General features: G+C 50.2%; 2 protein-coding genes across 5 annotated transcripts; both read right to left on the bottom strand.

Moving 5' to 3' along the window:
- Positions 1-2540: 2540 nt before the first annotated feature.
- LOC119090335 (plasminogen receptor (KT)-like) lies at positions 2541-10245 on the bottom strand. Of its 4 annotated transcripts, XM_037213129.1 has the most exons (6): positions 10158-10245; positions 8848-8948; positions 8432-8562; positions 7828-7937; positions 6333-6444; positions 2541-2637 (listed from the first exon to the last, which is right to left on the bottom strand). In XM_037213129.1, the coding sequence occupies exons 2-6, from the start codon at positions 8926-8928 to the stop codon at positions 2619-2621; spliced, it is 453 nt and encodes a 150-aa protein (XP_037069024.1). In that variant the 5' UTR covers positions 8929-8948; positions 10158-10245; the 3' UTR covers positions 2541-2618. The 4 variants fall into 4 exon arrangements, with proteins under 4 accessions (XP_037069024.1, XP_037069021.1, XP_037069022.1 ...); XM_037213126.1 differs by lacking the exon at positions 2541-2637 and having other exon boundaries at positions 6151-6444; XM_037213127.1 differs by lacking the exon at positions 2541-2637 and having other exon boundaries at positions 6151-6444; positions 10177-10200.
- Positions 10246-20916: 10671 nt separating this feature from the next.
- LOC119089897 (doublesex- and mab-3-related transcription factor A2-like) lies at positions 20917-38127 on the bottom strand. Its single transcript, XM_037212701.1, has 5 exons — positions 37876-38127; positions 35577-35688; positions 22970-23112; positions 22165-22297; positions 20917-21104 (listed from the first exon to the last, which is right to left on the bottom strand). Exons 1-5 carry the CDS (start codon positions 38125-38127, stop codon positions 20917-20919), a joined length of 828 nt encoding a protein of 275 aa, XP_037068596.1.
- Between the last annotated feature and the right edge of the window lie 25101 nt (positions 38128-63228).

Genomic DNA, 63228 nt, shown 5'->3' with positions numbered 1-63228 from the left:
CTCGCAGGCGTCGGCGGGTCGCGCCGGCCGGCACACGCACGACATCGTGGTCGAGCCACAGGTGGTGGTGGAGACGTGCTGCCGGCCGGCGGCCTCACCGCCACCGTCACCGCCACCACCCACGTCAAGGTGGAGGTGCACGCGCCGCCGGCCAGCACCGTCGCCGCCGCGGTGCCCAGGCCGGCCCGCTGTCGGCCGCCGGACGCCACTGCGCAGTGTTCAAAGTAGGGCGCCGCGTCCGCCGCCGCCCGCCAGCCGAACAGTATTGGCCGCGCCCGCCGGGCCGGCCCCAGCTCAGACACCGCTCCTCTGGAATCGTACCTCCCCGGCTTGTTATTTATTAGTGTTCCGGTTATTTATTCTGTGCCCCGGTGCGTGACCTCTGCTGCGCCCGGTCTGGGACGACCAGCAGTCGGGGCCTGTGTTGTGCTCGGCCTGGGACGACCAGCAGTCGCCCGCCCACTCAATCCTTTTGTTGTTGCGTGTATATACATATGCGAATTGTTGTATTAGTGCCGATGTGACTTTGTATAAAAATGCGATGCAAGAGCATAACTTCTTTCGATGGATGTACGCGCACGGTTGTTTTGCGCACAACGCTTCTGATCAGAAGCAGTGGAGCTGATCTTCCTGTCTGGTCTTGTGCAATCCCCTGCAAGAACACTTCATCTCGTGGCATTCAGTGAACTCCGGTCGTTGGCGGGCACGGCGTGCGCCGGGCGGCTGATGGTCGTCCGATGTGGCCGCTCGTGTCCCCTGGCCCGCTCGCACCTCCATTAAGGTGCCCACGGCGTCTGTACAGAACGCTAACGTCGATTGATCAAAGCAGCGTCATTGGAAACGCTCCCTGGTGCGCTCGTGCTATTGGGGTTCGACGGCGCATTCGAGGGCTTGGGTCATTGAGCGTCAAAATTTCCCGCAACGGGTTCAGCGAGGACATAAGCTCCTGGCCAGCAGCCACGCTCAGTTCCCACGCCAAACCGCGGTGGGGTCGACGCTTTCCCTGCTGAGCTGCGTTGTCCCTCAGGTAGTACACTGGGATCTTCATAAACACCATGTGCCAAGAGCTATCTCGAGTTTCTGACACTAGCCGTTACAAAACTGTTCGAAGCGAGGTCAACCTTCCCACCAGGGCCCGTTGAAAACAGACCCCACTCGAGCGGTGGTTCGCCACCGTCGTCTCGCACGATGAGGCGACCCAAGAAGCTGCGATGCATTTTCGTCGTCTGACGTTTGTTTGCCGTCGTCTGGCGTTTTATCTGTCGATTTCCGTTCTGAGCACGGCCACTGAGGGTTTAGGCCACTTCCGTCCAGAACCGAAGTGATACGGCGGATAGCGCAGTACTACTGTGGGGTTATTGCAAGAGGCAGGCAATAGCATGCATGCCATGATACGGTGCAAGCACGCCACTTCTGCACATGAATGGCATTTATGTTGAAAGCTGCAGCCGAAACATTCCTCCGTTTTTCGAATCTTGGGAGGCGCTGCTGCCCGTTAAGCAGAGCGTTGTGTCCAGTACAGTCCGGTACAGCGACACCAACGATGGTGTGCAAGCAATCAAGCGCGCCGCGTACACCTGGTGGCAGAATGATGTACTTGAACATAGGTGGCGCTACCATCCGCTGTCAAACGGTTTAGTTCCCCGGGCGTCCGGGAGAGCGGTCCGACTCTGTTGGAACGCCTCAGCTGATGGTGTCTCCGCACTGCGCACACGAAAGCTGATATGGTGCCCGGTACCAGCTAACCCGTGGGAATCGGCGAGCAGGTGCATGACGAGTATTTGTCAGCGGCTGGATGTAGCTCGGACCTGAGTGGTGGCTGGAAGAATGGGTCAAACAGATGCCATCAGTGGATGCCTGCGGGCCTGGCACAGTGTCAGCTGGAGGCGGGGTCGCCGCCGACACTGCCGACAGTTCGCCGCGGGACGGCCAGAGCGACCCCTCCCCCTCCGTGTTGGCACGCCCTCGCGTCGGCCGCTGGCCTGCACAGCGGCCCCGCAGTCCGCCGCCCACAGCGGACATCAGGCGTCGTGCTCACCGAACTGAAGTAGCCGTCGGTGTTCTGCCCGCGTAAACGGCGCAAGTTCAGAGAAACAGATACGGATGAAACAAAACTGTGCCTGTGGCCAGACCTCACCAGCGCCACAGGAGTGTCGGCAGCACCTTCCCAAGGATAGCTATGTGGCGTTTCAGAACCTTATACAACAATGTTGACGGCCGTAGATTTGATTACTACAGGAAGTTCGTCGGGTTGTGCGTTCTCAAGGACCAAGTGTTCAAGCTCATTGGCAGCAGTAGTTCACTGCTGTATTGTACACAGCTGCAAACATCTTTGTGCGAATTGCTTTCGGTCACTCCCCTACAGGTTTCATCTGCCTTACCGACCGCGGTACAGTGCACGCTCTATCCCCCGCTCACCTACATCACACACACGCACACAAGCATGCGCGGCTAGAACGCACGCCTCCAGTCCCGTCTGACACGGCAGCAGCGGCAGCGGCGGCGGCGGCGACGGCGGGGGCGGTGACGCGATGCCGGCCGCAGCGACCCGTGACGTCAGCCGACGCCGCGCTGGGGCGGCCGGTCGCCGGCTCTGGGCGGCGGTCCGCTCCAAATGCTCAGCTGCGGGACCGGACCCTGTAACAGCACGATCACCGGGCGGCAGATGACGGCCGACATACTGAGGCGGACGCAACGCAACGCGTCGCTGCTGCGCTAACCACCAGGTGGCAGCACGCGAGCGGCGCGCGCTGAAATGGCGCTGGCGAGCCATGCACGGAAATCTCACTCGAAATGAACCTTAAGCAAGGCAAATATATATATATATATATATATATATATATATAATATATATATATATTATATATATATATATTGCCTTGCTTAAGGTTCATTTCGAGTGAGATTTCCGTACATGGCTAGCCAGCGCCATTTATATATATATATATATATATATATATATATATATATATATATATATATATATATATATATATATATATATATATATTTTAGCGCCATTTATATATATATATATATCTATATATATATATATAATCCCTTGTCCACGAGAAGCAGGGTCGTTGGAGGGCTTTACCATCTCCTCAGCGTAATGTCAGAAACGTGCCGTACAGTGGTATCAGGGTTCACATTACCCCCGCCCTGCTATGCTGACCTGCCATGATGCCTCCAGCGTCCTCTGTCAGGATCTGACTACCCCAGCTCGATGGGAGGTGGACCGGCCGTCAGCCCAGGTACGCTCCATGCAAACCTGAGCCCGGCTGGCAGGGATAGTTCACACACGCCACCAGCGCAGGCCGGCAGGGTGAGCGGAGGGAGCGGGTCACAGAGGGACACCAAGCCAACCACGCAAGCGCGTCTAGCGCGAGCGTCGTCACGGCTCGGGCACAATGGGCATGCAGCCACATCCCACCAGGCCCGCATGCAGAGAAGACGGTCAACGTCTGGGACGCGGCGCGCCACGGAGGCACACAGACAACATGCAGGTAAGCATGGCATGCCACTGGAGCAAGAGTCCGCGCGTTCTCGGGAGGGGCGGCACGGGTTGCAGCGCACCCCCGGCGGCCATGACCAGAGCCTATGCATGGGAGCAAATAGAGCGAGTACGCCCGCCTCGGTTCAAGAGTTGATTCGCCTTAGTGTAAAACCAATGAATAAACACGTGCCAGGTCGCGAGGCCTCCTGATGAATGTTTCCTCTCGCCAGGCGCGGCAGAGCTATCGGCGGGTGGAGGGGCGCATTCGCCGAGCGGTTTCTGCTTCCGATATTCTTAGAAAAGCCTGCAATGAACGGGCCCCATCCTCAATTCTTAAGGCAAGAAACTTGCTACAAAAATGACTCCTTATAAAGTGTCCCGAAAGCGTGCACTGATGTTAGAATGCATGCACAACACGCATCTCGCGGATTCTACCTCCATTCAAAACCACAGAACTCCACCAAGCTGCCGGTGCAACCTCTCGTTGACAAAAAGTGCAAAACTGCTGCCATCGAGCAAAAAAGTCGAGCTAATAACTGGTGGAGAGAGTTCGCCTACCTGAGGGCCGCGTGGTGACAACTGGCTTCGGGACGGGCTTCTCAGTCAGTGTGGCGCAGCACAGGTCTTCACCGGCCAGCAACCACACGGCCGGCTTCGTGGGTGGAGACGAGACACAAACACGACACAGGAACAAGGAATACAGCGGTCTCCATCAGGTTCCAGCGCAGTGATTTTTGCAGCTTAACCCCTCGCCCTGATTTGCTGCTTTTTCTTATCGCGGGCTGATAGCGGGATAGTTTATGTACCCCCCCCTCCCAGCGTTTCCAAGTAATGGAGATGGAGCTTAGCGGAACAACATCACTCGAATGGTTTTTTTAACAAGATCGGCCATCTGTACCCGTTTTTTGTTGTCAAGTTGATAACTGACCTCATTGCACATTAAACGTAGTTTTCCAGAAAGCCGTGCTTTCCTCACTTCATGCTATACTTATGAGACTACACCTTGTGACGACACGCAACTTGAGCAGGCATGTTCATGGGCATGTTAAACAGGCCTGCATGTTTTGGATACACATTTATGATAATAGCTCCGTTAATGTAACAATGTTGGCCGCCGCGCGCTTTCCGCAGCATCTTCGGTTGCCACCAGCCCGCCCGCTAAGACCCTGGACCAACGTGCAGTCTAAAACCGCCGCTGCTCCGAAAACCAGTAAAGCTGGAAACACGTTTGTGGTCTTGAAGTACGCGCAACGAATGTCGGACAGGCTCCTGAAAATTTCGGCGCGACTGAAAAATTGCCGGAGAGGTATTCTTAAAAAAACCTTAGGGTGGGGTTGCATCTATCCACCGCCCCCCCCCCCCCCCCCCTACCTTATCAGGCCGAGGGTTACAGGGGGACAGGGTGGACAGGACAGGACAGGGGACGCCTTTAGCTGTCGAGAACACGAGGCGACATCCGGATTGAAACGAAACAACTTCCGCCTGGACAACGAACACGGGCAGCGACACGCGCGGCTAGACAACCCAGTATCCTCGACTGGCGATATATTTCAGTCTGGCAGAGCTACGCTCCTCTACACGTGGTCGGCACCACAACCGTTACCCGACGACGCGTCAACGCCAGCACGGTCTCATCGAGTTTGTGAGTGTTTGTATTGCTTTACCTCTACCGTTCAGAGCCAGAACTCAGTACCAGGTATGCTCTTATTGTAAGATACTACTAATATATCCACACGCATATAGGACCCACTCGTAACCCTTTGTCCCGCAACAACACGCGTTTGAGCTATCCAACCAGAGTAACAGGTTCTTAAATAAACTTCAGAATAATCCACGCCGCATGGGCTGAAGGGCATCATGTGCAGACGTGCGATGTAAGGCAGGCTACTTCGACAATCCCACCTCAATGCTCCAACATGAATTGGTTTAAAAATTCGAATCCAACGACAAAAGGCTTCTAAAAAGCGACCCAACATCCAGCTGCAGATGGAAGCAGCCAGCCTGCCTTGAACAACCCGGCCGTGACGACCGTACACGCCAACAATTTGCAGTCAAACGACCTCTGAGCATTAAAAATAAGTAGTCGTTAGACCGAGCCAATACAAGGCCACAACAGCGCGCCAACCGCACACATGCGGCTGGGCTGTACCTCATATTATGCCTCCGCGTCAGTCAGCTGGATGGGTTAGTCAGATCAGGCCTCCCGAACAGCCATCGGCGACGCACGCTCACACGGGATGTAAGCTCACAAGTTAAGACCCGGCTTAACCTACTCCACGGCTGAACGGTCGCAGCCACCACGAATGACGAACACATCCGTACAAAGCACGCGACACGAAAACATGCTCGCTCGCACGCACGCACGCACGCGTGGAGGCGCGGTGAGACCTGCCGCCTATCCAACCCGACCTTTCCATACGTCAACAGAGGCTACCGAAGCGCGCCGCGACCTCGCGCCCCGGCCGTCGCGGCAGCCCGAGCGGTGGCAACGGTGTTGACGGCGCGGGTCAGGACCGGCGTCGCCAGGGCAGGACTTGTGGGGACGGACAAGGGCGGGGCGGCAGATGCAGACGGAGACACAGACCCAGACGGACGCAGGCAGACACGCGACACCACAAGGCACGGTCCTGGACACACGAGGCCCGGCGGACCGCCCACCCCGCGCCAGCCTCGGCCGGCTGGTCACGCTCCGAGCGGCGGCCGAGGGAGGCAGTGGTTCGGCGGCCGGCCACCAGGCGGCGGCAGGACGCCCTAGCGCGCCCCGCGGACGCCACAGACTACAGGCCGGGAGCGAACGCCGGGTTACAGGTAGGTGTCGCGCGTCTTGCGCGAGTACCTTTTCTCGTCTTTGATCTTCTGGCGGGCGGCGTCGATGAGTGAAGCGGTGGGCACACCGGAAGGTGGCTCCACCAGCTCGGGCTCCGACTGCAGGATGCTCTCCGCCTCGGCTGCGGAGAGGGCGGGACGTCAGCGCTGCCGACGCGGCGGGCCGAGAGGCGACGGACCGGGCATCAGGGTCAGCAGTACGCCACGTGGAGGCGCTGTATCAGGGGCAGGCACGCCACGGGCAGCAACATGACGGGTGTACACGATGGAGGAGGAACGGAGACATAGCAGAGGAAATTAAATCAGCTACAGTTACTCAGTGATACATCAACCCAAGACAGAGGTGGTAGTGGAATCTCAGCTTATTGCGACATACTGCATACATCATACTCCAAAAAGCTACACACTTCGAAATAGAGTCGACAGCCCCAAGACAATGAGACCTCCTTCGAAGCTTGCATGCATACATGGCTGCTTCGGCATTTCCGGCTGCAATCCCCGATGACGATCGATGCGGGAGTGGTGAAACGCAGCAGAAAGCGTACGTCGCTGCGAGTCATCAACTACGGTCATCAGTAAACCATCAGAATAATCAGAAATCAGCTTCTACAGGTGGCACTTAGGGCTCCTTCAGCAGGCTGCAAGGGTGGTACAGCATACAGCTTACAAATCAAGCTTAACAGACACTGACCACTATTTTCTTCGCTCCGCATGTATACAAATATAAAGCAGAAAAGCAACACGCTCTGTGCTTGGGTCAAATCTAAGACTCATAGGGTGATATACAAGAGGGCGCACATCACCTTCTGGGCCTTGAATCTCATGCACACACAAACAAAGCACGTTAAATTTATTTTGATATCTACATCTTCCAAGTTAATGACGGTTTTGTCAATCTGTCCGGCCGGTAAGACCCTAAAGATGCCAAGGCCAAAATCGATCGCAATGGAGGAGAAAAGTGAATGCAAAAGAGGACAGATGAGATCACAGCCGCGGAATCGGCGAAGTCTATACCAGATGGCTCCAGTCTATTCCCGGGGTTCAGATATATGCGTTTCAACAGGACAACGACAAAGTGCTTGGAAAACGCCTTCAAAACCATCTTTCACTTTCGCAAGACTACCTCAAGCCATACCGGCGCCATGCGGCAACACAGAAGTGTGGTATGGCAGCGTGCCATGTGGCGAAGCGGCTCTTTTAGTCGTGTTGAGTCACGCGTTACATCCGCAGCTCTGCCGGATATCGAGCTACACCACCCTCCGCACGAGCTGCTGGCTGGAGCCGGAGCTGCTGGCGACAGTTTCCGAGCGGCAGGGCAGACGCCGGCAGCCAGGCGAGGACCCGCCCACGCGGGGAGGTTCGCTGAGAGGGCAGCACAGGCGACTGGAGCCACAGCACCAGCAGAAACTGGCCGGGGGTGGGGAGGACCCGCCCAAGCGGGGAGGTTCGCCGAGAGGGCCGCACCAGCGACCCGAGCTACCTCACCAGCAGACGCCGCGACTCACCTCTGATGCGGGTCAGCTTGGTACCGTACGCCAAGTCGGCCTGGTACCCCACGATGAACGCCAGCGGGAAGAACGGGAACAGCGCCGTCCGGTTCTTGGTGCGTCGGGCCCTGCACCACACGCGGACGTCACGTTCCCGCTGTGACATCACTGGGCACGGCATTCGCGTCAAGCGCGCATCACACAGGACAGCGGAGTCGAGCGCGCATCACACTGGACGGCAGCACTGAGCGCGTGCAGCACACAGGACAGCAGTACTGAGCGCGTACACTACACAGGACAGCAGCGTTGAGCGCATGCATCACGCAGGACAGCAGCGCTGAGCGCGTGCAGCACCCAGGACGGCAGCGCCGAGCGGTCATGCTGCACGCAAGCAGCATAACCGCCTGCTGACGGCGCAGAAGTGTACCAACACGGAAAACGCGCGACGCAACATTCAGGCTATGATGGGAATGACACGAAACATTCAAATGGCCGGGGGCGACCGTAAGTCAGTGATAGCAGGTGCAATCTTGTGAATATGATCACGACTGTACAGTGCTATGTACCACAAGCCTGTTCCACCACGTTACAAGGGCTAAGGATAGGTGACTGCAGTTCTTACGCTGCCACAGCTCCGACAAAGCCGACCACGTAGAATGTCGCCCACCAGTAGAACATCTCTCGTGCCCGGGCCAGTTCCATTGCCTGCATCCTCCGCCGCATCTGATCCTGCATGTGGATCTGCCGCTCCAGCTACCATGGTAAAAGGATCAAAGTTTGGATTAATGGTTTATAGTCTATCAGCATTTGTTATACTACATCAGCATTGTTGGCAACACAAATTGTCGCGAAGAGTGCACTGATAACAATTCCAGTATGGACATAATGAAAACTTGGAGCTCCCTTGGAGAACAATGGCACACCAAGGTAAATGGTATACAAAGGTTTGCAGTAATTTTCAACACATTCCCTTCTCTATATCACATTATGTCTGTCAAGCCATTGCTCTAACATCCATTTCAACCTACAAATGCTTACCTGAACACCTTGCATCTCTATCATGAACTTCTTGTGTTTATTGAAGTTCTCCTCCATTGCTTTGCCCATTATGTTACCCATGGCTGGCAGCTATACAAAAACTGAAAAAAAAAATGTAATGTCATGAAGATGTCAACAACCCTATCACCTCAGTAACTTGGACTCAATCATTGGTTTGCATGCTCTAGGCATTCAATGCTGATGGCATGGCCTGCTGTTCTGTTCATTTACCTCAATCAGTAAAATGTTCTGAGATATCCTACTGATAACATTTTGCCAAAACATCACTATGCAGCTATCTCCAATTTATTACCAATTCTGGCTTAGACTGTGGAAACTTGGAAATACTGATTCTCCTCTGCAAGAGCCAAAACAAATTATTTGGACTTACTCTACAGTTCTAGATGCATCGGTTCAGTTCATTTATGTGCATCAATGACAATCACAAACAGGCATGAGAATTTGGAGCCAAATGTACAATGTGTTTTTGTTCATTAAACATATCTTAAGCAATACCTGTGTTGAGAAATGCATGCAAGATCTAAGAACACTTTACTTTTGCAGCACTAAATTTCCTCTTCTTTTCAGTTTGCCCACATCCATCCTGAATACAACACTTTTGCATCCAAAGGTATTATCATTTGAATAGTAATGATGTACCTGCCACACACAAAATAATGCTTACCTATTATCTTCTAGATTTAAAAAACACAGGGCTCAGAATGTGATTTATTTCTTCAAATTCATTTGGTAAATCATTCAAAAGCTTAAGAAACTACAGCAGGGTATCTAGATCAGATCATCTTGAACAGGTACCTGCATGCCATGCCATCAAGAAGTAATAAAGTTCAAATATTTTGTTTCCATTAAAGGCATAAAGTCAACTCATTGGGCACACAGCTACATCTTGAAACACGTCATTAAATAGAACACAAAAACAACAAATGCATGGCTAAGCCTCAGCCTGCCAAAACCATGGCAAATTTAAATGACCCTACAAATGAAGGTCATCAAAATACATATTGGGGCGGATTTCCACATTTTGGGGTTAAAATTGCCACATAGGAGACTCTTACACTATCTTAGAGTACCTCATGCTACCCTAGGATTCAAATGGTCAGAATATGCTGAGAAAAGGCCAAGGTTCAGGCTCCCCAAACATTTTCACATCCAGTTATGGCTTGCAGATCGGGTTGAACCAAGACACCCAAGAGAAAAATTGCTCGTTTAACCACAAACTGCGGTTCACTGCAGATTCATCTCGACCACACTTAAAATTGTCCTTATTCCGTCTCTACCCTCCCAATCACCTGAACAAGAGGTACAAACCACACGCCCCCACAGCTGGCGGTTCCCGTCAGTATTGGGGGCCACAGGGAAGTGTAGTTTTTGCATTTGCTAGTAGTGGCCTCACCTTGACGTCATTGGAAAGCTGTCGCGGGGCATTGTAACTTCAATATAACTCAGCGCCCATTTGCAACCATTGTCAAGCGAGGGATTGACCCGGGGATGTAGTTTCACAAAATGAGCTGAGGGGGGGGACTGAGCAGTGAAGAATTACCCATTCTAGCCCCAAAATATGCCAACAAGCAGGTTTTCCACTAGATTTGGCCTACTTTCTTCCCCAACGTGGATGGGCTGGAAGGCTACGCCGCTGGGTTGACCGCTTTGGCCGGGTTGGCCGCGACTACCGTGTTCTTTAAATGTTAGAAGCCTACGAATCCTGACTGTATTACTGCCAATATTAAAACTATTTTGTAGACAGCGGATGAACTTCTGATCCAGCTGAGATGCAGTGTCCTGGTCTGCCCTTCCTGGTGAGGGGGGGGGGGGGGGCAGACCACACCCAAGTTCGCCGCTTCCGGAATGAAGCGTTCACGTCTACCGTTTGTTAGAGAGGAGAGTGCAGAGCCCGCGTCTGCCGCTGCGGGTAAGAAAATTGCGGTGCCTGGGTCTGCAGCTGCTGGAGGAAGTGGGTGAAGATCTCGGTTCTGCCGCTGCTGGATGAGAATGCGTCACTCGGATTTGCTTCTATGTGCTTCCTGAATCCGTCGCTGCTGGGAAAGGAGATTACAGCACCCAGGTCCCCTAAGACCTGACCACTCGATCACAGAACCTGTCATGCCGTTATGAAAAGTCCTGTGTTGCCATACCGCTACCGTTCGTGCTGCTGAGAGATCAGCGCCTGCGGCATGGCCGCGCCCGCGCTGGGTCCGGGCGCCGGCGGCCCGTGGCCTGCGCAGCCGACCCAGTGACCCTATCTAACCTGGTCGGGGGATGGACCAGCCTGTCTGACTCGGGCGCGTAGTCTCCCGGAGCTGCGCGTCATTTGCGTGTCCGCTCGGCCACCCCAGACCAGTCTGGGTCGGCCCAGCTGGTACGCCGCCTGGAGTTTACTGGCGTATGGCAGCTGACAGCGAATGCATGCGACGGCAGCAGCGTGCCGGTCCGGTCACATTCCAGCGCTACGACGCCAGCACTGGCTCGCTCAAGGCCCTCGTACCGGACAGCATGTCCTTGTGCAGGACCTCAACCAGTGGCGTGAGCAGAATGGGGGGGAGGGGGAGGCACAAGGAGTACATTCCTCCTTAGGTCCTGTGGGATCTTCAAGTCCCTCGAGACCGACGATCGAACGCCTGATTCGAGGGCCCAAATGGCTGCCCGGAGGTCGTATTAAGCGGCAAAAGCCACAAGGTCTTAACGCCGGTCACGCTGCGGTCCACGGGCCCCCGCCCGCAGGGCCGGATCCTAAAATGTTGCTCAGAGGGCCCTTTGCGCTGATCGGGCCTCCCTGGATCGACGAGGGCCTCTACGTCGGTCAGGCACCACCATTACCAAACAGTCGGCTCCGTATCGGCCTGGGTCTAAGGGCCCATTTCGCAAGCAGGGACAAGGACATGGCCAGCTATTTTCATTGGTCGAGGCTTCTGAGCCAATAAGGTACCACTGGGGTGATCAGGGCTTGACAGTGCCTAACGGGAGCCCTGTGCTGGCAAGGAGTCCCGAGCTGACCAGGGCAATGTTCGAGGGGACCTAAACAGGCGCCCGTAAGGCCTCTCGAGACGTACAACACAAAATAGGGATTCCACCTTCACTTCTACAATTCTTCAACCAGATTCCGACACCGTATTGCGTTTCTGTTATTGTTTATCCGTTCCTGTTATCAGTCTTGCAACCGCCTAGGTAAAACATACGCCCAGACCGTCAAATGCACGAATTAATGTCCTAAAGCGTAAAAGTCACTTCTTTCAGAAACGCCATTATTTTCGTCAATCCGTTGGGCGCTGCGTAATGCTAGCCGTGACGTAAACTCCGCCGGGCCTATGGAGACTGTGACGCCGGGGGCGGAGTTCCATGCGAACGCGCATAGTCAAACTACGTTATATCGCCCATTTTTTCACAACTGAATTTGCAGCGAGAGTCAAAAATTCAAGACGGACATGATTTGTCATATCAACAGAAATGTATGGCCCCCATTTTGCTCGACGATTTACGCTCATGGGCTCCGCAATATTTTTATGTGCAGCCCAGTGAAATTTCGGTAAAGCCCCTGAGTGACGTCAGATTATAAAAAAGTTCTACTTAATTATTACGAAATGTTTAAAGCCGGCGGTTTATTCCTGATAAAGTGGGACTTACCCAGCGGTTTTTCTTTGTTTTCGAAGGCGTTTCAACAGCAAGAGACCTTAGTCAATCGTAAGCTTTTCCCTACAGAGACTGGCTGTGCTCCTGACCCCAACACAGGCCTGTGCTGCCGATCAGGAGGGGGGGGGGAGGGGGCAGTCGGCAAGCAGTGAGACTACCTGATTGGCCTTCTCAGCGGTGCATTTGGTTATGCAACTGCTGGTATCTCCGGCCCCTGTGATCACTCGAGATGGTCTCGCAAAGTGGTGGCTGCTGTCGAGACAACGGCGACAGGGGCTGCCTCGCCTCCGGTGGCGACAGTGACATCAGTGGCGGTGGAAGGCGTGACGGCGGCTGTGATGGCGCTGGATTTACATTTTGTGTGCATGCAGCGTGATATTATCTCATGGCGTCCTGCGCCCAAAACCTCAGCCTCCTATTCGGTGCCCGTTGGTGTCTGACAGCGACTCCCAATGACGTAGAGCAATGGATTGTGCAGCGTAGGCAAATCGCCTGTTGACTTAACCCGCATCTCGGGCCATGGCCACAGGTTCTTGGCGCATCCTGGCACAGTCGGCGCGGAGCAGGTGTGTGAGCCAAAAATGATAGAACCGAACACTTTAACGACCGAGGTTGGCAATCGAAAGTCCATTAGTCACGTGGTGTGATCAAACATTAAGATCGAGCTCAGATTGCTTCAATCCAAACATCTGGCTCGTTCAGCGGCACAGGCAGAGGGGGGGGGGGGGAAGCAGAATTCGTGTTCCCTCCTCAAAGGTTTCAAAGGACCAAAGTAACCCTCGGGACTAACGATTAAATGCCCGAGAAGCCCGAAGGACCGACCGGTGATTGTATTGAGGGTCACCAGCCCGCAGTGCCGGACACTTTAAAACCAGCGAGGGAGACCTTTGCGCCGATCAGGGCCCCTGAGTCGACAAGGGTCTTTACGTCGGTCGGACACACCAGTGCCGCCAGTCGGCTCCGTGCTGACATGGGCCTGAGGGCCCAATTTCCAAGCAGGGACATAGCCGGTACCAGCAAGTTGCATTGGTTGGGACCCCAAGGGCTGTCAGGGGCCTAAAGTGCCCAACAGGTGACCTTGTGTTGGCATGGAACCTCAAGTCGGCCAGAGGCAGTGCTCTAGGAGGTCCGAAGAGAGCCTGAAGGCTCCAACGGTACCGACGATCAGGGGCCCGATTGAATGGCCTAAGGATACGAGGGATTGGCCGGAGTCTTGTTCAGGGTCCCCCGCCTGCAGGAACGGGCCCACGGATGCCAGTCAGAGGGCCTTTTGCGCCGATCGGAAACCCACTGAGTCGATAAGATCCAGGTCGGTCAGGTCTGGTCAGGTCAGGTCATTTTCAGTCAGGCACCACTAGTACCACACAGTCGGCTCCGTGTCAGTAAGGGCTGAGGGCCCACTTTCCAAGCAGCGACAAAGCCGGGACCAGCGATTTACACTGATTGGGGCCCCAGCGTTTGTCAAGGATCTACAGTGCCTACCAGTGGTCCTGTGTCGGCAAGGATCCCGAGCCACCAGGAGCCCTGTTTGAGGGGCTGCAAGAGGGTCCCGAAGAGTCCCTCGGGACCAAAGATCAAGGGCCCGATTGAAACGCTGTACGGCCGGAAGGTCTGGCTGTAGGTCACGTTATGGACATCCACTTTTAGGGCCGTGATCTCAAATGTTAACAAGAGAGCTTCTTGCACCGATTCCAGATTCTAAGACAGTGTGTTCCTCTATTTCAGCTAGAGATCACCGACACCGAACAGTCGCCTCCGTGTCGGTCAACGTGTGATTTTAATATAAAAACTTAGGCCGGCCAATAAGTGATCTTTATTTCTCAGCGACAGTCTTCCCACAATGACATCGTTTGCGCATGGTTGTCTCCACGCACCAGTAAATGTCTTAAGTAGGTATCTCTGGCCGTGCCTCCGTATTCTGACCACCACGTTACATGCAGGCCGGCTGCATTTAAGAATGCGCCGTCAAGCGGTGAATTGAACCACAAATGTCTTTTTACAAACGATCGATTAACATCGTCGGTGGAAAGTGTTCCCACAATGACATATTGTGCGCATGGTTGCACCCTCTGCGACCGTCCCACAAGCATTGTGTGCTTTGCTTTCGTGGGTTTGACGGCATGAAATTGATTGACGTTATGAAATTGATTCCTTAGCAGAGAAGTGTGTTATATACACAGTCGCACTCTTCACGCTAAATCACACACGTTTTTTTCCGGATCGCCGTCCCAAAAACTGTCACGGCATTTTACCGTACTTATGATGTGTTTCCGGTTGCTGAGCACACTGGATACGTTTTCATGCTTCTTTGCTGTGAGAGCAAAGCAATGATAGCAATCTTCGTGAGAAAGCCAAGCGGTTCCTTTACCTAATTTAAATGGCATTGCTATCATCGCCATTTCTGCGAGCTTCACACCTGTCTAGGCGGTATCTTACCTGAGGGAAGTGTCCATATTTGTATGAAGTTTTAAACTGAAAAGGCCACTTTGAAGATTATTCATTGCAGACCACAGACCTGCCCTTAAGACTTAAAGCCCTCTGGTTTCTGAGGTACATGCCTGTCAACCCGCCGTATTCTTGGGCCATTCAATCGGGCCCTTGATCGTCGGTACCGTTGGAGCCTCCAGGCTTTCTTCGGGCCTCCTAGAGCTCTGCCTCTGGCCGACTTGAGGTTCCTTGCCAACACAAGGTCACCTGTTAGGCACTGTAGGCCCCTGACAGCCCCTGGGGTCCCAACCAATGCAATTTGCTGGTACCGGCTGTGTCCCTGCTTGGAAATTGGGCTCTCAGGCCTATGTCAGCACGGAGCCGACTGGCGGCACTGATGTGTCCGACCGACGTATAGACCCCTGTCGACTCAGGGGCCCTGATCGGCGCAAGAGTCCCCCTCGCTGACATTAAGCAAGATGTATTAAGCAAGTATATATCATATTATATAGCATCAAGTATATATCATATATATAAGTATATATCGCTGACATATTAAGCAAGTATCAGTTGTGATGAAAAGAGCTCACTAATAACTAATGGTATACTTTTAAGTGGAAAACTGTTCTAGACAACAAAATTTCTCTATTTAGTAAATATCCTTCTCCATGCCTTGTTATTTGATTACATCATCGTACCTTGCACAACATTGATTGAAAGCCAATTCACGGCGTTACATCTGTAACTCGTGTTCACGAAGACCAGATATCAACAACTCGACAATGATTCATTTTTTGGCCTTGATCGCCGCCTGGCAATGGGTTGACGGGATTTGAATAAAGTTATCAAGGAGTCATGGATACCTGGGTAACTTTCAAATAGTCTGCTAACTGGCCATGCTTTAACAGCAACGGAACAATATGCACCCGTTCCATGCCCATAGGCAACGCCTGAAATATCGCAACATCCGGTAAGATTCGTAGTCCGTCCTGGGACTGCTCTGCCCTGTCCGACTACACAAGCCTGTGGCACCTGTTCACATGCTACAGGCTGCCACAGTGTCCCGTGTTACGACTCCGCACGGGGGGGGGGGGGGGGGGAGGACACCTGTCAGGATCTCTACGGCGGGTGTATACCAAGCCGAGCCCGCACGTTTGTGCTTAGTCTGGCTGTGCTGCGTGATGCTGCAGAGTCCTGCTCGGACCCGCAGGTCAGAATACGGCAGAGTTTGGAGAACATGTCCGAAGTCGGCGCGCGAGGGGTCGGACGTCTCCTCACTCTGAGTTCTCCACGGGCTGCTGCCGAGCGCTCACTCACGCGTGATCGGTACAGATTATCCCGTTTCCGGGGTTCGCCGATCCATGGTCCGGCTTTAGGGTGGCTCGCCGGACCGCATTGAGGCGGGCCGCTGGAGTGTGCGCGCCCCGGGAGCCGGCGACCGGCCCGGTATTCAGCGCCGCCCAGCCGGCCGCCGCCTCCGGCCGTCATCAAAACTGTCATACGCGGCTCCCACGACCCGCGCCCGGTGGGAGCCGGCCACCTGTGGCTGTGACGGGGCGGCTCTGTCGTAGCCGAGGTGGTCTGCTTTCTTCTGCGTCGGACATTCGTGAAGTCATGTATCGGGTCTGTGGCCTCATGCCCGATATGAGAAGTTTGTTGAGAGCCGATATTGTTTTCTATAAAATTTGATGTAAATTCTGTGGATTTGCCGAACAATGATTCGGCCGTGATATTTTTATACTATTAACAGCAATATGTCTGCTTGTGTTCTAGATTTGTCCACGACGAATTCTCGTAACCGTCAGGTGTCCGATGCACAGCTGCAAGCTTGTGACTTCGCAAAAAATTACCGCTGTGCTCGAGAACTGTCAGCTGCTGATTAGCTCACATTCCAATATAACCATAATGTCTTGAAGAAAAATTTAAATGCAGGTACCATTATGTATAAACGAAATTTAGTTGGTAAACGTAAAAGTCGCGAGATGTCGCGCACTGGTAGTCAACTGATCATCGTCGAAATGACGCCATTGGTGACACTCCGGCCCGCGCGCGTTAACTCCGTTGATTGTGTGTTGGTAACGCGTTGTTGGTCGTGCTCAAAGGCTCTCCATCACGGGGAGGATAAATTTTCGAAGAAGCGCCTCAACTTCAGAGGCACCATACGAAGTGATGTGTCCGGTGTCGCTGGCCTAAAGGGTGGGGCGCCAAGCCATACGCCAGGCCGCGGTTAGCTTTGTTCGTCAAAATCTGCTATACTTTTATGATCTTGACCTGGCGGACGAAAGGAATTCGCTCGTGCAACGGAAGGGATGACGTCACAAGTTGTAGTTTAGCGTCAGCTTTGCAAAAAATTGATTTAGCACCTCAAGTCACCACCGCTGACGTCATCTGATCTTTGGCTCGGCCGCTGCCGCCGACCGCAGGCCATCCCAATCAAGGGCAGACAGTGAGCGCTTAAAGCGACCCGAACTCCTCCGCCGCTACGGGTGGATGGATCGGAAGGCAGATGCCCTCGCCAACTGAGATGTCGGTACGGACTCAGGACATAGGGACTCTGACATCACTGAGAGTTCACTGTTCTAACGCTGACAGTTATCAACCTTCAACTCCGAGGGGACTGGTTAAAGGACGTTATCAAGCAACCAGTGGTGATATTGGCAATCATCAACTTCTACCTTATGCTCACAGATGAAATGCAAAATACACACTGTGCAGGACACGTGACAACCATGTGTATCCGGTGTCTTTGCGGGCATATCGGCACTTGCAGCGAAATTCGACGCTGCATGCATGTTGATCCTAGTTCATAAGTCGATAGCGCATGTACTGCATACTGCATAAGCGTACCGCATGGCGTATAAGCCATACGGCAACCAAGGCCCCGAAATACATAGTTGTCGAGCCGGTCATATCTGGCGTTGGTGAGTACGACTTCCAGATATAACGGCCGTCAAGCGGCTCCCAGTCAATGTGGTGCAAGGTGTGATGACCTAATCAAACAATAACACATCGAGGATCATATTTACTAAACAGAGATATTGTATTGTCTACAGCAGTATTTTGCACATAAAAGTATACCAAGAGTTATGACTGAGTTTGTTTCATCACATCATTGTCATTTCGGCTTTACGACGCATCCAGCTGTTTAGCCTATAAGGCGTCGCCTGCTTCCCACCCTGGCACGAAGGGCGATTTCTGCGGGGAATCGACCCCCGCGCCTCTGGCTTCCCAGATGCGCAGTGATCAACGCATACTTCAACATATCTGATGTTTGTTTCCATATCTTCAAGCGTGAAACATCCCCTTAAACCTACGCCCTGATTCACCGTTTTTCATAACGCTGGCTGATAGGGGAGTCAACACGAACCCCCTGCCGTTTGCAAGAACACAAAAACCAGTGAATCACTATTTACCAGATCTCGCGATTAATGATGCGTTTTATGTTACTGTGTTCATAGATACCCTCTTTATGCCAGGTCAAAGATTAAATATCCAAACAATCGCACTTCTTCATATTTACATCCTCATACATACGAGATCGTTGTAGCGACACAAAATCGATGCAGTCGTGTTCCTTGTTTGATTCTTATTACATTGGTGTAAAGGTGTACGCGTTCTGAGCATACATTTATGACATATGACTTCGTTAATGCAACAACATCCGCCCACCGCTTGCGCTCTGCGGAGACGTTGGTTGTAACCCACCGCCCGTGCCCGCCGTACATCGCCGTGCAGTGTTCCCGAAAAACCGGTGCTGCTCCGAAACTAGGACAGCTGGGAATACGGTGATGATCTTACCACACGCGTAATGGCGCTCCCAGGGGTACAGGGGTACACGCGCATAGGGTACTGAATATTTGAGCGCCATTGCACAATATTCCGGAGAGGTGTCCTGAAAAACCTGCGGGAAGGGGAAGCACCAACACCTTATCAGGGCGAGGGCGAACACGCGTCCGGGTGGCCGGCTGAATGTCCTTCGCTCCGGTGGGGATCGATTTAACCCCTCCCCCGAGATATCAGAAACTAAGAAAGGTAGAGACACCAAATTTGCAGGGTGTGTTGGCCTGTGCGGGAGCTAATTTGCGTCGTCTGGGAAACCAGAGGTACGGGGTTCGATTCCCCGCGGTGCCCGCCCTTCCTGCCAGGGTGAGAGGCAGGCGACGCCATATAGCCTCAGCAGCTGAGTTTGTCGTAAAGCCCCAATGACATGAGCGAATTTGCGGCAAAATTTGAGGTTCCTTTGCCATGAACTTCGAGTCAAAGGAGGTAAGAGCAAGGCCAGACTCCGGATTGGTGTCCAGAGTACCCGCAAACTTTCTCATGCGACCACCGTGAACTTAGATATCTGTTGTAAGCAAAAGACCTCTGGTGCTTTTACGTGCTGATTATTTCTGGAAATCGTGCTCACGAACGCCAGGTATGAACGACCCGACAGTTATGTTTCATCGGCCTTGATTGCCGTATGGCTCAAGGGATGGCAAGATTTGAGTGACGTTATTTTGGCGTCGTGAATGCGGAGGTGACTTTGAAGCAGTCTCCCGAATCGCGGATGTGTGGCTTAGAAACTATGGAGGTTAAGCAGGGTCGTGAAATTAGCCGAAAGGTCTTCAAGATGGCTTCTTCAATTAAAACTCCATATAAATGTGGAACCCTCCCTCCAAGGGACAAATGGGTCTGGGAGGCGAATGCGACAAGGAGAATGCAACTGCCAAGCCGCGCTCGTAGTATCATCATAAATGCGCCAGATTTCTAATGTTTTTAGCTATTACACGGCATAATCAGTAGCTGCCAACGTTCAAATTTACGATGTAAGGCGTAAGCGTCTGGTCAAACTCAAGGTCATTTGCATTCCTAACTAAAGAGGATGCGGACCCGCGTCTTTAATGACACCTAAGCAAAGCCACGAGTAAAGCTCTGCAAACGCATGAGTTTAGGCAATGAATCCCCGCCCGGCTCCAGCACATCGTGACGGCAATATCTTCATCACCTCGGTCTCGATGTCAGCCGTCATGAGATCAACAAAATGCATGACGAGTGACACAGGCGTATATTGAGGGCTGTAACATGACCAGGCTACGGTGTAACCTACCTTAAACGGATCATCGGGCACGACAGCGTTACCCACTGACTAGAGGGAGCCACGTGGAACGGAAATCATGCCCTGACCAACAACATCTCATGTCATATGACGAGCCGGTATGGCCGAAGCAAATGTTGCCTTCTCCCTGTATCATCTATCTGGGCCTATCAGAGGGACACGGGTCACACCACAGGGTACAATTGTTCGCGTAACAGCCGCGGCACGCAGCGGCCGTCAACACCCAGAACAAGTGCTGACCGTGCACAGCGCTGTAGTCGGCGGTGATCCACAACTCAAATCGAGGAGAAGAAGGTCGCAAAAGGCCTCAAAGCTCAAGGTTTCAGAACCCAGCCTCAGCGATGGGATTCTTTTGATATTGAGACCTCAGATTGGCAACCTTTGACACGTGATCTTTGACATCAGGACCCCTGTCCCATTTATTTCTGATCTGGCAACATCTGGCCTGATGATCTTTGGCCTGAGAGCCCCTGACTCAGTGACCTCTGACCCCTGAACGCCTGACCTGGCAACACTCTACATGATTGCCCTTTATGACCCAGAATCTCCGACCTGGTGGCTTATCACCCCCGGACCTTGATCTTTGGCCTTGTGCCCCATGGCCCTGGGATCTCTGACCTGGTAACATCTGACCTCGGGGCTGTTTCCATGCTCACAGATAACCTGTGACAACATTGCGTGCCGTCGTGCCATTCGGGAACACCGTGTTACTGACCGGATCAGGCCAGGCATATATTCAATTCACTCGGTGAAGTGAAGCAGATATCTCACCCCCTCGATCAAGGGTAGTCAGGAGATTAATGACCTGACCTGGGCCAGTCGGTGATCCACTGACTGGACCAGAAATTATTCACTGGCCTGATCAGGAGATGCCCATGTCCCGCTGACTAGTGCTGCCCTCACTTGGGCGGCGAAGGCGGAGACCTGGAGGGCTCGGCCCTACCTTCGCCGAGGCCACCGCTAGATGGCAGGCCGGGCGGCGAGGCCAGCCCGTAGCCGGGGTAGGGCGGGAACAGGTCACCGCTCCACGGCACTGGGAAGTAGGGTCGCGGGTACGGGTAGCGGAAGCTCGGGAAGCCCATCATGGCTGGCGGCACGTGCAGCGCGGAGAAGGCTGACGGCGCGCCGGCGCCGGCGCTGTCCGGCAGCTCGGCCGGCGGCCGCGGCCGCAGTAGGCTGTCGATGGCCTCCAGCGTATTACCTGTCCGCACAGCGGCACACGCCGTCACACACGCCTGTCGGCACACGCCGTCACCGCCCGGCCGACGCCAGCGCGTTACCTGTCCGCACAGCGGCACACGCCGTCACCGCCCGGCCGACGCCAGCGCGTTGCCTGTCCGCACAGCGGCACGCGCCGTCACCGCCCGGCCGACGCCAGCGCGTTGCCTGTTTACAAAGTGGCTCAATATTCGATACACGACCAACGCACGTGTTGTTCAGACACAATCTGCAGCATATATATATATATATATATATATATATATATATATATATATATATATATATATGCATATGCCGTGGAGGGGTGGACGTGTGATAATGTTAGTGCCACACATGCGAAGCACAATGAAATATCTGGAAAGAAAGGTTGTGGCGGATGGAAAGTAAGAAAACTATTATTCCTTTATTTCAGCAAAATTTTACTTTGGCTCAATTCTTCAGATAGCATGCGTGCTAAATTGAAGGGCGGATCCAGAATACTCCTCGCGGGGGGAGGGGAGCAGTTCCGGCTTGGGAGGTAACTCTTGGCAATCAAACTGTTAAGATTGTCTTCAAAGTCAACAAATGCATCATTTTTGTCCAAATTGTGTTATCTTGGGTGGGGAGAGGGGGAGGGGGCCTGGTCCGGTTGGCATCTTTGGATCTGCCGTTGGTCTAGTTATAAATGTGCAGTTTTTGGCCTGATTGCTGCTTCGTATTTTCGTTTGCATATTTTATTTATAAGTATTCCAATTAGGTCATGTTGAAATTGAATTATATTGCATTACAATGGCCACTGCATGTAGCTTTTGCAGTCACGAATGTTAAATGCGCAAGCTACCAACAGTCAGTCAATAGCCTATCTTACATTTCTTAAGTCGGAACCCGCGAAAGCAGACGTCTTACACGGATGGGCTCCCAAACGGGCATCGCTGCGCAGAACCCACCTCCATGTCCTTTGAGAGTGTGGAAGAGTTCTGAGCGGGATATCGACGGAAACAACCTGGCCATCAGGTCCAGCGACCTGTCCGAGTCGTACATCGGAGGCGGCGCGCGGGGCGATGACGATCTCTCAGACACCTGCGCGCAGCGGTGACATTAGACAATTGTCACGCGGAGAATACGCACAAAATGTCACGCCTAACTGATCCGATTGCCAGTTACAGAACTTTGATCTGGCAACTTCGATCTGGCGACTTTGATCTGGCAACTTTGATCTGACAATGCGAGCTTCCATTCCCACCCCTCTGGTCCGGGCCACAAAATCACCCATGATTTATCCAGGTCACCGTTGGGCAATGCAGAACTACATTGGAACCAGCGGCGTAGTTTCGCAAAATGTATTGAAAGGGGGGACTGAGCATGACAAAATGGTGAAGTCTTCCCTTAAGAAAACGCCACCAAACGGATCTCTCCACGGATTTCACTTGCGTTTTTCTCCAAACTGCGAACGAAAGGCTGAAGTTCCTCAACTGAGCAGAAAATTATATCCCTGGCTCAAATTATGTTTCGTCGTCTGGCCAAACTTACACTATTAACATATTGAACGATTGGTAGCCAGTTGTTTTATTTTGCCAAATAATCTTTCATTTGGATGCTATTCCTGCCGCTGGTCTCCAAAGCACAAACAATTACGGTCAGGGTTAATACACAAACTCAGTGTGGACTCACACATCATCGCTAGACGAGCGATCACTGTCATGCTAAGACACACGCTGACAAAAGGACCCAGACAGAAGCCGATCAGCTGACCTCATCGTCGGAGCTCAGGGGCCGGCCGGGCTGGACGGTCGCCGAGAGGGTGGCCGCTGACCTCAGGTCAAGGCTGACCGCGCTGCTCTGCTCCAGGTACGGCGCATCAGACTCCTCAGGTCGGCACCTCTTCTGGGGCGGACCTGAAACGCAGACAACCATGGACCTGGGGGGCGGACCTGAAACGCAGACAACCATGGTTGATGCCGTCCAAAGACACACCGTCTGCCGCTGGCAGCGTGTCGACCACGCCAAGAACGTCGAGCCAAGTGGGGTAAGTGATATCTAGAAGATATCGAAATGCGCTAACTTCTTACAGGTTGATGTTACTGTGAACGATGTCCGGCTCTGTTGGTTAGAGCGCCTGGCTTCCGACCCACTCACCCGCGGAGGGTGCTTTCAAGTCGCTTTAGGCTCTCGCTATTTGGCCTTGACAAACATGGCCTGCGGCTGGTGGCAGCGGTCACGTTAAAGGTCAGTTGACGTCAGAGGGCAGCACGGACCGTGCCGAATATTGAGGCACGCTAAGCTTTCACCACTAAGTCCTGCCGTGGCCTGGAATAGTGCGATCGGATGGTGGGGGTCAGGGCCCACACAACAAGCACTGCTCAGCGTGAGCTCTGATATCAGATATCCATCCATTCAAAGGCTTGGGATCAAATTTTTAAAAAGGTTGCATGCTTCATAGGTTCATAATCCAACGCAAACATCCATCGTGCTCCAATCATGGGTTAAAGGTCATCCTAAGCTGATGTAGAGAGACGCTCTCCAACGGGGCGTAGTTTCGCAAAATGAGTTAGGGGGAGCTGAACAGTTAACAACTTCCCCCAAAATATGCCGACAGATGGGTTGACAAACTGATTTGGTCCACTTTCTTCTCAGAGTTTGAGGGCTGCCCCCTCCCCTGCTCCCCCAACCGAGTAGGAAACTGCACCTGTGCTCTCGAATCTAGTTGAGTGGCGTCCAAAACCCTGCAAATGTGGCGACGGTTGGCGGGGGATTTTACGACATGCATTGATATAATCAACGATTTCCCTGACAAGTTGATGATGGCCGGTGAGATGCTCCAGACCAGGTCAAGCTGTGTCCCGAAACTGACGGGGAGGGTCAGAATAGAATACAGGGGTCAGAAGAGCAGAGGAGTAAAGCAGAATATGGTGGGCAAGTTCAGAGGGCAATGAGAATGAATAGAGCAGAGAAGAGAAGCAGCAGAAGCGTAAATTAATCATTCTTCTCTCGTAAACAAAATACCAAACCTATGTAAAGGGCCGAGCAAGGGTCAATAAGGGAGCACCTTTCTGCTTGCAAGCTGTAATGGATGCATGCCACGAACAGCGGGTTCGGGTGATCCCTTAACCGAAGGCGAAGTATTGATTTAAGGGTTTGGGTAGCTCGGGTCAAAGATTATATTCTGCATGTGGAGGATCGGGCATTTTAACGGTCAGCTGGTGACCCACGCCGAGTGCGCCAGGGGAGCGAACGCTGTGGCGCTGAAGAAAATCGTTTGGATTACTCGATGATTATCCTTCGAAAGGCGTGGTATCGTGACACATTATGATGTTGCTGCAAACAGCTTAAACTTTGCACGGTTACGTGGGTGCGGTGGTTAAACGCTAGATATCCCTCTACAGACGTATGGAATCCCTGATAATGGGTTCGGTTGTCGACAATTCAGAATACCATGGAAATACCGATTAAGAAGCATTAAGGCGTAGAACCTAATTAGATACGACCGAGGAATATAACTTAACAGAGAAACGCCCATGCGGACGTATTGCATTCCCCGGAATAAGCTGAAGTGGGCTGAACACGAAATAATTGTATGCAGCGTGATGAAAATAGGTCTGCGTTATTGGAAATGGTCGAATGGGATTTGAGGCTTGTGAAAAAGCTACAAGGCAGGTGGACTGAGCTTAAAGACTTGGCACTGGGTTGCAGGGCATTTTAAAAATTAATTGCATAAAAAGCTTCACTGATGCAATGACTATTAAGTACACAAATCCGTACCAAATAGGTATATATATACATACATATGTATATATATATATATATATATACATATATATATATATATATATATATATATATATATATATATATATATATATATTGACTAACAAGTGCATACCCTCTGCGTCATATCGAGTAACCTCCCACGCAACTAAAAGCTAGAGGCCGGAGGACAGCATGACACTGATAAAGGCCAAAAGACGATATGCAAGCGGTAAAGGCCAACGGACAGCATGCAACTGATAAGGGCTTAAGGACAACGTGCAGCTTTTAAAATTTATCTTATTTTTTATAAACTTATTCCGAATGGCTTGCATGGGTGACCTGAGTTCATAGTATCTGCTTAAGCATAGCTTGCTGCGCGCACTCTGAACCCACCACCCAAGTCGTACCGTCCAGTTCAACGCAAAATTTTGTCTCCGCCCTTGCGCCAGGCAGGAATGTGGAGGTCTTTTACGTGCCGCACGATGCTACGACGCGGCCACCTCGGGCCAGGGGGGACCCTCGTTGGCCAGTTGCCAGCTATCCCTTCCATTTCAGTCGGGCCAAACAATGCACCCGCTCCGGGACTCGTACCCAGTGCCGCTGGATTACGAGTCCAGCATCTTTCCCCCGACCAAGGAGGCGGCTAGCGGGGCAGTTGGTGAAGGCCGAGAGACAGCATGCTGCTGGTAAAGGCCATAGGGCAGCGTGCAGCTGGTAAAGACTATGCCTGCATCGAGCTTTTCCCAAGTTGGCGCCTTCGCGGTAACGATGCTATGGCGAGACCGAATACCTGGATCGTTCAGTCTAGTTTTCCGGTTATATACGTAATTACACACCCGGTGAAGAAGCCGCGTTAGAGTGCTATTTTGGAATGGTTAATTTCGTTAACTTCATAATGTGACTCCATTATTTCTGTATTTCCTTCCTCTCTTTCACCAGGCCGGTCAACAGGGCGTGCAAACGACGCTAATAAATGACACCAGATTGTGAGGGGCGACGCTTGCCGTCTGGCATAACATGCGACTTACCCTCCTCCCCAGCTAACGAGATCGGATACCCCGGATCTCTGAATGGAGCTCTTAAAAGTCCATGTCGTCTCGTTGGAGATTCACTCTTCCCGTGACAAAAGCATAGATACGTTCATAGGTATTTATATCTGAGAGCCATCAGTGCTACGGTGTTGCTGTTTTATTGATCCCTCAGACGGTATCACTGTAGGCCTCTGCCCCAGCGCGTCAGTTTCTCTGTTCCTGAGAGTCGCCAGTGCCAGCGCGGGCCTGTTTCCCAGCCGGGCCGCTGCGGCGGGCCGACCGGGCCACGGAGGCGCTCGGGCGCGAAATGCCGGCCCTCCGATGCATTCAGTGGATGCTTCCAATCAATTTGAAGCACATTTGATACAGGGCCCATTAATTGGCTGCCACCTCCAGCCGCCACGGAGGGCGATACCGAGTATCGGCGCTGGCGCCAGTCGCCGCCGGCGCCGCGGATCACTGCCGATATATGGTGGCGCGTGAGACCCGCACCCCCGGCCGCCGACGGGGAGGGGCGCCGTCGCGCCACGGCCAGTGGACCGCTCAGTGATGAACGGCAGCTTCTAATGAAGAGAGATAAGTGTTGCGGTCGGGGGAGAGGAGGGAGGGGGGGGGGGGGGCAGGATGGTCTCTTCTGTGACGGATCGGAAAAGGGATAACGATCGGGTAATGGGAGAGAGGGGAAACAATGACATGTTTCGCTGGTTCTATTGATGCAGCCAAAAGAAGTGTGAGAGGCTCGGTTGCAAAGGCGCAAAAGTCAGATCATACCTTCATCTGGAATATAAAAACACATAAGCAAATACACATCTCGGGACGAAGAGACACCAGGAGACACAAAACGATCAAGGAACCCCAGGGCAGCACCTGGAAAAGAAAGCCAGTAGTCTCAGCACAGAAATCTTAACGCCCTAAACACTAGGCTCAAGACCATCCGGGCCACGCAAACACCAGGAGTTATCAAAACTATCCTGGATCCCAAAAGTATCAAACCGCCAAAAACGCGCATGCTTTCCAAAACACCAGGGTACAAAACATGCCGCAGAAGCATCACTGTGAAATTACAAATGTTGTATCCGATTCACAGTTAAATTGAGGTTGTTTTATTTAGTACCTGGCCCCTGGAGTAAGAAGGGCACATGAAGTGGGGCACAAAGCTCACCGAAAATGCATTTCTAGTTGGTATAACGTTTTTTAACGTCATCAAAGTAAATGTAAGACATAACAAGTAGCCAATGCTCCCGTGTAATAAATAGATTGAGATGAAAAATGGCCCATGTGCTTTACTTTGCAGCTGCTTGAGGGCGTCCAAATTTCTGTTCTGAAGTAGATGCAAACCAACATTGACCCTTTTTTGTCCATTTATATGCCATAAGCACATTCCATTCAATCTGCCTCATCTTTGTGAGGGAAAAGTATCTTAAGACACATTCGACACATCTCTTGCAGTGGATTCCGGCACCCACATTGGCTCAATGTACGTTAAATCCGATGCGCTGCTCCAGACTGCGTAGCACCAAGTAACAAGCAACCCTGTCACGAAGATAGATGGCTTAATGCGAAAGCTCTTCATCAATCTGGCACTTTACGATCAGCGAGAAAGGCAAAGTGCAAGATGTTCATTATCAATCTAACCTACTTCCATGACCTACTAATTTATTTCATATGGGAGTAAATCTATCCTCAGATCCAACTGATCAAGGTTCTCCGTACAAGTTACGGGTTCTTCTGGCGTATTATTCCGATGTTTTTATTTTCTACGCCACTTTGATTCCTATTTGCATCACCTCAGCAAGAATGCAATTTTGGAGTCATTAGGCAAGTGAAAACAGTTAAAGGCATCCATAGTGTGAGATAAAAAAAAAAATTGGTTTCAGCATAAGCTCAAAATATCACTTAAAGGGATTCCTCTACATTTAAATATATCGAGGCAAGCATCAGATGTGATGGAAAAGCTCGTTTGCAAATAATGGTATGCTTTGAAACACAAAAACTGCTTTAGATAACACGATTTCACAACTAAGTTAATACGGTCCTCATTATGTCATCGTTTGAGCACGTCATGAAAGGTTTTTATGACGCCAGAGTCACTACCAGAGTAACCGCGCCGTCGTTGTGGCTGTAGCGGCCGGCGTGATTCGCTTGCGATACTTCGACGTGTCGCGAGGTAGCGTTGTGGATGTATGCGTGTGAATGAAACGAACGAGCGCATGGTTGTGGTCTATTCTCATGTTGTTTTTTATTAACCCATGACGGCATCTTCCTTACTTGCATTTACATTTTTGCTTATGGCGCCATTCTTAGGTTGCTCGATTGTCATTGTCAGTCTCATGTCCTTCATATCTAGTAGTTGCTCAAGCACCTGTGCTATTTATGGCGAAGCGCGGTCCGTGATCGAGACATGCAATCAGCAGCGAAATATCTTTCGGAACCTTTTGCCTTCTGTCGTTGGGACACTTTGTGCTGCATCTCTGTGAACACGAATGCTCAAGTGGCAACACTTTTGTTAACCATGAGAAGAACACTGCCAATGAGGCTAGGTGCTCGCATGACGTTGCCATGAATAGGCTATGCGTCATGGGCTGCACATGTTCACGCACACCTAGCTCTGAAACAAGTGAACTTTAGGTTTTCAAAAGGATAATGGATGTGAACTATAGAAAATAATGAAGATGGCTATCTCAGTTCAAAACACCGTGCCAAGTGAACCAGTCCCCTTAAAACGTAAAAGTCACTAAGCTCGAATGTGCAGCGTGACTGATGACTTCGCCTGTCATGTAAACGATAATAATAATAATAACAATAATAGTAATCGTCGAATTCACCTGGCAGTTTTGAGCTCTTCACCACCTGTACAAATAACAGTAAAAGTTTTCAACCAACTCCAAAACGAAGCAGCCTGTTCTCACATATTGAAACCATAACAGACTTTAACAAAGCTGGAAGTTTAAGATCATGTCAAAGCAAGTCTAGTCTGGGTCATACCATATATCATATGTTCATATCATATATTTACTCTTTAATATTTCGAGTCACATAAATAAAATGGCATAATGATTTGGGAAGCAGCAATTAATCGGGAAAAAACGTGTTAGTTTAAGTGGCTTGTCGTCACAAAATGGTGTTGACATATTAGCTGACATTTCTTACTGAGCATGCCGCAGGTTTTTCAAAGGTCATTTAAGTTTTACGCTGACAAGTTTACTTCATATGACCTCCCTAAGTATCCTAGCTTGACTTTGTATCGAGTGATGCACCCTAAATGGCGTTATCATATAACATCGCATGAAACCCCCTGGCTGGCACACTGCCAACCCAGCTCATGAACTGCATCAAAAGCAACGCAAGACAAGAAGGGTGACGCCAAACTGTTGTCCGCGGCACAGATGGCCAAGTAAGGTAAGTGTGGCAGGGCTGGCCTTTCATGATCACGCATAACTACCTGGCCTGGTCAAGCACCTCAGCTGCCAGAAAGTGTCAAAGTGTCATCCGCTAGCACCGAAAGCCTCATGGACCGATTTCGGACGGTTTGGAGGTTATGACGGATGTCTGCAGGTGCTTGCTTTTAACGGCTGGTTATATTTTCGTTGTTCATGCGCTCACAAATGCTCACAAATAGATCTTGTTAAGTATCAGGCTGCCTTACCCTTACAGGCAGCAAGAAGATAGCGCATGACAATCACTTTTAACCTAAGTACTCCATTTCACTGTGTATTCAAAACAGTCCATTTTGTCACATCTAGACAAAACGCATGCATCTTTTCGCATTTTCTATCTTTACAAGGGAATGTGACGCATGTCGGGGAGCCCAATCGTATACAGCGCCAGCGACAGGGTGGCCAAATCTATAGCGCCCGAGGGTCATGGTGCAACCAGGAGTCAAACCCCGACCCCCATGTGGGAGCCGAAAGTACTGACAACTCTGCCATTACGCACCTTTTACATTTACACATAAAAGTGTTCCAAAAATACTGTTGATGTTATTAATATCAGTATTAGGTGAGGTAACAAGAACATTTACAAGAGCATATGCCCTAAACATACTTACTCTAAGCACATGTACATTTATAAGAAGCAACGCAATTCTTTACATTTTGATACTAACACTTAATCGACAATGTGTATCAACAGCTATAAAACATGAATGAGCATAGCACGTGACGGAATATGATCTCTAGCTTTGCCTTTAACATACATGGGGAACGCTGCATGAGACTCTTGCCTCTAACGTTGCCCTTCAACCCGAACGCATTGCATGTTGCGCGACGCCAACCGACGAGTATACGCTTTAATGTGAGCTTCATCGCCGTTGAAAAATGACGTCTTATCTCATCAAATCGGATAATCAGTCCGTCACGTCACGAAGTCGGTACGTCGCGTTTTTAGTGCAGCCACTGCTTCATTAAAAAATTCCTTCTACGGAAAACACTCCTCCTTTTTGGCCATCGCGCACAGGGCTCCATTAATTTTTCAATAACTCTTCAGGAAGGAGCCATGTTTATCCGGCGCATGGGCGGCCGGTGACGAAGTGCGACCATTCGCGCGGATTACCACAATAGCCGCGCAATAAAGCGCGCGCGAGCCGCGTGCCGCGCGTCCCGATGACGCCCATCACTATCTCCTCGGCCATAACCTGCTCTATTGTGTCTATTGTTATCACATTTCAAATTAATTCCCGACGCCGGTATGAAGACCGAAAGTAACGGTGGAATGGCGCGGCCCACCCAGGAATTCATATTGGATTTTTGGCGGGAACAGTCGTAAGGCGCACGGCCGGCACAAAGCGATATGGGAGCACGACTGGCATTCGCGCCGGTCCGCCAGACGGCTAAAAAGGCGCCGATGACCGCAGCGTTAGCGGCCGGCGCGCCCCGGGGGACACTGACGCTGCCAGTCGGCGACGGCAGCACCTGGCGGCTGGCTGCCCTTTTTCCTCCGCCGTACGAGACATTTGTCACATTACTGAGATAGAGCAACCGGACAGAAGTCAGTGTGGTTGTTTCACTTGCCGTCTATCCGAGGGTGCCCAGTTATCCCCCATTAAAACAAAACGTAGGCTTCCAGATTCGGCCGACATTTAAAAACGGCACGAAAAACTGGGGTAAATACCTTGTTGACCTTCGAAGGTCTCTAAGTCGTTGCAACATGCTCAAGAAGCTGCAGCATCAGCACCAAATGGTAAATGTATTTACAAGGCACGTGCATGGTGTGGTTTGTCCTCGTAATTTCACTATTTTTGTAATTCTTGGTCGCTTTATGTGCACCCTAGAATGAAGTGACAATTTTCCAGCTTAAGGCGCAGAAACTGAAATTTTCAGAAACCTCGGGGCCAGAAAAGCCAGAAAGCCAGAAAAGGGACGGCGAACGGTTATGCATAAGAACGGATTCCATCGCTAAGAGGTCACACGCCGTCGTAGAAAAGCTGCCTGGGGATTGGAAGACCTGCATGTGCAGACGAGCATATGAGTGAAACTAACTCAGTTTTATCTGATGCGCTTACGCGGTATGATCTGAATATGCTCTTTGTAAAATCAGGTTGTCAATGATTGGTTACGGAGAGCCTGGTACCTGCTGTGAGACAGGTCCCGATACAGACGGCCTTTGCTATCGCGGCGCTCCGGCAACGAAACGTGCGATAAATGCTGATGGATACTAGCGCTAAAACACTGGCCCTGAATTACAAACGATAAGGTCAAATATTGCATCCAGTTAGCCGTTAACCATGGGGCAAGATCATTTTGAGAGTTGCTGATGGCGGACGAGTAAAATACTCGTCTCGGCATCATTGAGCACACCTGTGCCGACACTGGCCAGTATTGGAATGAAGTGCGGAACCATCTCAAATTTGGTCGAGCATGGGTGAAGTTGATTCTCGCAGGAGACATATTTAGGTCAGATTCGGATCAGTTTTGAGCATTCCGGCCGAAGCTCCAAATATTTACTTATGTGATGAAATATGCGATCTGCAACGTATTGAAACATTTCGGGTTCAATAATGTAATGCGCATCGAATGAAAACTTAAATTTGTTGTATATTTGTAAATAACACGTGTGTAACCATACGCGATGTCTCCCTCTCACAGGCGTAACGTCTTAGTGCGGGTATCGTGACCTAGGGCGCTCATTGTTTTTATGGTGCTGAATAGCGCTCTTCCCAACGTGATTCAGAGAAAGTAATACTAAATCAAATATGCACGAATTGGTCTTGGTTGGTCAGTAAACAGCAATATAACACGACCATATCTTTCCACAGTCCAGCCCAAACTTCTTTTGACGTTAGCTTCATCAGTCATGTACATCACCGGGGTCAGCTGGCGTCGGAAGAGCAGGTATGGACGACGTTTTTCATCTAGGCGTTTCTGACAGGCGGAGGCAAGCCACAACAGTTTTCACACAAGCCGTGCAAGTACTCGCGATGTAGGTCAATGCACTTCGGCTGCTTGCGGAATATATAAACGCTGATAGATGCTATTAAGGGTCATACGATCTTCGCATATTCCTGCATGATAACAACCCATCTTGACCAGGCCTGAGAGGTGCTGATGTGAGGCGCCTCGGATGTTTTGGTCATGTGTGGTACACGCTGTGGTTAAATGCTTAAATAAACATTGTTAAATCCAGGAACCGTGGTTAAATCAAAGATACAAAAAGATTAATCGAAACATGAAGGATAAATCCAAGTAGATCCAGTAACCATAGTTAAACCAAAGGCAACCACCTTACTAAGCCAGAGTCAGATGTAGCTGCGAGAACTATGTGTTTCCCATGGAACCTGATACAATTTCCTAGCCGCAAAACCCGTGTTTAATGCTTTTCACACAAGAGCCAGTCACTTCTTCGGGACAGCCAAGCCCAAGCACTGCTGCTTGAACCTACATCGGACTGCTGGAACCTCTACTACCTATGTTGGCAACTGCCTGAAATGACACTTTACGATACTTTTCAATGGTTATGGTTATGCCTTAGCTTTACGTGCGGTTTTTATTTTGTAAGCAATACAACCCTTTATCTTAACGTAATTAAACATGTGCAACTTCGTAGATTTCCCAGACCAATGGCTTCAGTAATCACAAACTGAGAAAGACGCCAGTGCCTACCAATGTTAATGTATCTTCTCGAAAAATGGCGTGATGCATCTCTTTCATCAAAAAGGGAATATTTGGACCTGAGCCTTGCCATTCATTTCTTTCACACAACTCATGCAGCAAGAGAGCACTGTCTGCAACACTGGTTCTGTTCATACTATGTGCACTGTGCACACTTTTAAATGAATGCTGACTATTAATTTAAAGGCGGCAGACGCGACCAGCCGGCAATACAGGTCACTTCACGCACCCAAGGAATACGACAGCAGGTATGGAAAGCTCGTGACCAGGCAGACCACGCTTATGTGCCCATGCATGTCTGCAGAGTTTTCTCCCCAGGTTTACCAAATACATTTTTAAAAAAAACGCTTGACGCGAAAGGTACGCTATTTTCTTATTTGCAACGTGTCGCAATGGAGGAGGGTATTACCGAAGCCTTACCAGTACAACTGGGCAGTTGTAACGAAGGTGTTTTGAGATACACTTAGTTAAACATTGAGCCCCACGATATAATGAAAGGCTGTCATACCCCCCCCCCCTTCCCCCCTCCCCAGCCATCCCAGAGCAGCATGAGTTTTTCATCTCCGACTGCTATTTTTGTTGTGTTGGACGGTTGGACACTACACGACTTCATAACGTCGCGACGTCTGGAGTGTTTGCCGTGATTTTCCAACGTTAGAAAATTGACGAACTAGTGTTTCTTTATCTTTTACAGAATCATAGCCAGCTGGATTTCCATCTCCACCGATTAATAACATTAATCGATAATTACCCCAGTGCTTATTCGTACCACAAAGCAATCTTCAACAAGTCACCAATTATCAAAGGTTTGGTGGTGATAGTTGCAAATAATTATTTTGTAAGTTGCTTTGCCGGGCTGGGTTTCTCGCAACATGGCAACCCACTACACTTACGTGACCAATTTAATTAGCGGGGAAACGAAAAATTTACAAACAGTAAAAACAATGCAGAAAGCGAGTCAAAATCGTATCCAGACCTCGTCGTTGCTGAAAAATCATAACAATAAACTGGGGGAAAATGGCCCGTTTCATACCATCTATTGGCAACACATAATTCGAAATCAACGAGATAGAGGCTCTTCACAAAGAGGACCCGACTTGCCTTTGGTTTTCGGTAAGGCAGCAGCATATTTGTTTTCGTCTCGTACATCACTAACACTGAGCACATTTGCAGTCATCCCCGGGCAGTGAAAACATTGCACTGCACGCTTGGTTGTGCGTGTAATTTCCGCGTATTTTTCCTCGGCCACGTCTCGCTGTTCTCTAAGCGTGCAAAGGCGTTTGCGTGCCACCGCGCTTGTCATGTGTTTGTATTCAGTGTGATGAAACGATATGAGTAATATTATGGTTATTTTTGTTGCGTTGCGCCTCTTGGTCTTGAGTATGCAGGGCTTTTTACAACCGTCAAGCGTTCCGTTTTGCTCAGTGCCGCCAAGCGACGTGACGTCCGCGTCTGAAGTACCCGCCTGAACTGGATGTGCGCGAGAACGATGCTCTGAGTTTTCCTGCGTAGTGTCAAGCCAGCTGACCGAGCTTCCGTGAGAATCGTCCGTGTAAAACATCGCTGATGCGTGAGCGGTCGGATGCAAGTGTCGGTTGGTAAGCTGTCGGGGCTCTGTTCTGCCTGCCAGGTGCGCATTGACCCAAACCGCCTGTTTTCGGTGTTCTGATTCCGCTGTTGGGTTTCCATCGAAAAAATCAAAGGGATGCACGCACTCTTTCGTTTTACATTTGATATGAACCGGTTTCAACAGCATTCACATTTGAAATCTAATTCTTATCATTATCAGTGTGATCTTGCTAGCCTTGAAATGGCTGGTTACGCTGTGTGACTCGAATGATTTTGTGGCTGAGAAGCGTGAGTCATGGTCTTGTAATAACCAGTGAGAACTAGAACCCAAGGTTTTGTTTTTTGATAAGAACCAGAGGAAACCAAGATCCAGGTTTTGCTTTGTTGAGGGAACCAGTGGGAGCCAAGTTCAGTGTTTTGTTTTGTCCTACGAACCAGTAGGAACTAGATCCAGGGTCTTGGTTTGCCGAAAGAACCAGCAGGAACCAGGATCCAGGGTAAATAATTATTAGACCAGGCATCTTATCTGCGTCCGCGACATGGACTGAAGCGCTGTCGTGACGAGGGACCAACATTCTGTCATATCGGATTTACTTCTACCGCGTACTCGCCTCTTGCGGGGTCCATGTGGAGCCCAAACCCTGCGGAATTATCAAATAGCGCAAAATGGACACTCACTCGAAAAGAAATGTATCGAGTAAACTGGAGAGCATGCCGCATGCTTTAGCTACGTGCTCCACGTGCTTTGCTCAAAGACAATCTTCTGGCAGGCCCACCGCCTTTGAGCCGGCGTGGCCGGTCGGTGCCGTGCCTCAGCCTCACCGTTGTCGGCCTCGCTCCCGGCGGGGCTCTGTTGGGTCGGTGCGCCACTGCCGTCGGCGCCGCTGCTGCTGGTCTCGCCCGCGCTGGTGGCGGCCGGCGGCGGGGTAGACCTGCTCAGGTCCCCCGGCACCGGGAACACCACGCCCAGCTCACGCAGCTCGTTCTCCTCCTGCGCCTGCTGACGCCGCAGCGCCACCTGTGGGGGGCGTGCCTGGTCAGATGACGACTGCATGCTGAGAACAAGCTGGAGGCGGCCTAACAACGCTGAGATCACGTTGAAGGCAGCCTAACAACAGCCTTTTTCACGCTAGCTGTATAAAACACGGCTGTTATTTGATGCCACATTTGAAATGCATGAACGGGGTAACCAGTAGCGAAACCCATAGTTTGTGGTCAGGGCTGTCAAGATAGCTGTGAGATTCCACTCCTCGCTGCTTCAGAATCCTCGCCATGTATTTATTCATCATTTTATGTTTGGCCTCACGGAACCAAATTTGCGTTGGTAAAATGACGAATTGGTACAAAATGATGACACCACGCACTCCCAGAGTAAACTTTTCTCCACATCGATAGGCCTGACGGCAAACCATGGATTTCACCCCAGTATTTCCTTTTCAGTGTATTTCAGATTTATGCATTTTAGGTGATCATCATAACACAAACGTGACAAAGCCTAGCACGCCACGCTATGAGAGCAGGTCGGACCCACACGGCTCGCGCTGAGAGCGAAGTCAGCGCCATAGTTTACCAAGCGCTGAGAAAAGAGCACCGCGTCACTATAGTTGTGCACTGAGAAAGCACAGTGCTACAGCGCACCGCATACTGGGCGCCGAGCATCATTACCCATATAACCGCGCACCGCGAACAGAACACGACGCCACAGTTCGCCATGTGCTGAGAACACGGCCCCACGCCGCGATGACCGTTCGCCGAGAACGCAACACGCATCGCAGTTCACACGTGCTGAGAACACAGCATGGCATCATGACTACACACTGAGTGCATCGCCCTGTATTCACAGCAAGGCACGTCACAGCCGATGCAACACGGAGCTGAAAGCACTGCGCCACTTTGAACCGCGCAGCATTCAGTGATATTTTGCACAGGCCAGATCGTGTAACGTCGAGACGCCTCTGCTCATCCAACCACAGAAAATTCACTGGGAATCGTGCACAACGACCTCACAGTGAGAACACAATAAGAGCAGAGCTGTTCTCAGAGATGGTACCATCAACTGGGATCAGGGCAGGGCAAAGCGTCACACGGTTAGCTAGGAAGGCACATTGCGATATATTTTACCGATGGAGGGGACATCAGCTTAACAAGATAATATTCAGACAAGCCGGTAAAAGCCGTCGCGCGCGAGTCGTCGCGCAAACTTGTTAAGGAGTGCCAGCGACTGCGGTGGTCATATTGGCGCCTCACGACCAGCCGTTGCGTTTGCCGAGAATCGCACCTGGGCCCCACGAGCAAATAGGACACTATAGGTTAGTCTTTGAACTCTGCAGTTAATCCCGAACTTATACGTTACAGTTACAACAGTTACAATATAGTATAGCTATATAATATAACAATATAATATAATACATTATATACGTTACAGTTGCAACTGTTACAGTAACAGTATAATATAACTACATAATATAACAGTATAATATAATGTAACTTATACGTTACAGTAACAGTAGAACAGTTAATCTCGAACGGGCAATGGTGTTGGTGGAGTGTCCTACACCCTCTCGTTCACCAAGACATTATTGTGCAAGGTGTGCGCCAACCCTGCCTTTCAAACTGACACTTGGCGGCTCACGTCGATTGCGGTCGCCCGTTACAGTCAGCTTAAGTAGTGTACAGCACATTATCATTTTTTTATGAGCCAACAGCAGATGTGTGTGATTGAACTAGTCACACTTATCCCGGGCCACCAAAGGCAGAGCACCAGTGGCAAGTTCAGAACTCCTGCCCGGCCGCCGCGGAGTGCAGATGATCGGCCGCATGCCGGAGCTTGCTCAAATCCACAGCATCGTCGCATAATCTGGCCCGGCAGTGCATCTCGGCAGCACAGCACACACCGAGAACGGAATTCGACATCGCTGCGGACCGAAACAGGGCTGAAAGCAGCGCCCCTGAGAACCCCACGAGAAACTGCACACGTCGGAGTGAACCACGTGCTGGGAACGGCGGACAGTGTCACAGGGAATGCAATGCGGAGAGCGGCGCAGGAGCTTTCCCTGAGGTCGGCGCCGTTAACTGGGTGACGCTGGACATCACTGGCCGACGTCTGCAGCTCTAGCCCTGTCTGCCGCCTGGGCGAGTCGTTCTGGCACAGATGGCAGCGTCAGCGGCACGCCTGTGGGCGCGGTGTCGTCGATGGGGGGCTCACCTGGGCGGCCATAACGCGTTGGCGCTCGGCGATCAGGGTGCACTTGCAGCAGGCGCAGTCGCGGTAGCGGCAGTAGCGCTTGTGGCCCTTCAGCGCCGACACGATGCCGTGGTTGCGGCAGCGAGCGCACTTTGGCGTGCGCTGGTACCGCTCCGAGGCGCGCAGGAACAGCGGCGACAGGCCGCCCAGCACGGCGTGGCTCAGCAGGGAGCTGCCGCTGGCCAGGCTCATCGGCACCTTGGACGAGTCCATGGCGGCGGCCGGGCCGCGGCGTGAGGCGGGGCGGGGGCTGACCGCTCGGGGCAGGAAGGGAGTGGAAAGCCGATCGGGGCAGGAGAGGGAGCACACAGGCTGCTCGTGGCAGGAGAGGGAGGGGAGGGCCGCTCGGGACAGAACAGGGAAGGTATAGGGCCACTCGGGACAGTGCTGGCGAGAACGGCGGGAGGCAGTCCTCAGACGCGTCGCGGTAGTGGGAGATACCCAGCTGACCCGGTGCTGAGCCAGCGGCGGAGCTCGGGTGGGCGAACTCGGCGCAGCTGCGGCGTCCTGGTGCGGCTGGACGGCTGACAGGCCGGGCCGCCGAGCGTGGCCGAATGATCCCGGCTGTGACTCGCAGCGCCGCCCGCCCCGCCGCGTCAGTTTCGAGAACGTCGCTCTCCGCTGCCTCTGCCAGCCGGCCACGAAGCGGCAACACGGCGCCGCTTGGGCCGCTCGACCAATCAGGCGCGGCGGGCCGCCGAGGCGCCGCCCCCGCTGTCGCTGCCGCCTGCCATGAGCCTCGCAGAACATGGACACGGCGGCCGGCCGGCCCGGGCGCACGAGCAGCAGCCCGTGCAGCTCGGATGAAGGCCTGCCCGTTAGCAAATGGGTGCAACGGAGGCAGGCGGTAGTATAGCAGGATGGGGAGCTTGTGTTGTGCACCCGTTGGCTGAAGTGTGGTGTGTATGAGTTTCCAGCCTCCAGCCGATATTAAGAGTAGGCCAAAGGCATGATCCTCTGCTCGGACAGAACGATGCAAGGCTGCGAGGTGGAACTCTAGATCACTAATCCTTTTCCATCTTATTTTTGATCATGTAAACGCGAGATTTTAATCGCTTTGTTGCGCCGTTTTTGGATGCATTGACACTGATAATGAAAAGTTCCTGCGATTATCCTGCACGAGTATAGTGCGGCAATGAATGAACACTTTTGTTCTAAATTGTGTTGGTATGTCACTTCAACGCAAGGGCAACGACTGATTTGGATAGCTTCCAGCAAGGCAACTCAATATTCAGGAGTTAAGTCAAAACTCATGCTCAAACGTAACAACTCACTATCCAGGTCTTGTAAATTTCTTGTCATTTCTTAAAAACGGGCTGCGGAAGGAGAAAACTACGTTAATTTCAAGAATTGCGTACTGGAACTGTACTGAAGAAAAAACTCGTGTTTTTTATGTTCCGGGTATGTCCAATATTTCCGACGAAAAATATGGAAGTTGCGCATTTGGAAGAAACATTTATGCATGCAGATAAGACAGGAATAATAGCCGTATTCCTCGTAGAAAAAACAGAAGAATGGAAAGACAGACCGATTACTAATTCAGTTACATGGCCATAACGGAACGAATTCCACTACTGATATCCATTTCGATAAAGACATGCAGCCGAAACATCAGTTGATCTAGCTTTCCATCATCGTGGTTATTCTACGAGGAATAAGGCTATTATTTCTGTCTAATCAACGAAAAATAGGGCTTTGATTGAGCAGATTCAGGACTTTGACACCTTCCGACAGGTGCTAGTGGCAAGCTCTAGGCTGAGGGAAACCCGCGAAGTAAGTCCTGGCGTTGCAGCTTTCAGGAATATCGCCCCTCTTCAGTCAGCGTCTGACAGTAAACACGGGCTGACGCGTGGATTTATGCTTCGGCACCAGGAAGGGAAATGTCGGTTTGCCTTTACGGTGCATGACGTACCACTGGCATTTGAACGGATGGCCATCTTCAATGAAATGCTACCAGTAGTCATTCTTATTGCAGGCCTGCTTGCGTAGTTTTGTGATCATGCTGAGCGATGGGCAGAAGATGTCGGCACAAATATCGGTTTTTTGCGTACGTAAGTTAGATCAGAGCAAAGACCTAGCAATTTTTATCGTATGCAGTAAACGGAGCATTAGGTTCCTTGCATCGGTTTGCACCATCAGCTCATTTGCACCACGACATGAAAATTATCATGTCTGCAAGTGACTGCTTCACCGCACCAAGCCGTCGCCTTGTGGCATGGAATTTACCGCTACGCGAACAGGCACGCCGCATTTTGTCTCGCCTTCTCCTAGGGCTCACGCGCGGGCAAGAATGGAGAAGCATCACACCGCGAAGGGACAGACCGCTACAAATGACGCGGCACGAATCAGGTGTGCGAATGGCTGTACGTTCAGCCAAGCACAGCTTTTTTGGTGCGTCCAATCCTTCAAGACTTGATTCACACCAGCATTGCACGCTTTAAACACACGATAAGGATGCAGATGTCCAGGCACGATGGACAAGCAACGCATCAGGCCGTTAGGGAGGAGGGATGAAACAACAGCCCTTTTGAATGATACTGTCTCGTCCAAACAATTTTATGTTTGAATAACACAGCGTGAGAATCTGCGTACAAGGCTGCAATGGCACACGGATCTTCAACAAAGGATCCAAAACTTAAACGAGAACTGAAACTAAGCGTCCAATAGCAATCCCTACATATAATGAAGTGCTCGTTTTGCTTCTGAGAGTCAGATATTGCACTGACAAATCAGCTTGCTTGACAGGCATAGATCTACAAATCTATCGCTGATACGCTTTAACAGCGAACTTCAATCAAGTATTTCGAACCATCGCCGCTGGTCGAAAATGAGCTGGTCAGCCGGAGTATCGCCAAACAGGAACTGTCATCGCCGGCCAATCAGAAGCTGCCACGATTCGTCGTGCAGACTCTGCCCTCGCTCGTCAAACATTTCCTGCCGCCGCCTCCTCAGGCAAGGCCTGCCTCTGTTCGACAGACGAGACCTGTCGCCGCCCGTCAGACAAGAGCTGTCGCCGCCGGTTGAGGCAAGCGCTGTCGCCGCCGCTTGAGGCAGGAACTGTCGCCGCTCGTCAGACAAGAACTATAGCTGCTCGCCCAGACAAGAGCTGCTGCTCCCACTGCTACGCTTCAGACCAAAGCTGCATCCACTGTGTACTGTTTTGGTTTGTTTGCTACAATACCATATTCTTGGGGTTGAGTGGATGTGGCGCATGACAAGGCGTGCGACTACAGCACTGTACCGGCGGCGCTTGCCTGTTGGCGCTGCCGGGACAGGTACCTCTCTGGAATGAGGCGTGATTGGGCTAGTCCCCGATATTTCCCTGAAACTCTTGTATTGCATCTTGGAGGAAAAATCCCCTTTCCCGGCGGGAAACACCTGGGTCAGGATGGCAACACGTGCAAAATTTGCATTGCCTTCAAACTGCTGTGACTTTGCAAATGACCTGCAGTGAGTGCATCTGCGGCCGCGGTTAACCACAGGAGCTTTCTCCTCTCATCAATCCTATACGGATGTATCGGCAGTAACGGCGCCCCGCCTGCCCGTCATGTGATGCATGTCGTATCAGAGGCATGCTGTGTGGGGACGCTGAATGTGAATGTAAGCCTTCATTCCTCGATATATTTCGACCGTAATCCTTTTTCTTAGAATGTATCCTGCGGAAAGGAAAAGGGATCACGTCTCTGATTGGATGCGGTCCAAAGAAGAGCTAAGCAGTGCACACATCTTCAGGGTCACGTTTTACGGGCACAGATTTTTGTGGGGTCCGACGTACTTGGAAATCATACCCTTTGCCTATGAACTAATGCAGCAATATAGTTTGGCGATATAGTGGAAGTCCTGATAAACCTCAATCATGGACCTAACGGCAAGGGAAAGCTGGGTGCTATGGCACCCCCCACTGTCCAAAAATGCTGAGCATTGACCCCATTGCGAACCAGGAAAAAATCGACTTAAGAGTTGGGTTTTTGCACCACTTATTTAACCGACGCTCATTCGCCTCTAACCTCCGTATGGAAACAAAGCTGAATCATATTCAATGAAGTGCGCCATGCTCCACGTCGCATTCTTCCCCGACGTTGGTGAACACGTCCTTTGGCGAGCATCCGCCAAAACCCTCGTGCTTATCGGTACTGTTGTTCCTGTGAAGTTGCTTACTATCTTCGCAAATGCGTAGATGACAGTGACAATGTTACCAAGCATGCGCCATCCAAAGGCATTTATAGTGTCATGCAGTGCTGTCTTTTCGTTATTCGTTGCCAACAGCTGAACAGTCTGGTTAACCATCTAATTAGTTGGAGGGCAGTAGCAACCTGTTGGCAATGTTCAGTATTCAGTTGTGAAGCAAATGCTTGCAGCACCAGTTATCGACTACTTCCCGCCATGGTTAAGGCTCTTCTATCATTTACATTCGTGCTTGGTAATAATTCGTACACCACTTATGAAATGGAATGAAAAAGTGCATCAGGTTCACCTTGCGCATCTTTTATCTGTTTTTACGCACAATGTTCCATAAACTTCTGGCATGGTGGGCACGACCATCCTGATCTCCTAACACGCGCTGTTTCCAACATCCTCCAGGCTACCAACTTAGTTCCGGGATCCTAGCCAAGGAGAATTTGGCGGGAGCACTGTCATTTGGGGATGGAGTGCGCATAGACTTCTGCGCCATATTAAACAGATAGCACCAAATAGATTATATCCGGCATGCCAAAAGCACCCTTCCATAGTCAAAGGCTTTTGTCCATTTGGTACCAGCGTATAGCTATGCGTGAAAGACCATTCTGATTGAGACTGTTCTCTGGTACGCTCAGCGGTGCCATGTATTGTGCTACCGTGGTTGTGCGACTGTTTGGCGCCTTTAGTGCTCATCTTTCTTCCGAGGGTAGTTTACAATTGTTCAGCACCCAGATGCACCGACAAGAGTTGGCTTTGCACCAACCTGTGCCTAAAAATGTCCTAAAAGCCTGGTGCAGGCAAGCCAGTAAGTGACTGTCAGGGATGAATTTTATCAAACCAGGGACCATGAGGGCTTTACGTAAATAGGTCTGCTCCCGGGAATTTCGTAAGTGAGGCTCAAATTTTTGAACAAACGCGATCGCTTTCATGGGACCCTTAAGCACGTTCTGTCTTATTTCAAAGGTCTTTATCATAGGGTGGGGAGTCGCATAGTCTTCCAGGCGAGGCAAGCGTTTTCCGTCAAAATATGTTGTTATTTGTCGGTGTTGTTGCTGGCATAAGGTATGTTCTTGGCCTTCTGAGAAATGACGACATTGGGTCATAGTCTGCAAGTGAGCGTCATTCAGCTGTTTCAAAATGATAAATAACGCTCTATTTTCACCGAGTTTTCAATAACGTTCACACGTACAAATGAAAGACAACACTGAGCTGTGCTGTAGGATTTAGATATTCTACGTAGGTTGGGGTCATACTGCGAGAAAAAAAAATTGGACAAATACGACGGGTGGTTTGACGTTGATGCAGGTGTGATGTTTCTTGGCGTGCAGATAGTTGTTGTGAGAGATACTTTTCAGGAGTTCGACCGCATGAGGTCATCTACTGGTCAAGCTCTTCAAGCATTCAATTTGAGGGATCCAGTCCAGTCCAATTCCACATGTTCAATATAATCCGCTCCCGTTCTGTCTCATCCCACAAATCTTAAATTATATCTGGTCAGACTCAGAGAAGTCAAAATTTTCTAATTTCATCCATATCAGTTTATCGTTCTTCAGCCCATTTCATTCTAGTATATCAAGTGGAGTATTCATGTTCACGCTGTCTTCTTAAGTGGCATTTTCAGATAGTCTTCAAACCGCTTCAGTCTGGTCGGGTCAGCTGGTTTCTTAATGCTTCCTTCTATTTCCTAATCTTATGAGAGCCTTAATCGTCAACGCCAACTTAATCAGTGCATTGGTACGCTTGAACAGTGGCCGATAGCTCACAATCATTGCCTCAATTCAAAGCTAACATGTTCACTATGCTAACAACCATGCCAGAACATACCGCGCTCTTCGACGCATTAAGTGTCCGATGGTCGAGGCACTTGGCTTTGCCGATACCCATGCCTACTGTTCCGGTGCAATCCATGTGTATCCCCATCCAAACATCAAGATCTCCAATCCTTTCCTTAGACATCAACCCTTTACCTGACATGCCCCACCCACTACTTCAGGGCACCCCCGTCTTCGTTTGATGACGTCCCGTTACGGCTCACCTGGCCTATCTAGGGCCAAGATATACCTAGCTAGGCCATGTGCATATGTCTACTTGGCCTTTTGGGTGTCCCCGTACCTGGGCTTAAGCGCGCCTCTATATGTGCCTGGTGGACCCCTGTGCCTACGGGGTCTTTTCTCCTGGACTGGGGACATGCGCCTATTTCTCTGGAGGCCGCTTTTCTGCCTGTGCTTATGGGCGTCCATCTACCTGAGTTCTAGATGCATCTCTGCTCGGGCTTGGGGGCACCTGCTATCGTGTCAAAGCTCACGGTTTTTCTCTTCTGACAAACTTGGCGCACCACTGTTCGCCAACTCGCGATGCTCCTGATAAATGCATATATATATATACATATATATATATATATATATATATATATATGTATATATATGCATGTGTGTGCATATATACATGTGTACACATACACCCAAGCACATTACGACATTATGTGCTGAAACTTCTTATGCTGGGTGTATCTTTTTCCCATTTAGGGCGCCCCTCCACTGTGGTTGGGGAGCGCCTTCATTTAGGCTGAGAAGTCCCGCCTGCCTGTAGGCTGGAGACGTCTTTATAGTTTACCCTTGCTTGAGACGCCATCTCCGCCGAAACAACTCATACACTTCCATACCAGAGGTAGGGCTCCATTCTCGTAGCACGGGGGTACCCTCCACCTAGATTTGGGGTTCTCTCTGTCAAGTCTGCGACCCAGTTTTGTCTGAGATTGTGCGACGCTGCCCTATGTGAGCCTTGAACGCCCTCAGTCTGGGCTTCATGCGTTTCTTCGTCTGCGTTCAGCGTCGCCTGTTCTTCTGGCTATAGGAGTGACAATTCTCATCAAGTTTGAACGCATTAAAATGAATACAAAGATGATTTTAAAAAGACATGGCCTTGCTCTTCAGCACAGTCGACAGCCTCAGCAATTCGGCCGCAGCGCATCTTACAGCAAGCCAAGCTGAAGTTCAGTTGTACTTGCTAAACGACAGAACGGCACTTCAGCTCCTGGTTTTACGACATTATGTGCTGAAACTTCTTATGCTGAGTTGTCGACCGCTGATACCAATACACCAGTACAATGCCAGGAGGCACTGGTTAAACGGCATTGTAACGCTGAACAACATTTGTATTGACGGCACTCAATATTTCAAGCTAAGCTCATCTTGAAGTCTCCTGAGTATGATGACAGATCGAAATGTTGGTAAAAGAAGGGAATCAAGAGGCACAAAAATAAAGGGAAAGAAATCAAGAGATAAGGAAATCAAGAGAAAGAAATCAGGCTCATCCTGAGGAATAGATGACCTGACCTCATCGTCAACATTTTTGAGGGCAAGCACAGCTCAAAATATCGAGTGCCGCCAACATAACCGTTATTTAGCACTACAACGTCACTTAACCAGTACCTTCTGGTATACTGAAGACTGTTGACTCAACATAAAACTTTCCACTCACAATGAAGCCCAGTTTAACAGGCTTTGAGGCAAATTATCTGTTGCACTGAAATCACACTCACTTTTATGAAAGCCTGAATGTGGACACCACAACAAATGGCGCTGAGAGACCAAAGCAAGACTCATTAAAAACAAACATTCGTCCTCTTCGAAATCTTAGTTAACTTCTGTTTTGCTTGAAATGAGCGCGGCCGCAGGTTTAGAGGCTCTACAATAATTAAGAGTGAGGCTTGAACCGCTTGTAATTGCTGCGCATTCATTCAGTGCATGAGGCATAAAAAATCAGAGCGGTTTCGGCCCTCCTTAAAGAAACTTTTAAAAAATATGTCGAAAGACCGGAAAAACAGAACCGAACTGCAGCACTGTATACAAATCCTATTCATTAACGAGAAAAATGCGTCCGTTGACGGCTGCAGCCGGCCCTGAAGAGCCATTAAAGCTCGCTCTCGGAGGCGAGCCCGTTGGGTCAGTCGGTTGACTGCCTCGAGCCGTTCGGGTCAGTCGGCTGACTGCCTCGTGCACGTCCCGGCGACGTGCGGGTCATGCCGGCCGCCTGCGGCTATTGTCAGCGGTCGGTCGGTCGGTCGGCCGGCCCCGCCCCCAGCCCCACAGAGCAGCGGTCATACAGTGATGCACAATAATCGGGCGGTGGCGGCGGCGATGCAGGGGCGCGCCGGCCCGCGGGGGTCCGAGGGTGGCCATTATTAATGGAGCTATCGGACTGAGACGCTTTGTTCGGTCTCCAGGCATAAACGACATCTGAATGAACGCAAACTTAATGCTTGTCTCTCCGGAGCTAATGACCGGTTTAGGACTACAATGAGTTATTTGTCTGAATCTAATGAAATAGTGCATGATGGTTTCGTATTCCTTTTTGTGTCTCGCATGTGCCTTATTCAAAACTTCTTCAACAAATCAGAGACAATGCAATGACGGAAAGCTGGCCTAACGGATCAGAAAAAGCAAGTGGGGCAGGTGAGGTTTGCCACTATTTTCTCCCAAACAGGACTTCTCTAACAACTCAAAGAAGAGGGGTGGCGTTAAATCAAGCAGAGGAATGAGGCGATCGCTAACTGGTTAACTTTTACGAAGCGTGCGGGACATCCCTCCCCACACCCATCCCAACTGCCGTCCTAGCTGCCATGCCATGGACGCTGGATCCCCATTGGTATTGGCATTTAGGCGTGCCCTCTGGTTGTTCAGGTACACGGAACCCACACGAACCCGCCCATGGAGCGGCGTAACCGGCGTCCAAACCTCCATGGTAGATTTCATAGGCTGGTGAACCCTTCAGCAGCTTGCAATGGGCCCGTCACGGTCCAAGAGCAGTCGCCGTGTCGGAAACGTTAGGGGCAGCAGGACGAACCACGACCACTCCGATGACCTTGGCTTTCACATGACTGAGGGCATGGAACGGCTCTTATATACATATGCTCATCACCGTTTGTCCCGTTGTATTGCCATGCTCAGACCTTGAGGAAGGACCTGGGCGTGCGTGGACTGACCGTTTGACCTGATGTCGTGGCGCACGTCGTATCCAATAATGAACGGCTGCTGCGCGATGAAGTGCACTAACGGCTACGCCTGCACGTACTGCATCTCACTTGCGAAGCAAAGGGATGTTTTTCAAATATCATACGACCTAAAGACATTTTCCTAACCAATCACCTGGTTTGACCCATTTACTAACGCACCGTACTAACACCAGGCCGGCGCAGTTGCACAAGGCGAGCCACATTCCCGGGGGTTTGCCCGGCCTGTCTCGTGCACGTGTTGTGGAGCGTGAGGTCATAACGGAGTGATGGAAACGCCGAACACGGTAACAATGAGAGAATTAACCAATGACTGTATTTAAATATCCGCACACCATCGCTGGCTTCTCTCGGCATGCTGTAATACAGAGGTCAGCAACTGTTGCTCACCATCATTTTTGAAAACTGCTGAAAAAGCAAAACTCTCTGATTCTCTTGGGAAATCCTGGCTAAATTGCTGTAATGATTTAGTTTTAGGTAAGGCGTGGCAGTTGAATATCACGCATATTAGACCTTTGCAGATGTTTCAAGCTTTTTGAAGGGGAAAGTGGTCGCATTTATTCTGAAATAGATAATACAGTAGTATTAGCATCATTCCTCGGACAAAAACCAGGAGAATGGAGATCTTGTTGGGTGGGAAAGTTTTGCCATCCACGTTTTGTTGGGTTGCGAAACCCAACTATATCTCCATTCTCCTCATCCGAGGAATGAGGCTAATACTACTATATTATCTACGTGAATAATGCTCCTCGCTAACGCACTGAACAACTTTATTCCGAACTCAATGACACTACTTTGAAAGCATGACAATGTAGGTGATGCTGTCTTGCCTCAAACAGTTACGGACTGCTGATTGACATTAACAAGTCCTCTGTTAATGTTCATTACTTTAAACATTCTCATCCGGGAACATTTCTTCAATTATCAAGCAGCACATATTATTCCCAAACGCTGCGTCCTCGGCCAAGGTCGAGATTACCGGGTCCTGCCCTGTAATTGTATCCGTAAAGCCAAGGGCACACGCAAAGAACACGAATCGATGCTTATTCACCAAGGAGGCATTGACAATTACGATTTGAATAAGCAAGAGAAGAAAGGGATTAAAAATTACATCTAAAATCTCGGATGATAAATGAGAAAACTCGACATATGAATGTATGGAGAATGGGTTGACAAACGCATTGGCCAAAACAAAGCCCAGCGTTTAAGTAAAACAAGAATAAAATAGGATTTCTTAAAGAGGTGAGGGTAAATAGCGTAGAACAATGTTGTCTGCCACTTCTTGAGCGAAGAGGGGGTGCGGAAAACTTGGCGCTGCAGCTAGCGTGCTACGATAGTGAAATCATGATCCATGCTTTAGTGAGTTGATACCAGGGATGTTCTAAGTGAGGGGTCCTGCCGAGCTCTGAAGCATCTGTGTTCAATTCTGGCATGTGATGCTGTTTCTTCAAACCACCGTGGTGCTTAAACAAGGATTTTCGAACAATAGACTAGAATAATGTTTGTTCGGTTGCGAAACACAGTGCATGTTATTGTAGGCTCACTTGAATTGTGGCACATCAGCTCGTCTGCCCCGTGACACCGCCAGCCGAACTGTTGTCCCGCACGGCAGGCGGGTGTGAGAAGCGTCCGGCGCCGACCGCCGACAGGATGGTCCTCCTGGCTTGCGCTGCCGCGGCACGGCGCCGCCTGTCAGCCTGCGGGCCGGCCACGCGGCGGCCACCGGTTGACGTGTAGGCCGGAGACTCTGTGTCGGTTCGGCACTCAGCCCCCGGCCTCTGACTTGGCGTCGGCTCGGCACCCAGTCTCCGGCTTCTGACTTGGCGTCAGCTCGGCACCCTGTCTCCGGCTTCTGACTTGGCGTCGGCTCGGCACCCAGTCTCCGGCCTCTGACTTGGCGTCAGCTCGACATCCTGTCTCCGGCCGTTGGCTTGGCGACGCCTCTGATTTGGCGTCGGCTCGGCACCCTGAGTCGCATACCCTGTCTCCGGCCTCTGGCTTGGCGTCAGCTCGGCACCCTGTCTCCGGTCTGTCTCGCCTGTCGAGCCGCTGCTCAAGTGTAAGAGTCACGCTATGCGTTTGGGTATATGCATGGATGCGTGCCATCCTACACAGACCCGTGATGCGCTCGCCGGTCGGGTGTCACAGCAGCCGGTCGGGTGTCACAGCAACCGGTCGGGTGTCACAGCAACCGGTCGGGTGCCGCAGCAGCCGGGTCCTGCCGTGACACCGCGATGAGCCCTCCGCGCCTGCTCCCCGCGAACGCGTCAATCCCTGACCACAGGGCCTGCTCCGTGGTGTTTTGCTCTGCGGATGAACTGCGAGGTCCCGCACCCACGGCCTGGGCTGGGATAGCGGATAGGAACGATTGGTTCTCCCCGCCACAGTCCGCCCATGTCCAGCCCTCTGCCCCTCCGTCTCCCCTCTCCCCGCCGCTCTGCCTCCTGCGACAGAGCAGTGACACAACGGCTCCTTTCACCAGCTTCAGGTTTCATTTTGTCCTATAAAATTATTAAATGCCTTTGTGGAATTCAAACGGGGTGAGTCGTATAACTAGCTTTCAGAGATGGATAGATAATGATTATTCTTTGAAACTGAACCCTTCTGTGCCCGTACAGATGTTCCGTGGATAATTTTTTGTGGGAAAGTTGTTGTATAGGGCTCCGTGGCGGTGGCATTCAGCGCTACCGTGGGTATTCAGCCAGCATCCATTTGATATCCCGACCGAGGGAAACATATTGTCTTCAGTTAGCGAGAGGATTGTAATTGATAATTTAAATGGAATAATAGGTTGAATGGTATTTCTTTCCGACCGGTACACACAGATCATTGTCGACAGATTAATACTTCAATCAGCAAGATGGGAGGTTCTTTTTGCGAGGATCGCCATAAAGCGTGGAGTACCGCTGGCATAAGCGAGAGTTTGAGCTTTTGAGCGGGATGTCCCCTGACCCAGACGCCGCACCGGCTTCTCCCGTCGCCCGCCCGCATCTTCCATTCCCTGCTACATGATTGTGTCGCTTCAGCACGTCGGCCGACTTGGCAGCGCGCTCAAGAAACGCACACGTTTCCATCTAAGTTTGAGACGCGGCCGAATGGGCCGACAAACGGTATTAATTCCGCGCCCGGAAAGTAATTAGGTCTGCACGTTGCGGCCGGCCTGATTACCATAAATACAATGTTTGGGTGGGGTTTCGGCGGCCCGCGCGCGGCGCGGCCGGCCGGCAGCGCGCCCAACAGTCTCCGGCAGAGGAGCGTCGATCTGACAGCGCAATCAGCGCCAGTTGCCACCCTAATTTGAAGTGAAATGCGATATGTGGTCGACCTCAGAGTTAATCATAACTCGGCGAGTCCGGTGTTGCGGCGCGGCGGAGACACGTGGTCGGCGGGCCTCCCCTGCACTGGTGTCGGCCTGGGGTCATCGCGCAGTGAAGAGGCGCCGGCGAGCCTGCACTGGTGCCTGGTGGTGTCCTGACATGTCACTACGCTGTCACAAGGTTTGGTGACGGAGCTCCCTTGCGCACATTGGTGTGGGGTCAGTTCGCGGAGGAGATGTTCTGAGGAGGGAACTCAATCCGCGCTGGCTGAATATTCTGACGACGAAGCTCCCTCCGCGCCGGCTGAGTGTTCTGACGACGGAGCCCCCGCGGCACCGGCTGAGTGTCTTGACGACGGAGCCCTACCCCCATACCGGCTGAGTGTTCTGACGACGGAGCCCCGCCGCACCGGCTGAGTGTTCTGACGACGGAGCCCCGCCGCACCGGCTGAGTGTTCTGACGACGGAGCCCCCTCCACACCAGCTGAGAGTTCTGACAACGGAGCCCCCCCCCCCGCACCGGCTGAGTGTTCTGACGACGGAGCCCCCTCCGCACCGGCTGAGTGTTCTGACGACGGAACCCCCTCCATACCGGCTGAGTGTTCTGACGACGGAGCCCCCGCCGCACCGGCTGAGTGTTCTGACGACGGAGCCCCCCCCGCACCGGCTGAGTGTTCTGACGACGGAACCCCCTCCACACCGGCTGAGTGTTCCGACGACGGAGCCCCCTCCACACCGGCTGAGTGTTCTGACGACGGAGCCCCCTCCACACCAGCTGAGTGTTCTGACGACGGAGCCCCCGCCGCACCGGCTGAATGTCTTGACGACGGGACTCCCTCCACACCAGCTGAGTGTTCTGACAACGGAGCCCCCCCCCCCCCCGCACCGGCTGAGTGTTCTGACGACGGAGCCCCGTCCACACCAGCTGAGTGTTTTGACGACGGGCCCCCCCCCCCATCCCCACCCACACCAGTTGAGTGTTCTGATGACGGAGACCCCGCGGCACCGGCTGAGTGTCAGCAGCCAAGCACTGAGCCGACCTTTATGTCGGTCAGATATGCATCCAGATGCGGACGATATTGATCATGGTCGTGCGGGGGACCCAACACTCTGGTCGATAATGCACGAGATTGCTTGGCTTTACACTGCCCGCGTCTGACCGAATTAACCATGCTGCTATTTGTTTGGTGCTTGTATTTATGCTGTGAAGCACACTGCTTCCTCGTGTCCAGGCCGGATGCCTCTCGCGGCTGGCCCGGAGCACAGTCGACGACTAGTCCCGAGTCTGGTCGGCTTAACCGGGCTAAGCCAGCGAGCGCTCCCAGCACCGGCTCGGGCACGGGGGGAGGCGCTGAACTGGGCGACCATACACGCCTCACCCTCTCCCGTAGGTTTAGTATTTCATGTCACAAGCAAACAGTTTCAACGATGTTCACGCTTTGTCGGAGTTTGACACATCAGTGGGGTGCTAATAAAAGCTTATTTTCTGTCGCGGAAGGGGGCCTTTCGGCTCAGTATTGAAGGTGTTAAGAATGGGCCAGGCAATGTTCGGTTGATGGCTACATCGCCCGGGAAGGAGTGGCTACAATGCGTCTCTATTTACAGACGGCAATTTATAATGCTAATCTGCCGGTGATTTTGACAGCACCCGTAGCCGGCTGAATATCGATTCTTTAAATGGCTGCCATGGAGCGGTATTCAGCGGTGTGAATTGAGTGGTGAGGAACGGAGGAGACGGCGGCCGGGCCTGTCTGCAGCACGGAGCCGGCCTCGTCGAGCCGTGCTGCAGGAGATGCTCGATAATACTGCTGTTTGTTTTTTTAGCGAGTATGCTGAACGACAGGCGGAGAAAAGATGGCTGGGAAAAGCGACGATCTACAAGCATTTGAAACATTTCTGAACATAAGTACGAGAACATTCAGTGCATGAACATACCGAACGCAAATATCGCGCCACTTTCGTTTGTCAAAATACTGTATGTTTATTTCAAAGATTCCGTAACGCATCTACACAAACTTTCAGTTATGTTCTGTTAAGATGCATAGCATTGCTTCCAACTCATTGGCGCAAGGCAAATCATTAATACAACACAATCAATCTACGGTTGACGTCGCTGTCGTTCTACGGAACATGTGGGGGGAGTTGTTAGTACAAACAGAGAAGTTAATTGTTCTGCTGTCCTAGTCATTAATGATATTACTCGCACAGCGGCTCTGCCAAGAGCTTCTACGGCTGTCACCAGCTCTTGGTCGGTCCTGATAAGGATTTGGAAATGTTTGGCGTATAGGGATGGTACGCAGAGCCCAATCAAAGCAAAGGAACTGTTGGATAGCTCCGAGCTTCGACCCTGCGAACTTCCAATGCGCACACCGACTCTTCCTAACCAGCAACCCTTACATTACGGAAGGGACGCAGCCACAAGGTCCACGAAACTTCTACGAGAACTGGGACACTAACCACTAAGCTAATGAGAAGCACACGATTACAATATCTACGAAAGGTTTAAGAAAACTGACGTGCTACCACTTCACTGTCGAGGATAATGCAACTGCGAGGCCTGCAAATCTCACTTTTTTGTGTTCGAAGCTCTGAGCTGCCAAATACTTCCGATGATGAGACATGCATGGCTATACGCCACACATATCTACTCAGATTCGGACCGGCTTACACCTGACAACGCCCATATAATTAACCGGCCGAAATGTCGTGTAAACAATAACACCGTTGGCGAAAGTAAGCAGACGTTGCCATTCACGGGTGTCACTTTGTAAACTTTTGAGGGCCTGAGCCTTGGCCGCAATGCTCTTCTGAGCCGCCCTTCCCCATTGCATATGAGCAAAAAAGGGAATACTAGGCTAATAAAATACAGCAAGTGTCTGAACTGTTGGTAAACTAGGTGCTGAACGCATCACTATCTATATAATCATCGTCATATAGCATCATTATCACTATCACATTGGCTTCAAGACTGAAGGCATTCCTCAACATCAAAAAAACTTTGGAACCGACTATTTTTTCTATTTTAGTTCTGACGCAGACGTCGATTGCATATAAAACTCACATGAGCCTTTTCGTGTTTTACGAAGGTGAGTAAAATCTTTACTCGCCGGCTTGCACCACAGGTGATATAGAAATATTTACGCCGGTGAATTTACTCAGATGTTTTATGGAAGTTGTTATGTGCAGTTGCGAAGAACATTACGCAAATAGATGAGACGGTATTAAAAACATTATTCCTAGTAAAATAAACAGGAGAAGATAACTGTGATATTTCGGCTGCCTAAACAGCGAGCCGCAGTTTTTACAGGCCACTGTCATTCAGGGGCTTAAACAAGGAGGAATAGCAAACCATTTCAATGATGCAGTGCACATCTAACTAAAAATCAAAATGCGTGAAAAGTACGTGTGCAAGCAAACGAATTTAGCATTAACAGGCATCACGCATAACGCATCATTTATACACGCAAACGATCTCAAGAAAACAATTTTAAGTAAACGTCACGCGTCACGCGTCACGCGTCAGGCGTCACGCACCTCGCATCACTTATACACTCAAACGATTTCAATGAAACAGGCATCGCCTTCTACTGGCATTGCAACATCAAAATTACTCAGCGCGAATCCCCGTGAGCTTTTTAACCCACAATTTGCTTATCTAATTTACTAACTGACGCCACATGTTAACTGGCGTTTGCATGTATATGTACTTTTTGCGTATTCTAATAATTAGATGTGCGTTGTATCACAGAAATGGCTGGCAACCTGATATTCATTTCGATACAGGCATGTAGCCAAAATATCACATCTATCTTTCCATTCTCTTGTTTATTCTACAAGGAATAATGCTATTCATACTGTCTCATCAAAACGTTTTACGGCACAGACGTAAATCTGAGTTGGAGCGCAGAAGCGAAACTTGAAAATATTTCGCCTGTCATTAGCAATAAGTGCTAGAAGTGTGTTATAATTGTTACAACTTTCGCAAAAATACAACACAAATTTAGGGGGGCCCATGTTGAACAATTTTGCTGTGGCAACCCTAGTTTAGTGTGTCTCGTCTGGTGTTATGGTGTTTTATGTCCCAATGTTTTCGTAAATATTATACAATATTTTTATCTGCTCGACGATGCGGTATTAAGGGGGGTGGAAAATCAAGCTTTGGGAGAAGTTGATGTAGTGTGGCCGGTCCAAAGGAGGCACAGGCTATTTCATGCTACCGTTAGTCTGGAATGACAGATGCCAGGAGCACTCCGGTAAATTTATGTCAGTTGCTAAAATAACAGCATTAGGAGCCTGTAATGACTTAAGCAAACTTGTCACATTGTTATCATCATGATTTTGTTTGGGCAATATGGAGGCACTAGGGAGTGCTTTCCTGCGGAGTGTTTTGAAATGTCGGGGAGAGGCTTTACTGATTGATGGAGAAGTACATGTGTCATATATATATATATATATATATATATATATATATATATATATATTCAAAGCATGTGACATCTGTAGACCAAGGATTTCGGGGTAGCGCCAAATTTCATCCATATGTCAAGAGGTACGTGCTTTATTAGCTGTGCATGGGACATGTGTCAGTAATAAAATGTCACGGCAGTGTGGCATTGACTGACGTGGCTAACAAGTTGACGTTTATTAAACCTATGTAGATCTATAAGTTCTACTTGAGTAACCGAAATTGAGGTGGCAGAAGTCGTAAAACAGACACTGACTGATTTGAAGGCAGAAATGTGTTGTGTCGCAATCACAACGATTTACGAAATAGCACAGACCGTACATTCGGTCTACACGTCTTAACGTATTCATGTTTTAGCGTATTCAGCAACTTGCTCCATAAAAAACATGAGGAGAACTTGCCCCATCATGTCATAGAACTTAAAACTGGAGGGCACGTTTTCTCATTTGAAAGGAGTCTATTTAGAGATCATGTTTAAAAAAACGAAGACGTACTCCCCAAAACATTACCGCGGTGCATGTGGCTGAAAGTTATAGCTGTCTGCAGACATAACGACCTTTGTCTTATCTTCAGTAGTCATAGCAGGAGGGGCTCAGAGTAAAAACTGATACAACTCTCTTTACTCTCCCCTACGCGCCTAATTACAAAAAATTAGGAATGTTTTCCCCGGGTCCCACATTCGTTCAAAAATGACAACACCACCAAATTTTGGTAGACAACTTAACTGACTAACAACGGCGTGAATGGGCTGGTAGTGTTCTGCCCGCGCCGCCATTGTTCTTTACATCGCAGGGATCGATTCCGGTTAGGTCAAGAAACAGGAAATGAAGTAGAAAACAGGATAGGTGCGTTGACAGCCCACAGGACTGGCCACAACATGGCTCCGACTCCGCGACAGCAGCCTTTGCTAACTTCAGGTAACTGGTATAAGATATTTTCATTTATGCAAATGTTTATAAGTAGCGTGAGCAATCTGCAATGAAAGCGGACATTTTACATTGACTGGGACACTTGACATGTGAGTAGCTTTGAGCACCACGTAAAGAAGTCGTTGAGCCCCAGAACTACAGGTTCACATAGTAAATCTTATAACTTTACTTCACATTCACTTTGTGTTTTCACAGATAACCAGCTACGGAAAGCTTTTACACAGTTCTTGATGACGGTCATGTACCTTATCAGTCGACCGTATGTACGACCAAGGTCAGAATGGTGATCCTAGCGATGCTGATGGCCATTAGCGGCGTGGTTTGCTGAGATGATACCGACAAAGTAGGGCGCCGCTGCTGTGAAATGCGGGCTTCCGGATGTTGTTGGTATGTTAAGTTGCTGTAGTTTACAAGCACGTCGATCTGTTACAATCCAATGACAATCTTTTCGCAATCCTTTAAAATTAAATACACAGAAGCGTACAAATCAACAATCGTCATTGGTTGTCATTCACTACTATTTAGTTTATCATGCATATTATTTCGCAATGCATTTCCCTATCTTTAGGCTCAATCAAGCGGACTCACACAACCATGCTCTGGTTGAGAACGCTTTTAGCAATTTGAAGCGCCGTTTCCCTGTCTTATCAATGGGTCTGCGGTATGCCAAGGTCACCACGTTCGTGGCGGTGACACGGTGACACGGTGACACTGAACGGGGCATTGTGGGACTTCTCTTGTTATTAATTGCGCAGCAGTGCTTTCAGCTATTGGTTCTTTGATGTATTAGCAACCGCGTATGACGGTCCACACCTAAAATAACTGTAAATGATCGTTTTCCACTGTGTTTTGTATTGATATACATTATAACGCCATATTCAAAAGGCAAATCTTAAGTATATATATATATATATATACATATATATATATATATATATATATATATATATATATATATATATATATATATAGGTATATGTATATACATAAACACACACATACATATACATATATGCATATATTTGCTGCTTTCTACTAGATATATTTAGAGAGGAATAAGTTATAAACTGCTACTATTTAAAGTTCATAATTATTATTCAAATATTTCCTGTCTTCCCTATAATTCCCGAGATCGATCGGTCATTTTCCAGATTTCATAACCTGCATCTGGCTGCACAGCGTGTGCTGCATACGAAGATCCGGGAGAACGGGACGAGGAGCCAGCTGGCGCCGAGGGCCAGGAGCGCCGCGTCCGTGAACTGAGACGCTCCGAGCTCGTACGGCTGCTCGAATGAGCATCCGTGACAGCCGAGTGGCAGCGAGCCGCCGCCGCCGCCGCCGCCGCCGCCACCGCTGCCCCCGCCGTCTCTGCCGTTCTCGAAACTGGGCGGCATGTTTGGCAGCTTGGTGCTATTTGGTCAATGTCCATGTTGGCGCTGTTTTTCACATGCTCGCCCCGCTGCTCGGCTATCTGGCGATCGATCTCTCGATGGTGCCCGCGTTTGTTCTGTGTCTGCTGGAACCGCCTGTCGTGGCGGCCACTGCGCATTTTCCTCGTTCGCCCGCTTCCTCAGTGGGCATCTAATCATCAGTTTGTTGGGAAGATTCAGGTAACTGAATATCTGCTGATTAATCCTGTGTCTCTAAGTGACTGAAAACGTGTCAGACAGCGTACCGTTGGCCATCTGAGCGTTGACCAACGTTGGTATGACTGTCAGTGGCTGGTACCTATCCAGTGGTATGACTGGTACCTATCCAGTGATATGACTGTTACCTATCCATATTTTTTGTGCCATCAGCATGGCTGGTCCCTGCAGCTAACGCGATAGGGGCGTCGTAAGATGTAGGTTAAACACAGCACTGGGACGGTTCCGCCGCTGAGAGTGTTCGACGTCAACATTGAACGATTCCCCATCCCCAACCCGCCGATGGCTAGTGTATAGATAGTCATGGCACTGCCCCACCCGGTCCTCCGAAGCAGCTTGTGGCAAAGTCTTCCGGCCTCCGGATGTTGGCTTCCGGATGTCGAGGGTTATCCAATATTCCAAACATCCTTTTGTCCTGGATATGGAATTTTAATATTTTGCGTTAGGCTTGAAATTATGTACTGTCCTGGGGCGAGAGAACTGGGGAGACCAGGGGACCGAGCCTCCCAACTTTCTGAAACTAACACGAACCCTATGAACGTTAACTGGAAAGAACTGACCGAAAAATGGCCTTCGGCTTCCAACTAAGAAGAACTTCCGTTGTGCCCGATATCGTCACAAGCTTCAATGTTAGAGGTATTTATCCACCAAACATTAGCGATAATTTTGGCGATGGGAACCGTTCTATCAACCTTCTTAGTCACTGCCAAACACTTTTGGCGTCTACCAGGTGGTGGAAGGCTGAGGTGCAAAATTTTGTTATCTTTTCGAACGAAATAAATTTGCATATCAGCAATTCTACACTGCTTTAGGTCGTCGACGATGCACCGCTTAGTTCGAAAAACGGACTTATGGAATTAGTGTATAAATGGTCAAATGAAATTAGCCAATTAACGGACAAGTGGAACTTTTGACTGACTCAACTAGAATAAATTTTTTTAATGAAATCTTAGGAGAGTGTCGTTCTATTTATGAGCAAATGATATTCATTTCGTGAAGAGGGTACAAACATGTGGTCATTTCATGAGTGGTATTTTTCGTTGAATAAACGGCCGGTAGAATCGGGAAAACTTGCACCATTTGTCGTTTCAGGCAAAGAAAAGCACGATGCAGTTTCAGAGGAAGCAAAATGTTTAGGCGTTTTGCCGGCACAGAATGACCAAAAATGCCACAAATTAACTCTTTCAAGGTCCATGATCCATCCGGTAGAGCAGACAGGTTTGCCCGCATTATTCCAGGCGGTCCAGAAGAGCTTCGCCGCGCGAGAGACAGGACAGATTAGAGTGACGCGAGTCAGGAGTTGTACCGGCGAGCGAGCTTCAACCAGGACGCAGCGACATTGTTAAACCGCCTGCCAGCCACCATGGAAAAACCATGCATGTGTTACGCTTCAAGGCGGGTCTCATTCACCATCTACTCCGAGGTGATCAGATGAGCGTGTACACCCTACTGTGCTGGCTGGTGAATTTGTGAGCTGGTTAAATTGTGAGAGTGGTGAGTTGGTCCTCCCATCCGCGTTTTCATGAATCTTCCTTGGGCTTATGAAAAGCCTGAAAGTATTGGCGGGCGTAACCGCAATAAAATGAAATTAACTGTATTGAACTTATCAGCTTCAGCAGCAGACGTTAAAGCATAACTGTCATCTGAGAACTTACACCCGGTCAGTTCGATAAGAACGTGCAAAAGTGCGCGGCATGGTTTTAATCGATTTTACACGTGCGTCTGTTATCTGACTGACGGCGTTACGTTGAAACTATGCATCAATACCAAGTATCGGTTTATAGTATGATCGCACTGGCCCACTGACGTTTTGGGGCTGTCAGTGGCAACCAAGGCCTTCGTAAGAATTAATGTTGACTTATGATCATTGCATGGTCTCAAAATTACTACACCTTTTACCACCTTGTACAGGCGGAAACATCCTGTTTCCGTCGCAGTTTTCTCGGTTCAGCGGGGAATTTGTTGTGGCTAGCCATGTTACTCCAGAAGTTTGCGAGATATTTTACCTGTGTGCGCCCTTCAATCCAGTTTCTTCTGAGACCAATTCTATCCTGGCTTGTTGGCGACTCACTGGCGCGTGTCGACGCGGTACTGTGCCGATAGCGCGGTGTTGGCGGTTGGCTGTGCCAGCTGGCGCCATGTCCACGAGGCGGCTGAGCGTGTTGAAGGCGCGTCAGACCGAACCGATACTGTTTGCAGCGCTGGGAGATTGACGGTGCTGTCGCCGTTGGCACTGCCCATGTATGTAGCCGCTGCCGCATCTATTTATCCACGTCTATACAGCGTGGATACGTCGCAGCGGGCCAGTAACTATCCACTATTTTGCTTTATATTGGTGGTTTAGGGTTTTCTCTGCATTGCCTGTCTCGCAGAAATCCCCGACTCGGCACTTCAGCCGGTCTGTGGAGATCGGTATACCACGATGACACCGTCAGTTATTCTTCTGTTATACTTGCATGGTAGATTCATTGCTCTCAGTCGGCTTTCGGAGCTAATATGGCACAGGCGTGCAGCTAGCCCGATAACTCGCTTCTGTATGTTCGCAAGAGCGTCCTGACCCATTCCCAAAGTGGGAAATTGGCAAAACATTAGCACATTCCACACTGGGTGGATGTCCCGCGATGCCCGGATGGTGAAGAAATGTACCCGGAACAGCAGCAACTTGAGGTCATTGCATTTGGTCTTATGCCAGAACGTTGATTTGACTTGCACTGCCGGTAGTCGTACTTGTACATTAATTCCATAATTGGCCACGCTATAGCTTAATTGCCGGACGCAAATCATTTGCTGGGGCTACTCATGTGATGTTTCAGAAATACCATACCATAGACGTTCAACTCCAAAAAAACCAATGGCAAACAGTATGATACGATCTGTATAAGCTACGCGCCGTCTTAGATTATCCCCGATGAGTTATGCTAATTACGAATATTATTTTCTGACACAAATTAACTAATTATCTTATTCCCGGCCAGGGTTAATAACTGACGCGACACAGGTCACCCCGTCCTACTGAACCGTTGTTCCACCAGCTGACCAGCCAGCAGGGTCGCATGCCCCTCAGAAGAACGGCACTGCGGTCCACTAACTGGCTCGGACACCCCTGGCAGCGGACAGAATACGCGCTCAGCAATCGAGGCCATGCACGGCGTAATAGGGCGATGGGCAAGTGCAGGCTGGATACCTGCGTGCCTTGTGATCTTGGTGCGGCTGCGGTTCTGTGCCAAGGAATCTCACGGCTGCGGTGCCTTCCTGTGAACCGCATTCCTGGTCTTGGCCTTTGGCGACAGGATGAGCATGTCGGCTGCTCATTCCGGAGTTGTCGACGTAAAGCCAGCCTCGGAGAACACTGGCTCAGTCCGGTTGAGACCCGTGCTCTTCACGAACTGACCTTGGCTCATGCTCACCGTCGCGGTTTAGCTTTGCTTGACAAGAAATTTGATCTGTTTGAACTCGAAGAAGATGTCAAATGGGATGAGCGGGGTTCTCGGGATGAAGACGTTCGCTCCTGTGGTCTTACTTGTGGTCTTACTAGGTCTTACTTGAGACTTACTTACAGACTTACCTGTGGTCGTCAATGCAGACCATGTGGATTCCGGATGCGCAAGAGCATGATAAGCGCGATTTGAACACCAAGCTGCGTGGCCACAGTTCTGGTGGCTCCTGGCTGCTGATAAACTCCAATGGGTAGTCCACAGCCTCCTCCTGGTTTGGGACAGTATCCACTGATTCGCCGGCTATCGTCTCTCCACGCAGCTTCTCCAGTAGCTTGGAGTTCTTATCAGCGGCAACGTATTTGTCTGCGCCAGGATGACCTGCTTGCTGAGCCAGGCTGTGTCTTGGTGTCATTCTTCCAAGTCGCAGAGACCTCGGCCGAGAGGCTGTCGATAAATTATACATGCATCCAGAGGAAAGCCAAAGGAAAACATGCCTTGGCTGTCACTGTCTTGGCTGAAGCTTTTTGATCTTCCCGTTGCCAGCTTATATGAGTAAGTTAGCAAACTGTGCTGCTGTTTTTTCACCGTTTAAGAACACACACGTTGTTAGTGAAATGGTTCCGCACGTTCTGTTCATCAGTTAGTACGCGTCACGCCGCAATGTATGAAACGCCACGGATAAAGTGTATCGTAGATAACTTTTTCGGAACCATTATTTGACTTCTGAGCTCTACTGGCCATTATATTCTGGTTTTCACTCTATCCGTCTTCTCGCAGCTGGCAGAGAAGCAATCAATTCGCGAGTGAAGGCCGAGATTCTTCGCTGTTCTGATAGCCCAAAATGGTGCGGAGCCGAACGTCACCAATGCTGAGCCTGTGTAATGAATTTGTTCGGACCGCACCACGCACGGTACTCCGATGTGGTCCGATGTGTTTCGGCACAAGCTTCCTTGCGCCCCGCTGATTCGGAATACGCGGGGTTTAGGGGTCTGCTAGCGGTCCTCAAATCATAAGAGGCCAATTGGTAGAATTTCCCATTTATCCCATAAATTTGTCCAGCCAAAGTTTTAAAACGAAGCTGCGTTGCATGCTTGTCCAACGTGGCAGGCAGACCAAGAGTTTTGTTCGCTCATCCAACTGCAGCGGATGCCTACACATGGAGCTCGGCGGTCTCGTCGACACACGCCCTGTGTCATAGTCGCCCTTTGGGATTGGCTCTGCCAAAATAGATGAGCTTGCATGTTTACCCTGGTGAGCGGTAGTTGTTATTTTTCAGGGATATTTGCAACATTGATTGGAGAATGTAGCTCAGCTTTATTTGATGTCAGTTCGGTATTTGAATAAATGTCTGGATCGCGATGAACAGAAGGTAAAAGCAAATTGAACCAAGGCATAGCGACACAAATTGATCAATTGCAAATACGTAAGTTGTTCAGTGCATTAGCAGGGAACATTATTTACATAGATAAGACAGTTGTATTAACCTCATTCCTCGGAGAAAAACCAGGAGAATGGAGGTATAGTTGGGTCAAAATTTCGGCAACATGCCTTTATCGAAACAATAGCAGAAGTGCAAAACAATAAATAGCAGAAGTGGGAAACAATAGCAGAAGTGGGAAATAACAGCAGAAGTGTGAAACAATAGGGAGCAGAGGTGGGAAACAGTAGCAATAAAAAAGTGAGAAACAATAAATAGCAGAAGTGTGAAACAATAGCAGAAGTGTAAAACAATCACTTCTGCTACTGTTTCGATAAAGGCATGTCGCCGAAATATCAGCCCAACTACATCTCCATTCTCCTGGTTTTTCTCCGAGGAATGAGGCTAATACTACTATCTTTCCATTACAAATACCATTGATAAGAGAACACACCACAGCTACTCCTAGATGGAAAAAGAATGTCATTGCTTATGCTTTAAGTGGGGTATTGCATTTTCCCGGATATGCGGAAAGAAATCTTGGTGCATGTAATTCGCAAGGATTTGACAGGAATAGCTTAACTCGAGTTTTAACGCTACACACTGAGATTCCTCGTTGGGGTCACGGGATTACCTACCGCACTAGCGCGTTAGTTAACAGCTAAACGACGATTTTTTCTCTTCGGAGCCGCACACTCTCACTCGGCCTCCCACCACGCAGCCGAAATTCCTCGACTGGTCAAAAGGTCTTACATAGCATCTAACTTGTCATGAGTGGAGAATGTAATAAGGCAGGACCAGCGACCGCGCCGTTTTTTATGAAAATAACCAAGAATTTAATGTATTGCGATTGAAGAAAAATAACTCATGCAGACTTTGCTAGACCAGGTTTTCCCGGCGTTCTTCATCAGGTG

The sequence above is a fragment of the Pollicipes pollicipes genome, unplaced genomic scaffold (assembly GCF_011947565.3).
Source record: "Pollicipes pollicipes isolate AB1234 unplaced genomic scaffold, Ppol_2.1 Scaffold_3087;HRSCAF=3621_pilon_pilon_pilon, whole genome shotgun sequence".
Taxonomy (NCBI): domain Eukaryota; kingdom Metazoa; phylum Arthropoda; class Thecostraca; order Pollicipedomorpha; family Pollicipedidae; genus Pollicipes; species Pollicipes pollicipes.
Note: the sequence above shows the minus strand (reverse complement) of the source record. Positions and strands in the feature narration are given on the sequence as shown.

What these genes read in the sequence shown, in the direction of transcription:
- LOC119090335 (XM_037213126.1), bottom strand. Translation starts at nt 8,928, where the DNA reads ATGGGTAACATAATGGGCAAAGCAATGGAGGAGAACTTCAATAAACAC. An exon ending in TAGAGATGCAAGGTGTTCAG is followed by an intron (nt 8,563 to 8,847) that starts GTAAGCATTTGT and finishes TTACCATGGTAG; the next exon opens with CTGGAGCGGCAGATCCACAT. An exon ending in TTTGTCGGAGCTGTGGCAGC is followed by an intron (nt 7,938 to 8,431) that starts GTAAGAACTGCA and finishes CGTGTGGTGCAG; the next exon opens with GGCCCGACGCACCAAGAACC.
- LOC119089897 (XM_037212701.1), bottom strand. Translation starts at nt 38,127, where the DNA reads ATGGACTCGTCCAAGGTGCCGATGAGCCTGGCCAGCGGCAGCTCCCTG. An exon ending in CCCTGAGCTCCGACGATGAG is followed by an intron (nt 22,298 to 22,969) that starts GTCAGCTGATCG and finishes CGCTGCGCGCAG; the next exon opens with GTGTCTGAGAGATCGTCATC. An exon ending in CACTCTCAAAGGACATGGAG is followed by an intron (nt 21,105 to 22,164) that starts GTGGGTTCTGCG and finishes ACGTGCCGCCAG; the next exon opens with CCATGATGGGCTTCCCGAGC.